This window comes from Ochotona princeps, chromosome 1 (genome assembly GCF_030435755.1).
Source record: "Ochotona princeps isolate mOchPri1 chromosome 1, mOchPri1.hap1, whole genome shotgun sequence".
Lineage (NCBI taxonomy): Eukaryota > Metazoa > Chordata > Mammalia > Lagomorpha > Ochotonidae > Ochotona > Ochotona princeps.
The window spans coordinates 118,643,654-118,715,021 of NC_080832.1; the positions used below are offsets into that span (position 1 = coordinate 118,643,654).

General features: G+C 43.8%; 3 protein-coding genes across 5 annotated transcripts; 1 reads left to right on the forward strand and 2 right to left on the reverse strand.

Moving 5' to 3' along the window:
- Nucleotides 1–5,406: 5,406 nt before the first annotated feature.
- On the forward strand, nt 5,407–7,189 carry LOC101527022 (zinc finger and SCAN domain-containing protein 23). The gene is given in 8 exon segments (XM_058670210.1): nt 5,407–5,509; nt 5,512–5,746; nt 5,748–5,808; nt 5,849–5,854; nt 6,058–6,202; nt 6,534–6,783; nt 6,785–6,933; nt 6,936–7,189. Coding segments are annotated over 8 exon segments (1,203 nt in total).
- An 18,089-nt stretch (nt 7,190–25,278) lies between these two features.
- Nucleotides 25,279–34,531, reverse strand: LOC105942504 (zinc finger protein with KRAB and SCAN domains 3-like). Its single transcript, XM_012930697.2, has 6 exons — nt 34,477–34,531; nt 30,952–31,447; nt 29,185–29,314; nt 27,686–27,756; nt 27,266–27,389; nt 25,279–26,360 (listed from the first exon to the last, which is right to left on the reverse strand). Exons 2-6 carry the CDS (start codon nt 31,396–31,398, stop codon nt 25,501–25,503), a joined length of 1,632 nt encoding a protein of 543 aa, XP_012786151.2. The 5' UTR covers nt 31,399–31,447; nt 34,477–34,531; the 3' UTR covers nt 25,279–25,500.
- An 18,573-nt stretch (nt 34,532–53,104) lies between these two features.
- Nucleotides 53,105–67,249, reverse strand: PGBD1 (piggyBac transposable element derived 1). Of its 3 annotated transcripts, none has more exons than XM_012930696.3 (7): nt 67,031–67,249; nt 64,899–65,308; nt 63,342–63,486; nt 61,511–61,599; nt 58,786–58,867; nt 57,719–57,815; nt 53,105–55,723 (listed from the first exon to the last, which is right to left on the reverse strand). In XM_012930696.3, exons 2-7 carry the CDS (start codon nt 65,292–65,294, stop codon nt 54,166–54,168), a joined length of 2,367 nt encoding a protein of 788 aa, XP_012786150.2. In that variant the 5' UTR covers nt 65,295–65,308; nt 67,031–67,249; the 3' UTR covers nt 53,105–54,165. The 3 variants fall into 3 exon arrangements, with proteins under 3 accessions (XP_012786150.2, XP_058522933.1, XP_058522939.1); XM_058666950.1 differs by lacking the exon at nt 67,031–67,249 and adding an exon at nt 66,813–66,900; XM_058666956.1 differs by lacking the exons at nt 58,786–58,867; nt 61,511–61,599.
- Between the last annotated feature and the right edge of the window lie 4,119 nt (nt 67,250–71,368).

The window sequence follows — 71,368 nt, forward strand, 5'->3', positions numbered from 1 at the left end:
ATGTCACCAGCATGGGAAAAGCTCTTTAAAATTTTTTAAAAAATATTTATTAATTTTTATTGGAAAGTCAGTTATACAGAGAGGAGGAGAGAGAGAGAGGAAGATCTTCCATCCTAAGATTCACTCCGCAAGTGACCACAATGGCTGGAGCTGTGCCAATCCGAATCCAGATTCTCCTCTCTTAAATCTGTCTTTCCAATTAAAAAAAGAAAGAAAGAAAAAGAAAATAGTCTTAAAATATGATAATAATAATTTAATACTTAAAACACTATTTAAAGTTAAAATACATCCACACGATGAAACTATTATGCAGGTGTTAAAAAAAGAGGAGTATTTCTATGAAAAATTTAGAAAATTTTTCTAGTTAACAATAAGGCAGCATATAGAAGCATATAAGTAATATGATAACTTAGAGGGGTAAAGGAGGTACATACCTATTTTTGTTGGAAAAAATAATGGAAGAAAGTGAAAGGAGCAAGAAATGTGAAAGGAAAGATGAAAGAGGGGGCAAAGGCAAGACAGGAGGAACAAACACAAAACACTGATGAAGATGAGGGTGGTTGTGTACCGAGTAAAGGATTCAGAGAGAGAAGCCAAACTCTGGATATACATTTCTATACAATGTTGATTTTCAACTAAGGCAACTTTTTCATAGTTAAAAAGGAATTGTAGATGGAAGAAAACCTTGAAATTAAATACAAATAGTCCTATTTATCAAGCTTATAATGTAGGCATATAGGAAAAATTAAATCAAATCAGGTATTTGCATAGAATTCTGTCTATATTCCCTAACTACGATATAATTTAAGAACAATAAAATAAACAGCTCCAAATTCTACATAGTGGACTGCTATTGCTGGTGATAGTGATATGCTAATTTAATTTCTAACTTGTAAATTTGCTTTGTAATTTTGCACTTATTTTTCTGACACTACAATTTGAGTGAATGTTTTGATGCTGTTGGGAAACAGGCAGGGAAAAAAGGAAAAACAGATTGCAATGGTAAAATGGAAAGATTCTGTGGATTCACATTTGGGAAGTATCCTGCAGAATCCTCATTTATATTTTCTAGCTCTAGCCCACTGATGGGACCCAGAAGCAATGATATGTCCTAGTAGCAATGAGTTTACTAGTTGTCCCAGATCTTGAATTTCCGTGTTCACGTCTCCATTAAGTAGAACCCCGGTTCCCTGGAGCACTGACCACTTCCAGGCCTGGTGGAGGAAATCTTGGCTATTAAATGAGCCTACCACATATCGTGTGGGAAAGGAAAGGGCACAGAAATTGCTGGGAACTTATCCAAGGGCATAGAAGCCAGTTCGGAAGGGCTACTCACATTTTAGATTATTTGAGCACCAAAACAATGACAACAGTTGTTTATAAAGTTGAATTTTAAAAGGATGCACTAATTCATTGCAGTAAAATGAGGGAGCTGGGTAAACACAACTACTACATGAAGACGAATTGTGCCTCAGTATCCTCATTTGTTGAATGAATTAATTGGCATAAAGTACTGATAGCTGCGGAAGAGGATGTGCCGCCAGCACCGTGGCTGCAGAGGGGATTCCAGGAGGAGACCACAGATGTGTGGAGACCTCCGGGCTTGCTAGAAGGAACTTAGCCAGAACCGCTGTTCTACAGAGTGCGGGCCTCTGTGACGCACTTCCGGCCTTTGTAGTTCATCATTCTCTGGGCCGCAGTTGGCAAGGATTCAGAGGTGGTGTGATCTGGGCTTGGTGGCATCTCTACCCACGGATGCCTTGGTGAGCTTCGGATTTGGGCTGCGGCTCAGGGTTTTAAGAAGGCCGAGTCTTGAAGCTGCGACCCCGCAGTGGGGTGGGAGGTCGCGGGAGCTTTTGCGCTGAATTAGGCGGGGCAGGTGCGGGGCTGCCCGGAGCTGGGAGGACTCCCTGCTCGCTCCCCTTCCCACCCTCTGGCTCCGTCCCTGAGTTCCTCAGCTCCCGCCCTCGGGGTAGCGCTCCTGTAAGCCTGGAATCCTTTCAGGTGTCCAGAAATGTCTGTGTTCCCTCGTTTTCCTCTTGTATCCACTTATTTGAGCTGAGACAGCAAGTGAGGATGGTTTTAAAATATACCACAACTCTTATTAGTCCCTTGTACACAGTGTCTGTTGCTTTACAAAACAAATACTTAAGTAGCGCTGGTGTGCCAGACACACACTGTCCTAAGCGCTGTCCGCGTTGGTTTGGTTTACTGTTATCTCCATGATACGCTGTGGTATGAATGCTCCCTATCTCGCCCCCTCCCGTGCTTGTTTTAATATTCGAGAAGAGAGTGAGGTTAAGTATCCTACCCAAGATTGTACAGCTGAAGAAGAGGGTTCTCTAAATTCAAAATCCAGGCACTTTAGCTCCAGGGTCTGTTTTCTCAAAACTTGCCATGCTGGCTTCCATTCTGTAATGAGTTAGCTTTACAGCCATAACCCAGAAGTTTACTTCTCTCATTTGACTTTTAGATTTCAGAAGTCCAGGGCTTCCGATTAGTATGTGAAAGTAGAGAGGGGTATAGATCAAAAGATGTGTTTGTCAGAGTGTTTCTGCAGCCGGATGAAGCAGCTGTTTGATCCGAGTGTGCCTGGGGTTGTCCCATTTGCCTACCCACCTTGTTTTTTGAGCAATAGGAAACATAATGCCTGCCCTGAAGGAAGGTAGCAGTTATTCCATCAAGCCACTGTTGTATCAAAATTGTAGTCTCATTAAAATCTTAGTATTTATGTTTATTATGTGCAGGCTTTGTACAAAACCACTTTATACACATTTAACAATCGCAACAACCTTGCAAAGTATTTGTCCTCATTTTTACATGAAATGGAGGCTTGAATCAATCAAGTAACTTCCCCAAGATCACTTTGATAAGTCAGAAATCACAACCAGATTTGTCTGTTTTCTCTGCTACCATTTACTTTCCTCTACTTATTGTAGACATACAGGGAAAATATGAGCTTTTATTTCTTCTGTGTGTGTGTGTGTGTGTGTGTGAGAGAGAGAGAGCGCGCACAAGCATATGTATGTGTATGATTGAGTGCATAGCAAATGTCTAAATGGAAATATTCCAGTCTTTAACTCTGTATTTCTAGGGCTTGGAACCTGGGAAAGAAATTCTATGTTCCTCTGCACTTCGTGGCTTTTGAAAAAAAGGGAGAAAAGTAGCAGTGTAGTCTATGAAGATAAGAGGTGGGGCCCACCACCCAGTAGCTGACGTAAAAGCTGGAAGGGAACAGAGGGTTCGCTGAAGTGCAGACCATTTCAGAAGGATGTGAAATTTGAATCCAGCTGCAGGTAGTGGGCATTGTTCAAATAAGCGCTGAAGACAAGATCAAGGACATGGAAACAAGACGAGCCGCGCCTGTTTACAGAATAGAAGCCTGAAGGGAGCTGGCAGTTTGTGTGTGTGATCTAGAGGAAAAGGGGGGTAGAACTGGACAGTGGAAGCTGGACATTTGCCTGTGCAAGCCAGGATGGAAGTTTGGGAATGTATTCCTGAAGAAGTGGGGAGCCCAAGTGATAGCAGCAGAAGTGGGGCACAGGGAGATGTGTTAGGATACAGGCACATTCTTGTTGTTATTTCACTGAAAGTCAAGTGACTGCCCTATTCTTCACCTACAGGCCTACGAGGTACTTTCACTGTTACCTCTGAGGGTACTTCAGTATAGTTGTAGGAAACTGCAAGTGAGTTTATTTTTGGTACAAAAATTTTTGAAATCCATGCATAGTTTTCCTCTAATACATATTATCCTATATCCTTGGGAAAAGAATATCTCTCCTTGCACGCTAGATTTGGACATGTTGCACTGGCCAAAGCCAGCATTGAAGTTCAGATGTGTTTTTTAAGGTAGGAGCAATGATTACACTAACTATATACCTGGAATATAAAATGGGGTGGTCATCCCCAGTGAGAAATTGGTAACTCTGTTTGTGAACAAGAAGGCAGGCTTATTGTAAAAATCTTTGCAGGACTTTTGTCATTCCTCTTTGTAACCTCTCAAATAAATAAAACCCTTTTAAAAATGTTGTTATGGGCTGGTGTGATGGTTCAGCTTGCTAATCCTCCACCAGCAAGCAGCAGCATCCCATATGGGCACCAGTTCTTGTCCTGGCTTCTCCACTTCCCATCCAGATCCATGCTTGTGGCCTGGAAAGGCAGTGGAGGATTGCTCAAAGCCTTTGGACCCTGCACGTGTGAGAGACCCGAAAGAAGCTCTTGGCTCCTAACTTAGGATCAGCTCAGCTCCAGCCTTGCAGCCACTTGGGAAGTGAGTCGGCAGATGGAAGAATTTTTCTCTGTCTCTCCTTTTCCCTATAAATATGCCTTTCCAATAAATATTTAAAAATTTTTTTCTTAAACCACAGACAGAGGTGTTCATTCTGGCACAGAGGGATGAGCTGCAACTTAGGAGGTTCCTATACTGTCAGAGGGCTTGGAATCAAGTTCCACCTTCACTTCTATGTGTTTCCTGCTGCTGAGCACTCTAGGTGGTGGCTGATAATGGCCTGAGTATTTCTGCACACCAGAGACCTCTTTAGAGGCTGGGCTGGTGGCTCCGCCTAGCCTGGCTGCTGTGGGCGTTTGGAGGAATCAGCCAGCAAATGGAGGATCTCTCTCAACCATTGACTTTCAGTTAAATAAATAAATGAACTTAAAAAAAAAAAGCCTACAATTTGTGATCCATGTGTGGATCCCAAAGAGCATATGATTGTGTTATACACTGAAGTTTTTCTTTTAATGAGAAAAGATTTTTAAGATAATGGTGTGTCATATACAACAATGCCTTGAGTAATGAAATGAAATGGGTTGTTATATATAAAGCATGGTACATTAAAAATGGCAGGTGTTAATTATACGGTTACTAGAATATAAAGTCTATGAGACTAGGGCCTTTGTTTTGTTAGCAGCTATATCCCCAATGTCTGGAATAAATCTGTAACCTCAAGGCCAGTGTTGTTTTAGGATTCTTGTTTAATAGATTGAGATGATTAAGGCTAAAAACTGGGGCAGACTACTTGGCAAAAATGGTCCAAGATTCAAGTAAAAACCTGTTCTGAGTCTAGTATCTTTTCATTTAAACTGATTTGTGCTATTCTCATTCAGGCCACTCAAGTTGGTTCCTTCCTTGAATAAACTGAGTGGTTTTTGTTTATTTATTTCATTTATTTTCCCTCCTATATTACGTGCCTCCATCATTTAATTAATCATGTGTACAGTATTCTTCATGAGACAAAATGGGATGATTTAGGTAAAAATACTTCCAGTGCATGCTCTTTCTTAGGTTTTGTGCATTTTTACATAATTTTGTTTCTCTACAAATTGTGTTTTAGATCTTGGGATTTCCACAAGAACAGATCCAGAGGGAATTATCAAACACAGATTCTTTGAATAGTTAAACCTGAAATGGCTGCAACCTTGGCCCTTCCGATTGCAAAGAGGCTAAGAGGACGACTTCTGGCCACAAAGGTAAAGGAGAAGCAGAAGGACCACACCTGTGGACAAGAATCTTCCTGTCAGGAAATGATCCTCATACCGGGGAGATCTTTCGCAGGCGCTTCAGGCAATTCTGCCACCAGGAGACACCAGGACCCCACGAAGCCCTTCGAAGACTGCAGGAGCTCTGCCATCAGTGGCTGAGGCCAGGGAGCCACAGCAAGGAGCAGATCCTGTTGCTGCTGGTGCTGGAGCAGTTCCTGAGCATGCTGCCTGAGGAGCTGCAGGCCTGGGTGAGGGAGCACCACCCAGAGTGGGGAGGAGGCGGTGGCTGTGCTGGAGGATTTGGAGAGAGCTGGAGGAGCCAAGGGAGCCGGTATGATGTTGGGAGAAAGGGAGTTTGTTCTTGTAGGAACAAGTATGTGATTTCAGTGCAGCAAAAGGAGGAAGGGAACGGAGGAGGAGGAAGAGTTCTTTTTACACATGACTAGATCTGTTATAGGGCCGTGAATCTCTCTGCCTTTGTTTCTTCTCTAGCTTCTTGGGCCTTCTTTTTCTCTCCAGTGACCCCGAGAAGGCCCTGACTGAATCTGATTCCCAATTGTCCTTAATTTCTGCCAGGTTCCAAAACAAGCCCACATACAGGAAGACCTTACAAAGAAGACAGCTATAGGTGTGATTCAGGAGGCAGCAGGTGGCCAGTCCCCAACCTTGGAAGAGCAGCTTCAGGGTCACTTGCAAGGTATGTGCCCAGTTCAGGATACTGGCAAGGACTGGCATTTTCCCCGGAAGCCTTCTTCAAAAGTTCAACACACTTATCTAATGTCTGCTGTGTACCAGGCACTACCAGATGTTGGAGAGACAGTGGTGATTGAACAAAGCAATAGGCTGCCTGCTCTAATAATTATAGTCTGATGGGAAAAGCAGAAAACAAGCAGTTATAACACAGCGCATCTTTTCTGTGGGGTCTGGGGTTAACTGAGGGTGCAAAAGTAAACAAAAGTGTTGACTTGTTCCATTCCTCTGCTTGTCCTTGCTACTTTTTAAAATGTTATCTTTGGAAATATTACATTCGTGTGGTCCACTTACTGTTTCAGATGGTGAAGCTGGAACTCAGAATGCAGAATTTGCCCCAAATGAGATCTGGGAAGAAGTGAAATCCCTTGTTGTTGAAATAACCACAAAACAAAATGGTGATATGATTTGGGTTCCTGAACGTAGAGATGCCTGTGACCCTGAAGGAAGACGTGAAAGGCAGCAGTTAAGCTCTTCTATGGAGAGACCATATTATTGTGTTGAGTGTGGCAAAAGCTTCACCCAGAATTCCATCCTTATCGAGCACCAGAGAACACACGGGTGAGAGGCCCTATGAGTGCGAGGAGTGTGGGCAGGCCTTCAGCCAGTGCTCGGGCCTGTTCCAGCACCAGAGACTGCACACCTGGGAGAAGCGCTACCAGTGCAGCATCTGTGGCAAAGCCTTCAGCCAGAACGCAGGGCTCTTCACCACCTCAGGATCCACAGCGGGGAGAAACCCTTCCAGTGCGAACAGTGCAGGAAGCGCTTTAGCCGGCGGCCTGTGCTGGTGAAGCATCAGCGAATTCACACTGGTGAGAGACCCTATGAGTGCGAAGCATGTGGCAAGAACTTCATTTACCACTGCAACCTTATCCAGCATCGCAGAGTCCACCCGTGGCTGAGCTCAGCTAGCTGCTTGGATAAGGTAGGGCAAAATTTCTCAGCATCAGACCACTAGCCTAGGGAGCAAGGATATGTTGCTTAGTTGGTTTCTGAGAGAGCAAAAATCTTGGGAGCATAAAAAGTTCCAGGCAAAGCCGGGGAGAATGCGCTCATTCTTGCACTGAAAGAAGTGCACAGGTGTCATAGATACAGATGTCCAGTTCTCTGGGATTTGTAACATCCATGGCCTTGTGGTGCTGAATACTGCTGATTCTACCAGATCTTCTCCAGACCCAGTTTAGCAGGCACTTGAATAAGACATTTTCTAGATACACTTCAGAAAACTTACTTTGCCTTAAGTAAAAGACTCCTTAAATATGTTAAAAGGTTATAGGCAGCTCATATACAAAATAATGTCAAAGACATTTTGCTATTGAGAAATGGTTACAGTAGTAGTGATAGCATTTTTAAGCTAGCTGACTTCTTTCTGTTCATGTGGTATGATAATCAACTTTTTTTTCTAAAAGATTTTATTTTTATTGGAAAAGCAGATATACAGAGAGGAGGAGAGACAGAGAGGAAGATCTTCTGTCTGTTGATTCACTCCCCAAGTGGCCACTACAACCGGAGCTGCACCGGTCTGAAGCCAGGAGTCTCTTCCATGTTTCCCATGCAGGATATTAGAAAGGATATTATAAATTATATAATATTATATTTAATAACTATTCATTATATTTAATTTATAAATTATATACTATCGTATTATATAAAATAAAGAGTATTAGAATGAGAACATAAAAGTACATACTGAAACTCTGAGTTTTAGGCAAATGAATGGTGACCAAAGAGAAAATAAAAAAATACATTATACCATAGATTGAGACATTATAAGATAGTAAGATGGAGAGATAGTGTACTACCAAAAAAGATGCTTCATTTTCGTAATAGTTTCCAGAAATCTGCATGTCTGAACTGGTCCAAGTGTCTTAAGTAGTGGAATTGTCTCAATTCCTTTCACTCTTACTATTTTTCATAAAAATGAGAATAGGGTAAACAGCAGAACTTACAAATAGTGGTAATTGTTAGGTCTCTTTGAACCCACCCCCATTTCTGTCTGCCAGCTGCTTCTGCTTTATCATTGTGCAGTGATACAAGCTATTTATGCACTTCTCAATGTAGAGTCACTTGTTTATTTGAAGTGAAGTTTCCAGGCCCCCACCTTTAAGGCAGGGCCTGGGAATCTGCATTTTAACTAGCCTATCAGGAAGTCTCAGAGATAAGGTTAGTCTAACTTGTCCAGCATGAAACGTGAGAGAATAAAAAGTGCTATTAGTAATTGCAGCTGGTGATTAATAATGAGCCAAACTTTATAGCCCCCCCACTGATGACTTTTACGATAGGCAGTATCTTTTCAATATGGAAACACAAAATCAGACAGAGAATGAGAAAGAATACAGTGTTCACAAAGCCAAGGCAGAACATACCTGAAAGAGGATGTTGAAGAGTTGTTTATAGTTATGTGGACCAGGGAAGCTACAGCTTTGTGGTTTCAAATAACTCCAAAAATAGATTTGCTGGATTACATAAGAAAGGGCAGGATGTGTCTATAAAAACAAAACAAAGTGACTCCAACACCCCCGCCCCCAAATAAAACGTAACAGCTTATTTAGTCATCACCTAAGATGAAACTGTTGGGTGAATGATTCATCAGACAAGATGGACAACATCCTAGTAGCACTAGAACCTTCAGTGGTTTGCAGCTCAATGGAAGCGCAGTGGTGTCCAGCTTATAGAGTGGGAGATGAGCACTGGATCGGAAGTTTGCAGGAATGTGACAGAGGGTGACATTTCCAGCAGGGCGCTAGGATGAATGCAGGTCAAATATTGTGCCAAAAATTATCACATTTAATCTGTAGAACTGTTGGAGTTGGAGCTTTCTTTATAAACTACACAGTAGCAGAGACAGATTGTGGTAGCTGGCTTTGTCTCCTTTTCCAGCATTTGCCTGTAGGTCCTTCCCATGGGGTGAAGATGGTACTCATTTTTGCTGCCACCACCTTCTCTGAGTTTTTTTCTAATTCATTGTAGAAAAATACATAGGAACATACACTCAAATTGTCAAGCTCTCAGATTTATTTTCTTTATTTAATATTTTATTATTTTTGAGCGAACACTTTTCATTTACATGATAGTAAAAGGCTTAGTTTGCCACTAAATAAAGTGTTCAACAAATAAAAAGACCAGTGCGGCAGGAAAATAGATAAGGACTATTCAGAGATTTCAAACATGGACAGCAAAAGTGTCCCTCTTTTGCCCCTTTTCTTGCCTGGGTGCCTTGGGGTAGCACTGCCAAGGGTGGAGGGACAGCTGAGCAAATTGCTTATGGCAGGCTATAGCAGACCCAGGGCTCTTTGGGCTGGAGGGAAGGAGACATTCTGGTGCCCTGTGTCTAGATCCCACCATTACCCATTCCGTGGGCCTGACTGGGCTCAAAGATGGTGGTTGGGTTCTAACTGAGGAATCTGCCTGAAGGCTCCAGAAAAAGACCCTGAAGTCTGGGACCTAGAGGCTGGAATAAAAGGCCAGGTAGGATCTGTCAGATGACAGTAATAAGAAATAAGGAAGAGAAGTCAGCCCAGGGAGAGCCCTGATCTCCCGTCCCCCTGAGCTAATGGTCCTGAGGAGGCTATTCAGTTGGCGAAGGCGTGACAGGCATTGAAGGCGGATCACTGAGAAAGCGAGTCCTCCAAATTTCCTAGAGAAAAAGTGGAGGGTGGGGCAGGGGGTTGGGACAGTGTGGGAGGGGAAGCCAGTTGGTGCAACAATCCCATGACGTACTTCTAGTATCTCCCACGGCTTGGGAACCAAATACTACATTCCTGAGTACCCCTCGGCAGAATTTAGCTTCCTTTCCCTTACAGGGTCGACTGGCTGTGCAAGAGATCACAATACCGTAGTTCCCCGGGGCTCTTGCCTCCTTTTCCCAGGGCTGGTTCAGGTTCCCCTCCTCGGTGTAAATCACTGGAGTCTGACCTTCAGATGTTTTGATTTCAAGGAACGGAACACAGCGCTGTGCTAGATCCATGCGGACCCCAGCTTCTCAGAGAACGTCACAACTTTAGCATGGAGACCTCCAGGGATTCATTAGCTGCTTGATAAAAGTATCCTGTAGTGATGGCCATGATATTTGTACTGTAGAAATTTAGTACTTTTAAAAAGTATTGTATACTAATTTGATACACTTTTGCAAAGAAATAGTACTATGTGGAATTTTGATGAATAATAAATTCATAAATTAGCATATTCATCAAGCAAACATTTCTTGAGTGCCAAAGATGTACCAGGCTCTAAGTCAGAAATAGAGCACCCAGTCTTGGACTCTGAACTCCCAAAACCATGAGCTTGTCCTAGGTATTTTGTTGTAATAACAAAAGGCTGTAGATTTCAAGCAACTCAGCTAAGCTTAATGTAAAAGTGGCTGAAACGCCCCCGAGAGGTCTTCATTATTCTGAAACAAAGAGGTGGTCTGTGATGGAAATCCAGTGATCCATCCATTTGTATTACCATTTACAAAGTGGAATAAAGATTTAGACTTCAATTTATCAAGGCTGTAATCTATACTTAGAGACAAGAATGAGGCCAAAGTCTTGAGGCTTCTTTATGCCTACCCTATAGAGCCCCACCTCTATATTCTTTGATTATGACAAATGATTCCTGTCATTTAAAGCCTACTTAGTTCTAATGATTTTCATGTGTAATTTCATCTCATCCTCTGAGTAGACTCCTTTCTTCTTTCAGTGAACTAACTCCTTTTAAAATATTTGCTTTCTCCATATATGCTGTTTCTAAGGTATAAATGTGCTCTCCTGAAGTCATGTCAGAAACCTAATGACAGATGCAGTGGCATTAGGATGTGGGGCCTCTGGGAGAGACTCACGAATGGGACCAGTACAGTACCCTTATAAGATCAGGGGTCCCCTCCCACCATGAGAGGGTGTAACAAGAAGAAACACTCTTGGGTGATGGACCCTCATGAGACTCTACATCTTCTGCACTGTGAACTTGGACTTTCCACCCTCCAGAACTGTGAGAATCAATACTTGTTTTGTATAAATCACCCAGTTTATGGCATTTTTGTTACAGCAGCCCACAGAGATAAAACCCAAGCATTTTTTTTTTTTAGTCTTTCCTGATTTTTCTTTTCTTTTTTCAACTGGGCCATTTATGAGTGAGTTGTAGACACCATGAAACTTTGCTCCTAAATATATACATCCTGAACAAAATGACAATATCAGTAATTATGCAATATAAACTAATTCTATCATATTTAATTTCCCCTTCCATTCTACTACCACTACCACCACAAATAAAAAGCATTAATCTCTTCTACCAGTTTTTATATTTTTCTGCTTCTTTAATTACAGTTAGTTATAAATGCTGGAAATCTCTGCCACTGGGTTCTTCTTTTCTTGCCATGTCTTTGGCACCTCTTTCCCCTCCTGAAAGCTAAATCCTCCAGAAAATCAACAAGAAATAAAGCCAATATAGTGGTAAGGACCGCCTTTGCTATTTTTAGAGAATGAAATTAATTGTGTGCGTTTTTTAAATTGCGCTTATGTTAAATGCCAGCATCTACTACACTTTTCCCACCTACTTAATTTTGTTTTTTATGCCAAGCAGCAAAGCTCATGAAATGGATCAAGTCTCAGACAAGAAGAGAGGCCTGGCTCCCTAGGCAGTCAACCTAGAACAGATAGATAAGTATTCCAAATGAGAGCGGCTTTCTGTAAATCTTGAGTAGTTTTTTGAATGGTTTCATTTTTAGAGTGTCTCTGTCACATCCTCTCATGTGTACTGTGATGCTTCTTTTCTAAAAAATGATTATCATTACTGGTAATTATAAATCAACTTAAGAGCCATTAGCCTTGGGCCCAGCGGCATGGCCTAGCGGCTAAACGCACCTAGGATCCCATATGGACGCCGGTTCTAATCCCGGCAACTCCACTTCCCATCCAGCTCCCTGCTTGTGGCCTGGGAAAGCAGTTGAGGACGGCCCAATGCATTGGGACCCTCCACCCGTGTGGGAGACCCGGAAGAGGTTCCAGGTTCCCAGCATCGGATCGGCGCGCACCGGCTGTTGTGGCTCACTTGGGGGTGAATCATCGGACGGAAGATCTTCCTCTCTGTCTCTCCTCCTCTCTGTATATCTGACTTTGTAATAAAATAAATATTTTTAAAAAATTTTTTTTCATTTATTTTATTGGAAAGATTTACAGAGACAAGGAGACAGAAAGACCTTCATTCACTGGTTAACTCCCCAGGCGGTGGCAATACTCAGAACTGAGCAAATCCGAAGCCAGGAGCCAGGAGCTCCCAAATCTACATTTTTATACCTATCCATTTGTCTCACTTTGCCATTGAAAAGGCTTAAGATGGTGTCTCCTTGCTTTCAAATATGTGTCTTTTTCTCATTTCAGTTGGCTTCTGACTGTGCTTTGGGTTCATTCTGTGACATCCACCAGTCTTCATATCCTCTTGACAACTCATGCCAAACCACCTCACTCTACGGCAGCTCTGTTATCTATATGCTAAAACAGTTGCCTCTTACGTGTGAATCATTCTCACTCCCTTGAACATTGGTTGTGCCTTCAATATTTAGAATATTGGTTGCTTCAGATAGTGGTTCTAGAATCAAATGTAAACATGTGTGTCCAAAGTTAAGAAGCACATAAAGAAAGGGAATGACACAAGAATCTATCTTACAAACCCGACAGAGAAATTTCCTAGAAACTGAAGGAAAGAATAGGAAATCAGTGAATGCACCCCATGACCAAGAAAGTAAAAAATCTGACTTCGTGGAATAGCAGGTTAAGCTGCTGTTTACAGTGCATCAGTTTGAATCCCAGCTGCTCATGGGCCTGGGAAAAGGAGCAAAAGATCACCCAAGTGCTTGGGCCATTAATCACACATGTGGGAGACCCAGAAGATCCTGGCTTTGGCCTGGCCCAGTCCACACTGATGATGCTGGCCACTTGGGGGTGTGAACTAGCTGATGGAAGATCTCTCTCTCTCCCTCTCCTCTCTATAGCTTTGACTTTCAAAGAAATAAATCTTCAGACAAAGCCTTGGAACATGGTATAATTGGAAAGCCTTCACTCCAACCAAATAGAAACCTCACTATCATTGAAGAAGGCATACTCTAGGAAACATTTTAGTTCAAACAGGGTCCTATTTAAGAAATGACAATCCGTACTAGAGTAAAATATAATAAATGTGATGAGACAGAGTGATCTTTGGAAGATCAGTCTTGGGGAACATGTTTGGCTTAAGTTGCTGCTTGATACACTGCTATTCCATATTGGAGTGACTAGTTCCTTTCTCATCCAGCTTCCTGCTAAGGCATACCCTGGGAGATAGCATTTGGCAGCTCAGGTCCTTGGTTCCCTGCCATCCATATGGAAGACCATGTTAGAGTTCAAGTACCTGGATATGGTTGGTCCAGTCCTTGATTATTCCAAGTATTTGGGAAGTGAAACAGATGGAAGGTGTCTGCCTGCCTGTCTTTCAAATAAAATCAAGATTTTTTGGTTACATTTAAAAATGTTCAAATTAACATAATACTTGCAGATTTTTATGAAATACAATGCTAAAATTCAAAACATGTGCACAGTGCAAATCAATCATTGAGGCGATTTTCTTTTCTATTTCCCTTTCCTTGTGTTTGGAAGCTATGGGCTCCTGTTTTCCAAGGGTTTTTTTGACATGTTTTATTCACATTACTGTGAATTATAGTCACCCCACTGCATTTAGAAACATAAGAACTCTTTATTGGTATCTGGCTTTGTACCCGTTAGGCAATTTTCTACTATAACTTTCTGCCCTTCCCCTTTTCTCAGACTCTAGTGAACACTAGTCTTAGTTCAGATTGACTGTTTTCACTCCCACAGATGAGCAAGAACATGCAATACTTATCTTTCTATGTCTGAATTATTATACTTACCAGACTAATCATCTCTGACATCATCCACTCTTCTGGAAATGTCAGGATTTTCTTGTGGCTGAATAATAGCCTTTTAGGTACACATACCACATTTTCTGTTTTTTCTTTATCAAAAGACACTTAGGTTTATCCTAAATCTTGCCTTATGTGAATAAAATTACAGTAAAAGTTTAAGTATCTCTTATGCTGATTTCACTTCCTTTGAATATGTGAGTAGCATACCAAGGTCTCCTGGTTTTCTGAGAAACCTTCATCTAATTCTCCAAAATGGCTATACTAAATTACATTTCCACCAACAGGTCGAAGGGTTCTCTTGTCTCCATTCATTGTCAGCCGTTATTATTTTTGTCCTTTTCAGAGTAACCTTTCTAATTTGAGATGTTGTCTTCTTTGTGTTTTTTTGCCTACATATCCCTAAGGGCTGTGAGCATTTCTTCATCTATCTGTTGGACATTTCTGAATTTCTTTAGTGAAATGACTATTCAGATCCTCCATTCATTCCTTTGGTGAACTGCTTTTGTTGTATTTTTTTTTTTTTAAAGATTTTATTGTTATTGGAAAGCCGGATATACAGAGAGGAGAGACAGAGAGGAAGATCTTCCATCCGATGTTTCACTCCCCAAGTGAGCCGCAACGGGCCGGTACTCGCCGATCCGATGCCGGGACCAGGAACCTCTTCCGGGTTTCCCACGTGGGTGCAGGGTCCCAAAGCTTTGGGCTGTCCTCGACTGCTTTCCCAGGCCACAAGCAGGGAGGTGGATGGGAAGTGGAGCTGCCTGGATTTGAACCGGCGCCCATATAGGATCCCGGGGCTTTCAAGGCGAGGACTTTTTAACCGCTAGGCCACGCCGCCGGGCCCTGCTGTTGTTGTATTTTTGAGTTGCTTACATATTCTAAATATTACTAATATGTCAGACAAACGACTTACAAATACTTTCTCCTACTTTTCACTGATGTCTTCACTTTGTTGATAATTTCCTTTGCTATGCAGAGGCTTCTTAGATTGACATAATCCCATTTGTCTACTTTTTTGCTTTTTTAGCTTGTATTTCTTTGGATTTATCCAATCACTGCCTATTCTGATGGCTTGAAATGTTTCCCCTAGATCTTCACCCAGTAGTTTCATAGCTCCAAGTCTTCCGTTCAGATCTTTGATTCCTTTCGAGATGATTTTTGCTTGTGGAGAGCCTTTCCCAGTGCCACATATTAAATTAAGAATTAAAGATCAGTCTTTAGTCAACAGAGAAAATTAACACAGGCATGAAACATTGGGAAGTCCCTAGTTTTTAAGGATACCAGTGATCTCAAAACCACAATGGAGAGAAATGGCGTGGTGATAGTCACTGTTAGGCTGCATTCATCAGTCTCTTGGTTCAGCATCAGATAGTGCAGGAGTCAGTTTGTTTCCTACACTTCCCATCCCTCCTTAATAAAGCCTAATGGGAGGAGTTTAGATCATGACAATCCTGCCGTCATGAATAAATGAATATTAGTTATGAAAGGGCTTGGAGCTCCGAGTTGGAGCTCATGTTCTCCTGTGCTTCTGTCTTCTACCACGGGGCAATGCAGTTTGAAGTCCTTCCGTTCTGGACTTCTCAGCCTTCAGCAGTGTGATTGCTATCAGAACCGGGAGACCTACCTTTACTTTAGACCAAGAGCGCTGGAGAAAATGGATGAGCGCGCTAGTAATGGGCGATTCCTGCAGTTCCCCAGTTAACCTTTGGGTGTCTCCTACGGCAACATCATCGAAGCACTTTCAACGTCAGGGTGAGCCTAGGGATTTCTTTCTCTTCAGTAGGGTCTGCCAGCCTTCACCACCCATTAGGTCAGGTGAAGGGGGGGCGACCATGGCCTCGCCAACAGGAGAAAGAGAAACAGTCAGGGTGGGCCCGCGACCGGAGACGCCACCCGTTTTCTCACGGGCGCACACGCGGATAACTGACCCAGGAGAGCCCTTCCTGCCCCCATCCTAGAGCTGCTGCCCAAGTGCGCCACGCGCGAACTCCATGACGGCTTCCGGCCTTTGTGGGCCGCTGTTGGCGGGTGTTGGAGCCTGAAGGAGTGGGGTTCAAGGCTTTGGCCGTTTGCTGGGAGAAGGCAGAGCTCTGCTGGCCTTCTCGGGCTGCGGGTGATCGAACCTGTATTCCAGATGCTGGGGGACAGTGGGTGGGGATTGCGGGGTTCCCACGGCCTGGATCCTTGGTCCGGACCCCCTGGCTATGCTTGGAAACCTCTCCCTGCCCGAAGGTCATCCCCCCCCCCTTCCGCACCTTTGACTGAGTCAAAGGTGTGCACCCTAAACTTGCCGGTTTTGTTTAGGGATTTGGGCCTCAGACTTTTATCCTGGAGAACACTCGCGACATTTCAGGATTCTCCTGGGTCACAGACATAGGCCAGCATCCCAACGACCCAAGTGACCCACTGGCTATATTCGGACTTAGAATCACAGAATCACAGAAAATGAAAGTTGAAGGAATCCTAACGAGGAAATTCTTAAGCCTTTTTAAAGATTACATCTGGTGAAATAAATGCATGTTGATTTTTCAGCTTTTATGATTTCCAAGTTCCTAACAAACATTTGGACATTAAAAAAAAAAAAAAAAAAAAAAAAAAAAGAGCAGGGCCCGGCAGCGTGGCCTAGCGGCTAAAGTCCTCGCCTTGAAAACCCCGGGATCCCATATGGGCGCCGGTTCTAATCCCGGCAAGCTCCACTTCCCATCCAGCTCCCTGCTTGTGGCCTGGGAAAGCAGTTGAGGACAGCCCAATACATTGGGACCCTGCACCCGCGTGGGAGACCCAGAAGAGGTTCCTGGTTCCCGGCATCGGATCGGCGCGCACCGGCCCGTTGCAGCTCACTTGGGGAGTGAATCATCGGACGGAAGATCTTCCTCTCTGTCTCTCCTCCTCTGTATATCTGGCTGTAATAAAATGAATAAATCTTTTAAAAAAAATGAATAAATCTTTAAAAAAAAAAGATGCAACCAAACAACTGTCCCAAACTTGAATTGCTGTTAGGGGCTTATTCTCAATGTCAGTTTTATTAAACTTAGTTCTCCTTTATTTTAGAACTAAATGAAAATAAGTTTCCTATTTACATGTGTGAAACAACTTGATCCCTTTTCGTCTTTTTTCACTCCTCCTCTCACCTTATCTTTCTGTTTTATTTATTCTATTTATTAAAAGGGCTATTTGTATTATTTACTTTCAATTTTCCCCTTTCACTTTTCTTTCCTGTTTTATTTTTCTTTCTAAATTATGTATTTTCCTCTCCCTTGGGCTTTTAAAAAACACTTCTTTTCCCTCTCTGGTTTGTTTTCTTTCTTTCCCTTCTCCTGGAACAGTAGCCTAGTGGCTGAAGTTCTTACCTTCCATGTGCCAGGATCACGCTGGTTCCCATCAAACTCCCTGCCTGTGGCCCAGAAAAGCAGTCCAGGATAGGCCAAAGTCACCCTGCACCTGCATGGGAGCTCCAGAAGAAGCTCCTGGCTCCTGGCTTCAGATCAGCTCAGCTTCAGCTACTGCTGTGGCCACTTGGGAAGTGAACCAGCAGATGGAGGGTCTTTCTGTATCTCCTTCTCTCTGTGTATCTGCCTTTCCAGTAAAAATAAATAAATCTTTAAAAAAAAAAAAAAAGGAAGAACAAGGAGTAGGAGAAAGAGAAGAAGTGGCAGTAAAAATAGCACATCTTCAACTGTTAATAGGGAAAATTATTTCCGGTAAATATTTCTTGGAAGGGCAGCTCTACATGAGGCACTGTTTCCTTTGACCTTAGGGAACAGGTAGGATTAGGGCCAGCTCCTACCTACAAAGGTCATTTCAAATTTAAGTAAGCCCGGTGCGGCTGCTGTGAACAGTGCCCCCTTATGGTCTCTGGTAGCATAGCAAGTCTGTCAGCTGCATTTCATTTTTCGGTAAGTCATAGTTGGAGGCCCTTTTGTGCTTCACGCTGTTTCTAGTCATGAACATTGAGAAGGTCTCTCAGGAAATCGATAGCTCAGCAGCAGATTCTCAGCCTGGTCTTTCTCGCTCTCTCTCTCTCTCTTTTAAAGATTTATTTTAATTATTTAAGAAGTGACAGAATAACAGAGAAAGGGACGTTTTATCCTCTGGTTTACTTCCCAATGGCTATAATGTCCAGAGCTAGTCCAGGCCGAAGCTAGGAGCCTGGAAGTCTATCCAAGTCTCCCACATGGGTGACAGAGGCCTAAGCGCTTGAGACATCTTCTATTACTTCCTCAGAAAGCTGAGCCAGAAGTGGGATAGCCAGAACCTGAATCATCTCTACAATATGGGATGCCAAGGTTGCAGGCAGTAGCTTAACCCGCTGTACCAATACTGGCCCCTCTCTCTTCTTTTTATATTCATATTTTTTTCTCTAAATTCTGGCTGTGTTTTATCTGAGATCACTCAATTTAGTTCTTCTAATAGTTATCTTACTCTGTACTCAACTCCCTTCTATTTCTTTTACCAACCAGACAATGCCACTGTCTTTCACTTGGACTCTGTATTCCCTCCTTCAGTAAATAAACCTTTGTACCTTATGTCTACAACTCACTGTTAGAGGTGGAAAAAAGGGTATACACTTAAAAAGAGACAGATTAATAAGTAAATAATATGGAAAATGTGGAAATAATATGGGAAATTGTTACTGCTTCCTCTAGATTTTTTTTACATACTTAATTTTTTAAATGAAAGTCTGTGTTGTTTAAAACCAAATTTGCATTCTGTGCAACTTCTCCAGCCATCTAGTCTCTTCCTCTACTCTGAATTAGACTGTCACTATTATTAGTTTCTTGTATTTCTTCCTATAGATTGTTGTCTATATACACATCTTTCATATTGAAACAATTGTATTTTCTTCTATTTATCATGGATATGGTAGAATCTCACTTTTTAAAAGTGTCTTAACTGGGGCTCAGAAGAAGCTCCTGGCTCTTAGCTTTAGATTGACTCGGCTCCAGCCGTTGCAGCCGTTTGAGGAGTTGGCCAGCAGATGAAGCATCTTTCTCTGTCTCAGCTTTTCTCTGTAAATCTGACATGCCTTTTCAATAAAGATAAATACATCTTTAGAGAAGTTTCTTAACTGCTTCTTGATGTTAAAATGTATGAGTATACCAGTTTTTAGCTAGTTCCCTGCTCATATTATTTTACTCCAGTAAATTATGTTGCAGTGAATAACTGTACATGTGAATGTATTTTAGCATGATTACTATATGTGGAACTACTAGGTAAAACATTATATATTGTAATTGGATAGATATAAAATTCCCTTCTAGATAGGCATGGATCTGGATCGATTCATACACCTGCAAAGAAGGTGTGATATTTATTTCACGGGCACAGTGTTACATAAAACCAATTAGATAAATCTGACCGGTGAAATATTGTATCTCAATGTTGTTTAAATGTGCTTTTCCCTGGTTGTGAGTTGGAACACCTTTTCTTTTGTTGAAGTATTATTTTGTTTGCTTTACTGGAAACCATCAGTTTTCCCTTTGCCCAGTTTCCTATTATGTTACTGATCTCTGCCTTCACAATTGTTGGCATACTTTATAAATAAGGCCCTTCCTATATTTCTTTTTTTTTTTTAATTTATTTTATTGTATTGTTGTTGACAATCTTTACATAGTTAATTACGGTTTTAAAAAAAGGCTCAAGGGGTATAGGGAAGTGGGTAATACTATTATGTCCATATTGTTTCCATCATGTATCTGAGGTAAAGGGGGATATTGAAGGAGAAGCCCCACCCGGTCTCCCGCCCACCCCAAGTCCCGAATGTGGGGCATGCTCTGAGATATTTGTTCAAGTGGTTTTAATAGTTCTCCAGTTATGAATCGCTGCCAGTTTCACTCGATGAGGTTGTCCACTGATTGATATGGTCCATCATAAAGTCTCTGTTTGCCCCATATTTCGCTGCCAACATATAGCTGAGGTGAATGATTGACCTGTTCTGTCTTCTGTCTTTTCTTGGTTAGAGTTCTGAGTCCAGCAGTTCGATTGGGGAGATCTCCAAAGAAACTTTGAAGTATTCCCAGACCAGATTCTTGTATGTTCTAGCAAGCACAGGGCCCGGCACAGTCTATCACCCCTATCAGCTGGTGGTTTCAATTGCTAGGTTGGTTCTGTTTTCAGTCCCGACTTCCACTGGAACCAATGGGTGTTGCAGTCCAGTCTGGTTCTGCCCAGCACATACTCGGCCCTTACATCAACCAGTGGGAGCTGCAGCCTAGTCGGGGCGACCCACAATAACCCCCACCAGGCCCGCCCCCTACCCTGATTTGCCAGTATGTGTAGCAGTAGACCAGTCTGTCCCCCATCCCGTTTGGCTCTTGTACTTGTCAATGGGTATTAAAGCTTAGTTCCATCTAACCAGCACCAGGCCCAACAATTTGTTATAAACTTTATTAGTTGCTATAGAAATATTCCCATATATGAGTTTCTATAGAAATTATTCTTTTGGGCCTGGCAGCATGGCCTAGCGGCTAAAAGTCCTCGCCTTGAACGCACCGGGATCCTCTATGGGTGCCGGTTCTAATCCCGGCAGCTCCACTTCCCATCCAGCTCCCTGCTTGTGGCCTGGGAAAGCAGTCGAGGATGGCCCAAAGCCTTGGGACACTGTACCCGCATGGGAGACCTGGAAGAAGCTCCTGGCTCCTGGCTTCAAATTGGCTCAGCTCTGGCCGTTATGACCATTTGAGGAGTGAACTAGCAGATGCGAAAGATCTTTCTCTGTTTTTCTTTCTGTTCATAAATCTGATCTGCCTATCCCATAAAAATAAATAAAATCTTAAAAAAAACATGCACACTGGAAATATACATACTACTTGTATTATGGAAACTAGAAAACATTTCTTATTTGAATTCAGACGACTGAAATTTTTATTCCTATGAGGAAGAAAACCAGATGGTCAAGGATGTTTAATGGAAAGCAGCCTTAAAAGTTAGCTTATTAAGGGCTGCGGGAGAGGACGTCTAGCTCGGATCCCGAACCCAGTCCGCCATGTGCCCATGGCTCATGGCGGGCTGGGCCCGGACATGCCTGGGTGCGGCCTGCTTCCTTCTGGGGTGAGTACGCCGAGGGGGGAGGCCTCCGTGACTGGGCATGTCCGGGACCCACCCAACACCCTCATTGGGTGGTGGGTGAACGGGATTGGGGAGGGGCGCAACCTCGGGCCTGCAGGATTTAACTTCCGGCTGCCAGAGGCGAGCCGAGGGCTGCGGGAGAGGACGTCTAGCTCGGATCCCGAACCCAGTCCGCCATGTGCCCATGGCTCATGGCGGGCTGGGCCCGGACATGCCTGGGTGCGGCCTGCTTCCTTCTGGGGTGAGTACGCCGAGGGGGGAGGCCTCCGTGACTGGGCATGTCCGGGACCCACCCAACACCCTCATTGGGTGGTGGGTGAACGGGATTGGGGAGGGGCGCAACCTCGGGCCTGCAGGATTTAACTTCCGGCTGCCAGAGGCGAGCCGAGGGCTGCGGGAGAGGACGTCTAGCTCGGATCCCGAACCCAGTCCGCCATGTGCCCATGGCTCATGGCGGGCTGGGCCAGGGCGGCCAGTGCGCCATTTGGCGCCAGGCTGTGCCTACTGACCGCCCGGCCGGGGAGCTCTGGGGTATTGGACATCTGAATCGCTGCTGAGATAGCTCTAGAGTGACCCCACTATTTCTGGGATCTGAGTCAATCCTAAAGATTCCCAATGCCAGTAACTCTTCCTTTGAAGAACTTCCAATCCCTTAACAATGCTGAGCTTTGAACACCTATCAAGTAAAAGATAAGCTCCGGCTTGTGTAGCAGGCTGGCACCTAATGGTCCTCGGAGCAACCACGTGCAGGTGTGTGATTTACAGCTAGGAACGGTCCCAATCTGGGAAGCCACAGCTGGGATGAGGTTCCCACCAAGGGGTGTATGTGCTGGAATGGGGGCTGCGTTCTATCTAGGAAACAGTTGCAGTCACCCGAGGCACTAGTGTGGGCTGGGATTGGATGCACCAGGCCGGTTCAGATCCCAGCACCATCTGGTGTTATGGAGAAACAGGGTAGATGTGGGACTGACTAGGCTGGGTCTCAATCCCCTTCTGAGCCATGTGTGAGCTGTATGTGGGTATGGACGAGCCATGGCTGGGCTGAAACATCCAACAACAAGAGTCAGAATGGGGTGAAAGCCAGCCAGGAAAAGCCACTGTTCCTGCTAGGACAGGAGGTGAACTGAGTAGGGTTGGCTCAAGAACCCCCTGGCAAGCGCAAAATCTGGCATTGGGAGGGGTTCTGATGGAGGAGCCTGGGCAACTCCTCTGGCAGGACACAGTCCCTGCAGGTAAGCGCGAGAAGCATGATTGGAAACAGCCCAGAATAGGCCATGGAAAGTTTCCCACTGGCATGCATTCGGCATGGGTCAGGAGCAGGCCAGGCTGAATCAGTTCATGTCATCCTCTGGCAAATCCGATCACCAGAACGGAGTGTGGAATGGGCCGGGTTTGGTTGCGACAAAACCAGTACACATTCTGGAACGCCAGGGCGTGGTTGCCTGTACTGGATATGAATGCAACACCCATCCAGCACACGTGAGATCCAGGAAGGGAGGGGCAGAGCTGGCGGGGGGGTTAAGGGGCTGGTCCCCTCGCTGGACAACCACTCCCACTGGAGAGCGTGGGCTGGGATAGAGACAGACACGACTAAGCAAGGCTACAACACCTGTGCGCTGCATGTGGACAAGATCAGGGCCACAGCATCAGCTGGCAGAAGCTGGCACTGGGGACTAATTCTGTCGAGTCAAATCACAGGACCACCTAAAGAGTGCATAAACCGGGACAGAGAGACCTGGGAGGGAAAAAGTGGGTTCCCCCTTCTTGGGTCACTATTCCCGTGGGAGGGCATGAAAACTAGGACGGGGGCTGGGATGGCTAGACAGAGGCACTCAACAACATCTGTGAGGGCTGGATGGTTGAGTCGATTAGATAGAACTAAGCTTTAATACCCATTGACAAGTACCAGAGCCAAATGGGATGGGGGACAGACTGGTCTTCTGCTACACAAATTGGCAAACCAGGGTAGGGGGCAGGCTTGGTGGGGGTTATTGTGGGTCGCCCCGACTAGGCTGCAGCTCCCACTGGTTGATGTAAGGGCCGAACCAGACTGGACTGCAACACCCATTGGTTCCAGTGGAAGTCGGGACTGAAAACAGAACCAACACAGCAATTGCAACCACCAGCTGATCAGGGTGATGGACTGTGCCGGGCCCTGTGCTTGCTAGAACATACAAGAATCTGGTCTGGGAATACCTCAAAGTATCTTTGGAGATCTCCCCACTTGAACTGCTGGACTCAGAATTCTAACCAAGAAAAGACAGAAGACAGAATAGGACAATCATTCATCTCAGCTACATGTTGGCAGCGAAATATGGGACAAATGGAGACTTCATGATGGACCATATCAATCAGTGGACCACCTCATCGAGCGAAACTGGCAGTGACTCATAACTGGAGAACTATTAACTCCACTTGAGCACATATCTCAGAGCATGCCCCACATATGGGACTTGGGGTGGGCGGGAAACCGGGTGGGGCTTCTCCCTCAATATCCCCTTTTACCTCAGATACATGATGGAAACAATATGGACATAATAGCATTGCCCACCTCCCTATCCTCCTGAACCTTTTTTTTTTTTTTTCTTTTTTTCCTTCTCTTTCTTGATTTTCCTTCAACTATAGTTAACTATGTAAAGATTGTCAACAACAATACAATAAAATGGATTATACATAAAAAAAAAAAAAAAAAAAAAAAAAGAAAAGTTAGCTTATTAGGCCTGGCGGCATGGCCTAGCGGCTGAAGTTCTCGCCTTGAACGCGTTTCTCTGTCTCCTCCTCTATGTATGTCTGACTTTGTAATAAAAAATTTTAAACAATAAAATAATTTAAAAAAATAAATCTTTAAAAAAGTTAGCTTTTGGTTGAAGTTCTCATCAAGAATAACTACCCAGGAGATTAGGCAATGAGACCGAAGCCATCAGACACTAATAGTAGAGTCTAAAACCATGGTATTTGAGTTAAATATTTGACCTGACTCCACGAACCTGGAAGAAGTGTGAATTTAGCAGGGAGAAACTTCGATGCAGTCTGCAGAACGTTGGAAGGAGCAGGATAATGTCTACAGCTCCGGCAGGTGTCACTTGCTTAATACAAAAGGAACTAAAAGGTCCAGTACCCAGATGCTAAGCATTAAAGGGTGGATCATTTTATTCTGACTGAATAAGTGATTTTAACTTAATAACTGCCTAATTATAAAAATTTTCTCCCTAAAGAATACCAAATTAACTTCAGGGAGAAATGAACTGAACAATGGAATTCAATGGATGGCGCATATTCACAATGATATAAAGTCCAAGAAATACAGGGCTGGTCAAGAAACAAGGATCCCTCCTTTCACAGTAACCCCATCTTCACCCCTACTCTGCCAAGCCCATGTACTTGGCAAAACAAAACAAAACACTAAATTGTACTAAAACTATACCATTTCAGAAATCAGACACAACACAAGGTTTCTTTTTTTATTATTATTATTTTTAAGATTTATTTTTATTACAAAGTCAGATATACAGAGAGGAGGAGAGACAGAGAGGAAGATCTTCCGTCCGATGATTCACTCCCCAAGTGAGTCGCAACGGGCCAGTGCGCGCTGATCCGAAGCCGGGAACCAGGAACCTCTTCCGGGTCTCCCACGCGGGTGCAGGGTCCCAAGGCATTGGGCCGTCCTCGACTGCTTTCCCAGGCCACAAGCAGGGAGCTGGATGGGAAGTGGAGCTGCTGGGATTAGAACTGGCGCCCATATGGGATCCCGGGGCGCTCAAGGTGAGGACTTTTAGCCGCCAGGCCACGCCGCCGGGCCCAACACAAGGTTTTTTTAGTGAAAGTTCCAAAGAAATCTATATGGATGTAAAACTTTCGCAGCTAAATAGGAAATCTCACTGTTACATTTAATACCTATTCGTTAGCACTGGTTTACAAGGCACAGAGGGTGATAAAAGACTTCATGAATCTAACCACCTGTGCAGGATTGATTATGGTTAAAAAGAAGAGTCACAGAGCAGGCTCCATCATATCACCCAACAGACATCAGAAGGTGCTAGCTGAGAGGAGTAACTGATCTCAAGTCCATGTAATTCCAAGCAGGGGAGGTCCCACCTCTCCCAGACAATTCTCCCGCAGCCTCATAAAGCTTTTTCCCAATCATGTTCTAGACATTACAAGGTAATTGATGTATTTTTAATACCTAATGATGTGTAATACTAAATACAGCCAAAACCCACAATTTGTATAGATAGGAGTAGCACCAGAATGGCTTCAGTTCAGTGAGGAATGAGCACCAACTCCATCCCATATAGCATGGATTACTAGGATAGAATTTTCTTGCCCTCGTGGCTTTGCTGATGTTGAATCAGGTCTGACATTCGCGTGAAGCCCTTTCCGCATGTGTCACACGGATAGGGTTTCTCCCCAGTATGGATTTTTTGATGTTCAAGAAGACCTGTATTCTGAGTAAAACTTCTTTCACAGTCATTACATTTATAAGACACGGGAGTTTGGACATTTTCCCACTGACTTTCCGTCCTAGCCTGGCATCCCCAGGCCTCTCCATGTTCAGATTCCTGAATCTTTTTATCCCCATGGACCCTCTGATGTCTCAGGAGATGTGAACTCCGCCTAAAAGCTTTGCCACACACAGTGCACCTGTATGGCTTCTCCCCTGTATGGATTCTGTGATGTTCAAGGAGACTGCAGCTCTGGCTGAAGGTTCTTCCACAGTTATCACACTCGTAGGGCTTCTCCCCAGTGTGTGTTCTCTGGTGTTTGATAAGGTCTGAACTGTGACTAAAAGCCTTGCCACATTCTTCACACTCATAGGGCTTCTCCCCGGTGTGAACTCTCTGGTGAATGACAAGAGCAGAGCTCCCAATAAAGGCTTTCCCACATTGTTCACATTCGTAGGGTTTCTCTCCAGTGTGGATTCTTCTGTGTTTACTCAGGCCTGAACTCTGCGCAAAACTCTTCCCACACTCATGGCAGATGTGCCGGCCACTCCCTGAGGCATTCTGGCGCTTCCTTTTTAACCTGCCCTCTGGCTCCCCAGCTTGCGCATGTGTGGGAATCCGGGCAATGTCACCATTCAAGTGGCCTGGTGTCTGTCCTGGCTCTTGCTCTGGTTGTGGCTCAGCTGGAGGCAAGATCCTGATCTTAGTCTGTGTGTCACCACCTGAAACAACAAATGCCAGCACTGTTGATTACACGCTGTCATGGAGGAAAGTGCTGTGATGAGTAACATGGGGGCAAGATCACCAGGTCATTACATATGTCGAAGGGGAGGATTTAATTGCCAGAATGAGGATGAGAATAAAAGGCAGAAAAGAGTGCTTGGGAGGAGGAGCACTTGAAATGGGAAGGGGCCCACTGAACAAACGGTATTGGGAATGAAAGAAGGGTATTGGAGACCAAGACCGTGCTGGGACATATGTAATAGCTTTAATAGTGAGGTAGGGACACACACTTAGAATTATGTCAATTATACCAACAGGGCTGATCAGAAAGCAACAATAAACAGCAGAAAGAAATTCTGAAGCATTCTGTAAGAAACAGGAAAAATGTGCTTAGAATTTGGTCTGCAGTGATAATGGGCTGTTATCTCTGATGGTGCCCCAGGCAGAGGCACGTGCCCCCCAAAAAGAGCTGGCTTTAGTCTGGAGAGATCACTTTACCACTGATTATCTATGTGACCTCAGACAAGTCAGTAATACATGCCTCGGTGCTCTGATATCTACGGTCAGGTCTGTAGTCATTGTCTAAGATCACCTGAAATCACCTGTGGATACCCCCTTAGCTCTCCTCCCCTGTCAGGTCTAGGAACAGAAGGGGAGAAAATCAGCATTTACTGCACATGTGCTGAGGCAGACCTGCACGTATCCCACCCCACTTAACAGAACTAGAACATCAGCAGAGAGCAAGCAAGATAAGAAGGATAAGAAGCTAGTTAGTGACTAAGTCTCAAAATTGTGGTTTTGAATCCAAATACAGTGGGGTTCAACAGCTTTTAAGGACACAATAGGCTGTAATACACAGAACATGTCAAAAATCTTCAGAGACATTAATGTCTATTCGGCTTACCTAGGGAATTGAGGCTGTTAAAGCTCTCCAGCTTTTCATCCATGTAAAAGTGCATCTGAGGTGGATCTGGCTGCGTCCACCCAGGACGGAGCATCTGGGCCCCACTTTCCATTTTCCGCAACTCCTAAAGCAGTGTAAGAAGGGACTGACCAAAGAGATGGAGAAGGGAGTATCTGGGTAGCACAGACCGTCTCCCTTCCCCCCAAAAAAGTAACAATAAAATAGAAACACTCCCAAGTGGACACCACAATGAAGTTAGACAATGACAAACAACATTGGGATAAATGAGAAAATGTAAATCCAATCTAGGGTTTGAGTGGAGGATCTAGGATGAGGGTGAAGGTGGATTGGGGAGAGAGGGACCTTCACAGGAAGTACAACAGTAAAGGGTATTTGTGGAGGGAAGGAGCTCCCGCTCACCTGAGACTGTGGAGCAGCCACCATGTCTCCTCTGCAGCTCCCTCCCTGGGCAAGTCCGGAACCCTGGAGAACTGGGAGGGAAAGAAGCTCCAGATGAGATCTAGAAGAGACAGAAGCTCTGGAGGCTGGCATGCAGCCCCCCTGCCTGTGGAATCCAAGTTCAAACTAGATGAATAAAGTCCTGCCAGTCAAGTTCATAGAGAATGTGCTCTTTTCCAAAATATGATCCCTATAAGATCCAATACTGTGTGCTCTACAGACATACAAAAACCATAGAGAAAGGCAAGATCCTTGTCAAAAAGTGCTGAAAGGAGCCTGTCTTTGGAAGTCAGCGTAGTAGGTTAAGCAGGTTAAGCCTTGCTTTGCCAGCATCCCATATCAGAATGCAAGTTCAAGTCCTTGCTTCAGACTCACCTTCTGCTCATGTGCCTGGGAAGGCAGCAGATGATGGCCCAAGTACTCGGACCCCTGTTACCCATGTGGGAGACTCAGGTGCAGCTCCAGGATCCTGGCTTTGCCCTGGCCCAGACCACACTGTTGCAGCCATGTGGGGAATGAGCCAGTGGACAGAAGATGCCATTGTTTCTCCCGCTGTCCCTGTCACTCTGCCTTTCAAGGAAATCTTTTTTTTTTTAATTTTTAATAAAATAAAGCTTCTCTTTAAAGAGCCTTTGAATTTTGCTAAGGAGGTAGAGGATAGGATTTGGGATTAATATAGTGTTACTAATAGGTTTTTGCTTTGGTTTTAAAATATTAAAAATGGGCTAGATTGGGATTAGAAAGGCAAAAATAGAAATCTAGTTTACAGGACTTGCTCAGATTCAAGGGAGAAAAAAAAAATTTAACGTAAGATTTCCTAAGGGAAAGCAAACAAACAGAAGCAACAGGAACTAGTAGGTTGGAAACCTCTTTTGAGAAGCAAACATGGCCTTTTGGATGGCGTATCCCAAGAGAACCCACATACATGTTCAGGACATTGCAGAACACACAATCATTTTCTGTGGAGGGAATCATTATTTTAATAGTAGATTTGAACTTCACAAGGTTTATACATTCTAATTTGTAACAATCACACTGTCTGTGGAATATTCTGGCTGGCTTCACAAATTTGGTTTACTTTCTTCCTAAAACTCACTGCTGTCTCAAAGTGTATTATTAATCTGCGTATTTGCCATCTACATCTGATTATGACTGTCTCACCAACAGTCTGAACTCCAGTGCCAACAACATTGGCTACTGCACTGGAGAACTGCAGTGCAGAACTATATGGAGAAGCAATTCTCTTATAGCCCAGATTTTAGTCAAATCTTACTATGCCTAGGCTAAGTGGGGAAAGTTTTCCACCAATGTGTTTAAAACTGTACTTTCAGGCTGAATCTCAAAGGAGACTCAACCAGAGACAGGAAAATAAACTATCTCTGGATCTTCCAGCACATTCTTAAATAAAATTGAATAAAGTCTACAGATTTCATACAGTCTAGATAGACAATGATACTCACCCCTGTCTTGTAGAGATGGAGATCCCAGAGATTTGTGCCTCAACAAAGCCTTCGCTGGTTGGAATTGGCTACTTTGTGATCCCTGAGTTGGTGTCAACAATTCCCTCTTGCAACTAAGCAGTTCTTGCCCCTGGCCAGCATGTGCAACATAGAAATCATTCATTTTTATTTTTCACTTATCCATCAAACACTTTTGCAGCACTTTCTATAAACCTGGCACTCTTTCCAAAAGCATTACAAACATGAACTCATACAACACCAACATAGAGGTATTAGTATCATTAAAAAACAAACCCAGGAAAACAGAAGCATAGTAAGAGGCAGCTTGCTCACAGTCGTTCAGCTAATAAGTAGCAGTGCTAGGATGAGACCTGGGCCAGACTCCAAGGCCCATGTTCTCCACCATTACTCCATGCTTCCTCCTGATATACAGTAGTGCTTTTGTAAAAACCCCTTCAGAAATTGCTGATAAATTCTCACATGCTGGACCTGGCAACAATGGTTCATTGGCTAATCTTCCCTTTGCAAGCAATGGGGATCCAATTTGGGCACTAGTTCTCATCCCTGCTGCTCCACTTCCCATTCCAGCTCCCTATTTATGGCCTGGGAAAACATCAGAAGATGGAATTCTGCACCTACATGGGAGACCTGGAGGAAACTCCTGGCTCCTGCATTGGAATCAGCTCAGCCCTGGCCACCATGGCCATTTGGAGAGTGAAGATGGAAACAGATCTTTCTCTGTGTCTCTCCTTTTCACTGTAAATCTTCCTTTCCAAAAAGAATAAATAAATCTTTTAAAACATTTCCTGAATGCTAATATCTTATCTGAAAAGTAGCGATAGTACCTTCTACCTTACAGAGCTGCTGAAGCTAGAATATAAGATCATAGTTTGTAAAAGCTCCTGACACAGAGTCCAACACATTTCCTTCACTGAGCCCTTCACAGAGCCCTTCCCGTTCCTTCCAGGACATTCACAGTTAATTACCCTTTTCACATTACTTCTGCATGTGTAGTTGAGAAAACCTCATATCTTACATAAACAATGAAGCTAAGAGACTTGAGGTAACTGCTCACTGGTACAGGGACTGGGTATAGTGGTGCCAAAGTTAAGAATCTTACTACAGATCACTGTTGGAAGGCCTGGGCCAAATGACCTCTGTGGGAAAACATGACAGACACAGCACAGTGCTGGGGAGACAGCCTCACTGAACAGCAGAGGCCATGTGGGGTAGAAATGCATCCATTTTCTCCCAGGGGGCTTATAGCAATGACCTATGGACTCTTTCCCAAGCCATCCATGAATCTGTTAGGGAAAAAAGCTTCTTATTTTCCTTTAATCATGAACAAAAGCAACACACCAACATGCCATAGGCAGTTTCCAGGACTGTCACCACGAAGGAATACAGGTGTTTTTACTCACATGACAACCAGGAGCCTATGGGCAACGTCACTCACACCCACTACCACTTTGAAATGACCTGTTACTGGCCCTGGCCTACATCCTAACATTTACCGTAGTAAGTAAAAACCATAAATACATCTTATCTTATGACAACTTTCATACTTTTGCCAACTGAATTCCTACAGGATTGCGTTCTTCTGCAATCCTTTCTATCTTCCTTTGTATTAAAAACCATTCCTCAGAGAAAGGCTCCAGGGGCTTCACCTACTGCCAAAGAGGTACACAACACAAGGAGACTGAGAGAGAAGTGCCCACCATCTGCTTTCGAGGATTCTGGAAGAAACAGAACCCAACTCTCAGACACCAAACCTGTACTTTCTACCTGCAGCGTCGGCTCATCCAGCTGCCGCTGCAAATACTCCAACAGCACCACCACCTCCTCCCCACTCTCGGGGCGCTGCGTGTGCACCCAGCTCTGCAGGTCCCTGGGCAGGATGGTCAGGAACTGCTCCAGCACCAGCAGCTCCAGGATCTGCTCCTTGCTGTGCAGGTCGGGCCGCAGCCACCGTCGGCAGAGCTCCCGGAGCCGGCCAAGTGCCTCGCGGGGACCCGTGGCCTCTGGGTAGCGGAAAGCACGGAAGCGCTGGCGGGAGCCTTCGGAGCCGGCGGCAGCAGTGGAGCTATCAGGTAAACTAGACCTCTCTGCAAAGACAGAAGCTTCTTCCTCCTCCACTTTGATGACCAGAAGCTCCATCTGGTCCTCTGCAGGTTGAGCATCCAAGGATGAGCTTTCCCTTGATTCTCGAGCCATCTTGGGCCAAAGTAGTACTCAGGCCTCACTGTAGCTGGGAGCTGAATATCTGCAGGAAAGGTGGAAATCACTATTATCAACCAGTAGACTTGTAAACATTTCCCTGTTTTCATGTCCAGACTCCCAGAGACAAAGCCAGGGTACAGCTGCTGAGATGTCTCCTCCATAGTCCAGGGCGCCTGCCTCTTCATTCTCCACACAGTGCCAAACCTGATTCCCACAATCAGCTTCCCAAGAATGGGTCCCAGACCCGTAACAAATTGGGAGAGAAATATACACACACTCTGCCAGTGACTGGTGGGCACCTGGACCACTTTCTGGACTTTAAGAAGTTCCTCTTGGTGATTAGCTTAGGGATGTTCTATGAGCCACAAGATCTGGGGTTGGTAAGATGACCTCAAAAGTCTTTGTCTCTGATACTTTGCATATGATGAGATAGCAAGCCTGACTCACCAAGTGATCACAAGGAAACTAAATTGACAATCTGAATGAGTTTTTAGGTAGATTCTACTCCAGAGCCTTCAGAAAACAGCTCAGTCTCATCAACACCTTGATTTTCGCCTCGGATGTTTCTAAAGGGAGAATTTGACTAAGTCTGCCTACCTTTCTGACCTATAAAACTGGAAATAATACCTACATTTTGTTCTAAGTCATACTTTGCTGGTCAATTACTACTTGGTCACAGGAACCAATACTTAGTCCTTTGTAGTCAAGGCCCTGCAATTAAGGAATGGAGAAAGAAAAGATGGGAGACCCTGGACTCAGGCATCAACAACTTGTAAAACTTTCTAGCTGGTTCCAATATGTATCTGAGTTTGAGATCTAGTAAATTAAAGGGACTAAAAGGAAGTAACTGGCCAAATACAGAACATGAGACATAGCACAGATGACCAAAGTTATTCAATGAATAGACATTTTTCTTAAAGGAGCAGTAGAGAAGGAAAACTGCACAAATTAAAAGACCAAATAGATATACCATGAAGTGTGAATGTAAAATCTCTTTAGCTCTTAGTAGGAAAAAAAGAAAAAACAAGTATAAAATGACATCACTGAAACAATTAGCAACATTTCAGCCACGATATTAAGGAATTGCTGTCAGTTTTAGTGCCAAAATTGTGACAACAAACTATGGTTAGGTTAAGCTAACCTACTTGTGAAACACTACCACTGAAGTCCTTGGACATGTGGGTAAACTGATATCCTGTCTCAGTTTCCAATTTGCTGTCAAATAAGAGAGGAAAATGGTGGCGGAGGGAGGGGAGGCAGAGGACAGATGGGAGGGAATGAAGGAAAGGGAAGTAAAGATATGGGAGGAGAAAAAGAATGAAAGAAAATGATAAAAAAAAAATAGTGGCTGTTTAGATGAGTGATGCAAATTGAGGTCCACTGATACACCTCTAAAATTACATGTTTAAAATTTCCCCAAAAATTAAATTGAGAGAAGTTGCACCTGCTTTCTTCAATAATACATGTCAAAAATATTTAGGTCATGGCCTAGCACAGAGTATATTTGGACCCTAGGGGAACAAAAGTTGCAGCAGGAAAACTAACAGTATCTACTGCTATCTACTCCATAAACCCCAATTAGTTTTCACCACCTGTCCTATCTCGGGGGTCTGACCCCAACTGAGCACAGTGAGAAGGCTGGCTATAAACAGGAAATGCTGATAAAGTAAATATACTAGACACAGTAAGAGCTGAGTATATGTATCAGAAAAGAGTTACAAATGTGGAAAAGACAAAGCTAGAGACTCTTGTGTCACAGGTTGAAATGAAAGGTGTTCATGTGAATTCAGCTGCCAACACTTCATTACGGGGAGCTCTTGTATCTCACCTCCATTCAGGGGGCTCCAGACATGACTCTGGCATCCAGTAGAAACAGCAGTTTCCACAAATACCATGGGCTTTACTTCTTTACTGTTAAAAACCTTTTTTGTTCTTCCCAAGTCTCCCCTCAACGAAAAACTATCCCTAAGGCTTAAAGCCTTTGAGCATAGAATACAGCAGTTTGAGTGTTTGTGGGGACAGGGCCTTCATAATATCTTATTTTTTGCTCCTCAAAAACAGGCATTGGGGCCAATTTGTGGCAAAGGCAGGTAAAGCTGCAGTCTGTAGCACCTGCATCCCGCATGGGCGCCAGTTCATGTCCCAGCTGCTCCATTTCTGACCCAGCTCTCTGTTGATGGCCATGAAAATCAATGGAAGGCAGCCCAACTGTCTGCACACCTACCACCTTTGTGGGAAACTAGGATGAAGCTCCTGGCTCAGCCCTGGCCATTTGGCCATCTGGGAAATGAACTCTTAGATGCAAGAGCTCTCTCTGTATCTCCCTCTCTCCCTATTGCTCTTCCAAACTTTTTTTTAGTAAGTGGCTTTCCCACTTAAAATAAATATTAAAAATTTATTACAAAGAAGAACTGATAAATGTCACTAACATCCAAAGAAACTGTAACAAAAGTCACTCACCAAGTCTACTCAATAAAGGTAATGAGTTATAATGGATAATAGTAACAGATCTGTAAAGTCTGTATCCGGTACTATTTTAAATGTCTAACATCTGTTAATTCACTTCATCCTTACACCAACCCCCTGAGTTGGTATCATGATCTTCTTCGTCTAACAAAGCAATACAATGAAGAACAGCGAGCTAAAAGAAGTGGTCAAAAGTAAGTGGCCGAAGCAGGAAATCCGACACCAAAATTCTAGGTCTTGGCCAGTAGAACACCTTGGAACTGGCCTTGTTTCCAGGTGGAGCAAAAACGTACCGCGCCCCCTTTTCAAGCATCCCGTCCCCAAACGCCCCGCAGGGACCGACCCAGGCGCGGCGAGACAGCCCAGGCCACAGCCGGCCCCGCGCGGGGCTCCAGGGTCGGCCGCCGCCTCTTGCAGGGCTCTCCATCCTGGGAAGAGGCTGCAGCGGACTGGTGAGGAAAGGGCTTCGCGCCCGAGCCAGGGCCCGCCCGCACACTCCCGCGACGACACAGAAGAAAGGCAGGAGCGGCCAGAGGAGACCCACGACCTACACCCACACCGCCACGGGAAGGCCCGACGGGCGGCCCTCACGCGCCCCATACTCACAAAGTGTCCGAAACTAGCCAACCACCGCGGGGCGGGGCCCGGAGGCCACTTCCGGGCCTCTCTAGCCGCCGCCTTGACAGACACTCGGTCGTTTGCCAGCTTCGCATCTCGATTCGCATCTCCTCGCCTCGCCCCGCCGGCCAGTGCTTTTGAGTTTCCCAGCCAAGACCAAAGCGAGGAAAGCAGAGTGCAGAACTGGGCTTATAGTGTGCCGAGTGAGGAGAATGTACATTCTATCAGCTTGTGTGGTCACTAAGCAATCCCGGGAAAACGCACAGGAAAGTGAGTGCCAGTGGTTACCTGTGGGACGTGAGTGGTTAGCAACTGGATGAAAAAAAAAGCGAGAACAAAGTGTGACCGAACCGTTTTTAATTCTAGAGTTAACAGCTTTACCTTATTGAAACACTCATAAACATGCGTATCTGACTGCTTTGAGGTTTATGTAGAAAATCTGCAATAACCAAACGCTTAAGTTTTGATGATTAATAAGGAAGTTTAGCAAGGTTGTTGGATTTAAAAAAAAAAAAAAAAAACCTCCAATCCATACTTGTATGTCCCATTACACAAGGAATAATTTAAGCAAACAGCAGTTACAGCTGCAAAGAAATGAAAATAATACTTTGATGAAAATATAAAACTTCAAGACAGAAAATTGTCATACAGTCTGTGTGGATGAAAACTGTCATAAAGGTGTCATTATAGCCTCAGTTAATATGCAATCCAGTGCAAAATCCAAATCCCAGCAGTGAGCTCTGTTGTGGAACTAACTTGCTTACTTAATTCAACTTCGTGAGGAATAATCAAAGAAGATTCAAGGAATTTTTTGAGGAAGTGGAGGAGTTACAGAGAGTTTGTCCTTTGACTGTGTAGTAATTCACAAATAGACCAATGAAGCATATGGGAAGACAGAAACAGCAAGCGTGGGTGCTTGGCGTGTGACAGAGTGGCAGTCGAAACCTGTGGATAAAGAATGAGCTACTGGACATACAGGCTGGCTGGGCCGGAGAGTAACTATTACTGTTGTTAATAATTATTTTTGAAGTTTAATAATTCGTTAAAACTTATTGTCATGATTATAAGCCACACTCTCATTCAAGTCCTGGGCATCAACCTCTTCTGCTCTCTGAGGAAATGAGACTGTGTTTTATATACTTTGTGTGTAGTTTTATATAATTGTCTTAAAACAGGACAAGAGAAACAGAAGCAATATATAGTTACTCTGTCGTTTGTAATTACTCATATTGACACTGTTTTATTCTGTGTGCTTTTAGATTACTATCTGTGTCTGCTCCTTTTAACCTGAAGAACTCGTGTGTGGTGTTGTGTGGTGTTGAGTTGTGTTGTGTTGCTTGGAAGGCAAGGCTGTTAGAAACATTTTTGGTTTCCGTTCACCTGAAAAAGATATTTCACAATTCTGAGAGCTACATACCAAAATTACCACAGGTACTCTCCCTGGAAAGCTTGAGTTTCTGATCAAAGAATAGTAATAAGACAAATAGATTCCAATTTTCAGGAAAGTACAAGGAGACTTCAGTTCAATAGAGCCTTAAATAACAGTGATTGGAACCAGACAAATTTCTGAACAAAGGAAATGAAATCTCTTCTCCTGATAAGCCTTGCACTTTTGTTTTTAGTCATCACAAAGGAAGTAACACTAGAATATTCTCGGAATAGACTATAAAATTGTACAAAATATGCGACTTAGACATTTTAAAACATGAACGCTAGGCACTCTAGAACACATGGAGAACAACAATATGTAACAAGAAGCTCTCAGTCACATACCCCCCTCTGCCCAGAAATTTCTCAGCCATAAAATAAAGAGGCTGAGCCCTGGCAAAGTACCGCAATCTTACTAATCAATGAAAACATGAGGTTCCCGGACACCCCCATTACAGCATTGTGTTGTTCTATAAAGCTTTATCAGGAAACTTAATCATTTGTATGCTTTTATATTACTTATTAGAATTATTCTGTTTCAACTTCAAGGACTAGTTTTACATTTATGGCAAGGCATGTCTTGTGGAAATAAATTACCTCAGTGTCTATTTAGCTAGGAAAGTTATCTATGATTCCTTTATTTTTGGAAGATAATTTTGCCAGATATATTTTCTTGAACTTAGAGCATTTTAAATCATTGCTGTTTGATTTTGCCAATATTCATATCTCCCTCTCTTTTTATGGTCCTTTTCTGGAGAGTTATTTCAGGTCTTTACTTGAAACGCATTTACCTGGTTCTTCTCGTGTCTCATAACTCTGCTGAGATCCATATACTTGAGAAAATAGCCACCATTCTCAGTCTTGCTAAAGGGGAAGACCCTCATCGCTTGGCCAAACTTTATATTCTGGGGACCTCTGTGATATGTCGGGGAGGGAAGGATGTAACTTTCCAGTGTCTATGAGTAGAGTTTCTCAAATAAGCAAGCTATCTGGTCTGCTTTGTTAGGAGCTCATGAGCTCTTCCTCCTTTTGATGTCCTCAGAACCACTGCAACTTTTCAGGTTTCACAGCAGAAAGTCACCCAAGTCCCTCTGATTCTCATCGGCTCCCAGGAATCCATAGTATACTGGATACTCTTCTGTACGCTGATTCAAGGAAGACAGATCCTGCCCTTTAACCACATGTTCCACTACCTTTCTGCTCTCCCAAAGGAGAATCTTTGAAGTGTGCCCATTATCCCAATGGTGCTAAGCTATGCCAGACACAGCAAATCACCCTCCACTAATATTCTGTGTTTAGTGGCCTACAGGCATCCAAATTATTCCACTTGCATAAGTGGTCCAAATGAAGTGAGACCAATCCCTTGGGCCATCCTCTAGATAGCTGCAAAACAGGACGTATATTATACCCTTCTCTCACCCTTAAGCATAGAATCATGAAGTCAGGCATTTTCTTCTGTCTTTGAGCTCATTTAGGGAAGGGACTGACTTGGATGATATATAGTTCCAATGCTGTGTCACTCCCCACAAACTTTGTATGTTGAAAACTAATCTCTAGGGCCCAGCGGCGGTGGCCTAGCGGCTAAAGTCCTTGCCTTGAACGCCCCGGGATCCCATATGGGCACCGGTTATGATCCCGGCAGCTCCACTTCCCATCCAGCTCCCTGCTTGTGGCCTGGGAAAGCAGTTGAGGACGGCCCAATGCATTGGGACCCTGCACCCGCGTGGGAGACCCGGAGGGGGTTCCAGGTTCCTGGCTTCGCATCGGCGTGCACTGGCCCGTTGCGGCTCACTTGGGGAGTGAATCATCGGTCAGAAGATCTTCCTCTCTGTCTCTCCTCCTCTCTGTATATCTGACTTTGTAATAAAATGAATAAATCTTTAAAAAAAAAAAAAAAGAAAGAAAACTAATCTCTAGAGTGGTGGTTTTAAGAAGTGGAATCATGGGGCTGATGCCATGGCATGGTAGTTAATCTTCCACCTTCAGTACCAGCACCCGTCATAGGTGCTGGTTTTGGTCCCTTTGTTCTATTTTCAATCCAGCTTCCTGTTAATTCACCTGGGAAAGCAGTGGATAATGACCCAAGTTCTTGGGACCCTGCACCCACATGGCAGTACATGGGGTACATGGAAGAAGCTCCTGACTCTGAACTTTGTATCCAGCTCTGGTCATCACTGCCATTTGGAGAGTGAACAACGTATGAAAGAAACCTCTCTCTTTCTTTCTCTCTCTCCCTCTCTCTCCTTCCTCTCTCTAAGTCTGCCTTTCAAGTAAAACATAAATAAATCTTTTTATTAAAGATGGGCAATCTTTGAGGGATCGGTTGTTCAGCAAGCCTCATGAATAAAAGTAGTACCCTTACAAAAGAGGCTGGAGGGAACCTGTGTGCCCTTTCCACCATGTGAAGTAGATTCTTCAACAGAGATCGCGTTCTCTGGAAACCTTATCCTGGACTTCCCAGCCTCCCAGCAATGAGCAATAAATTTCTGTATATAAGTTATCCAGACTAAAGTATTTTGTTATAGCAAGCTAAATGAATGAAAACATTGGGGAATATAAAACTCTTCCTTCTATTCATTTCACTGCATCTGTTTTGGCTTTATGCAACTTCTCTACTTGGTTATGGAATTATCATAAAGATAGTTTGGCCCATGTATCATTGTAAATCATGTTTCTGTGGGAGAACAAGGTCTAAAATGCTTTAATTTTAACACATTTTATGCCACTCTTAATCCAGAATTCTAAAGCAGATTTATATGAAGGAATGAAGAGCATCAGAGTGGTGGATCTGTATTATAAATAGAAAAAGATTTAACCAGCTCTGTAGGTAACTGCCTAGGTGGCATTGTACCTGGGCAAGTGTTACACTGCTGGGAGAAAATCAGCTAATAGCTGGCAAGCATTCTGGGCCTGGTTAATGGCAAATTAGGATTAACTATACCAGTTTGCTAGCATAGTAGCCTTTCCTTTAAGGATATGTTGAGGGAAAACACCAGCACACTGGCAGACAGTCTGGGGACCTGTGCCCGAGAATACATGGGCCCCAGGCAGGCGGGCAGGACCTGGGCTGCATAACACACCACCAGAGAACTGTGCTTGGGGACCTGCATATTAATGGGTGATAGGGCTATGCTCAGGGAAGGAGGTCTAGAAATGTGTGGGAAGGAGGACTGTTGAGGAAGAGTGTGACATGTGAGCAATGACTTCTTGGGGATTTCCACCAGTTTGACTATGGCACTTGCAGGTAAACGAGGGAGCTAAGACCAGGTGGCTTAGCGGAGAGAAACTGGAAGACCTTTCATAGTCAAACCAATACACCCCCAGTGTGAGAGTCTGGAGCTGGGATTGTTGGTATCAACCACCATCTACTAGCACACAAGAAAGCTATGGCTGGGGGACCTGCCTGGCAGGGCTTGACCACAGTACCTGCCAGTGAACATTGGGACAGGGAGTGGACCATATCACGCTGGGCCATGACACTAACCAGTATGCAAAAGAACTGGGTCTGGGAGCAGATTCTGTGGGGAATTTGTGGGCTCACTCCTGGGCAACTGCCATACCAACTGGTATACTCAAGGGCTGGGGTGGTGACAGGTTGAACTAGGCATGACAGTGTAACTCCCCAACACTCATGTGTACTGGGGTTGAGAACAGGTTGGGTTGGTCCAGGCTGCAGCACCCACAGGCATACCAAAGAATTGGGTATGGGGTGGGCTGGGCCACAACATCCACCAGCACACACAAGGACCAACACTGAGGAGCAGACTGTGTCAGGTACAGGCCTAGCACCCATTGGCACATGATTCAGGCCTGGGCCTGGTGGGAGAACTTGAGGAACTCCCCTGGTGGACTCTTGCTTCCACTGGTGAGCATATGATTCAGGCCTGGGTGTTGGTCAGGCCGGGAAGCTGAGCCAACACATTGGGCCCCTAAAAATTTTTTTCATCCCCTATTCTAGAGGAAAGGCTATAGGTTTTTAACAATTCCAGAATCATTGAAATTACAAAATTACCATACAAAGAAGCAGCAGCAGAATATAAAGGCAACAAATTAGGGAAATATTAGAGGTATGACAATTAATAAAAATTTTTATGATTTTTGTTTGTGTTGTTCGTAAGACTGAAAAGTTTGTAGTACCAAGTAATTTCTGTTTTAATGCCTATGTTTGTATTTGTAATTTTGAATTAGCTATATCAAAAAGGCTCTTTAGATTACACTGGATTTCCCTCCGTTTGTGTTTTGCTTTGAAACTTTCTGGAGGTGGAGATCTTCTGTGGTTCACCCAGTTCTCACAGCACTCTTAACACAAAGACTGAATTCAATTGAAATTTATGTAATGACTGAATGAATGGCTAAAAGATCAGGTCCCGCCAGGCGCAATAGCCTAGCGGCTAAAGTCCCCGTCTTGTACATGCCGGGATCCCATATGAGCACCAGTTCTAATCCCCGCAGCTCCACTTCCCATCCAGCTCCTTGCCTGTGGCCTGGGAAAGCAGTCGAGGACAGCTCATAGCCTTGGACCCTGCACCGGTGTAGGAGACCCAGAAGAGGCTTCTGGCTCCTGGCTTTGGATAGGCTCAGCTTTGGATAGGCTCAGCTCCAGCTGTTGGGGTCACTTGGGAAGTGAATCATTAGATGGAAGATCTTCCTCTCTGTCTTTCCTGCTCTTTGCATCTGACTTTCCAATAAAAAAAAAAAAAAATCTTTAAAACAAATCAGGTCCACTTCTGAAAACATATTACCAAGCCCTATCTCCACTTCTGTGTCTGCCACCTGACTTACTATTTTCACCTGGAATACATACATTCCCTACTTGGTAATTATTCCAGAAACTCTTCTTTCTTTTCTTTCACTTCGTTTCCCATTTAAGTAGTGTTATGTAGCTACTTATTTACATGCCTATCTCCTTAGATCTTTGAGAGTCCAGAAAACACAAGTTGATAGAGTACACAGAACAACAATTTGGTATCCTCATTTCACCATTATCATCTTTCCTTTGTGAAATGAAAAAGACCAGAGGAAGGGCTCATACCCTGGAAGGAACAGGTGGTAAGTGCTAGAGGTACTATATGATATTCTGCCCTAAGGCTTTGCGAAATCCATGACAGTCTGACTGCCAGATGCGGGGAAGTGCCTGACACGGAAGTCTTAAATTTCTCCTTGTAATCCACGGGGCAGTGCAATAGGGCAGTCTTCAAGCCTCAATAACCTCCAGAATTCCTGGAGAGTCTTAAAAACTCTAGAAAGAGCTGCTGGGCTTAGGCGACTGGGCTTCGAACTGTGACGCATTTCCGGTCATTGTGTTTATCGGTTGTCCAGGTGCTGCCGCCGCCAAGCAACCAGATCTAGAGTTTCCCCGTACCCCGAAGGCTAGTCCAGGCCCTCCAAGAGACCCGGCAGTCTTCGGGTAGATTTAAGGTCAGTGTCTTCGATAGGTGATAGGCGTGGAGGAGATGTCTGTTCAGGCGTGGCCTCGGCAGCCACCCTGGCCTGAAACCCCAAGGAGCAGAAGGAGGCTCCCTCTTGCCCTTCTTGGGGATAGTGGAGAGATTTCTAGAAGAGGATTGAGCTTTGTGGCCGAACAAGACCCATTTCCCCACAATTATCTTTTACCAACCGGGCTGCAGTTACGAATGTAATCATAAACCCTCTTTAATATGGGATAAATCTCTCCCTATCTCATTGCCTTACTGAAGAATTCTCCAGGAGGGTACTTCATTTCTGCGTTTGCCTGCTTCGTCATGGTATTTAAGATGCTCTTTAAAAAAAAAATCTTACTTTTTTTTATTATTATCTTTTATGATACAGTTCCATAGATCGTGAGATTTCCCTTATCCCCTCTCTAATCCCCGTCCCCTGAATGACTTCCCCTATGTAATTACTATAGTATAGTTCTTCATACACTATCATATGTCCATCATTGTGGGCATGGACAATGGCAGACAGTCATCCTATTGTCAAGATACAGTAAATAGTTTCATTGGGAGTCCATCTTTGTCTGGAAGTAGAGATGCATACTGCATTGTATCTTCACATCTGGATATGATAATCTGCATTACACAGTTACTATACATCCCCTTAAAAGAAAAGCCACAATACAAAATCAACAACAGGAAGAAAAACAGAAATTTACAATGCCATGAAGTTAAATAACATGCTGCTAGATATGATAATCTCCATTACACAGGTACTTTACCTCCCCTTAAATGAAGATGCTCTTCTATTTCCTTGTCATTGTAATTAGCATCCTTAGGGATTTATTTTTACAGTACAGGTGCTTTATGATTTACCAGATTACTGCTATCACTCAAGCATTTATGAGAAAATGTTCTTTCATGCTCTTGCCCCATGCCTCTAATTCAGCGAATGAAAATGTGGACATATCAAACCCTGCGCTTGTTTTGTTCTGTCTTTGCTGTCTGCACCATAGTAGGCACTTAGTGAATATTTGTTAAAGAAATCCATCTGTGGGTTTCAGGTAATGCACAGAAGTTGAATATTGAATTTAGAATGAACTTTTCGCTTTCATTTCATCATATTGTAATTGCATCTCATGAGCTGTAAGTCTCTATGTATTTTTAGCTGTTAAAAGTACAGATCCATAAATCTCTGTCCAATGATTCAGCTGCTTTTTACAAAGACTGAGCTATTTCTCCTTTTACATGTGTGCATTTTGCAAAATTAGTTTGGAGAATACAATATCTCAACCAAGTGAAAGTCTTCCCATATTCAATCAGTAACCTCTCTCCCTACCTTTCTGTTGCATCCACTAAAACAGAATGTTGCATACACCATTAAAATTCACAACAAAGCTCTAATTACAATGAGAGGTAAGGCAACCAACAAACCAACCAGGAATGACACCCCTTAACAGAGTGCAGCCCCGAACAGCACATTTACAGAGCTTTTATAGGGGCAGTTTACAATGGCTTGTGTAGTATAGCAGACGAGGAGGTGTGGCGTGTTCCCTGCCTAGCTCAGCCTACATCTGATCCAGTAGTCCAGATTACCAGACTCAGGCCTTGACAACATCTGTGAGATAACCAGACTCAGACCTGAACTTCTGGGAACTGGGAGCCACTGGTGCTGAAGGTCGCGTAGGAGGCTCGGCCTGAGAGGCTACACAATCTCATACAGTTTCATAGCCAAGCAAAGCAGAAGTTACAAAGCAGAAAGTATTGCAGTTAGCAATGAGCCATGTTTACTCCATTTTTATTTCAGGTCTACATTTCTTTTTTTTGTTTGTTTGTTTTTGTTTTGTACATTTCCATATATTTATATATCTATATTTCCAAATTATGTACACTTTTTAATGACATTAGGTCCACTTAACCTATTATTGCTATTTTAATAACCTACATTGTTTTTTTTATCTAGCATATGTTTATTTATTTTTATTTATTTATTTTTTATTATTATTATTAATTATTTTGCATTATGTTACAGTTTCATAGGCTCTGGGAATCCCCCCCACACCCCTCCCCCCTGGTGGCTTCCTCCACCTTGATGCAGTATTACAGTTCAAATTCAATCAAGATTCTTTCCTTGTAAACATATACCAAGTATAAAGTCCAGCTATTTATTGTCCAGATGGGTTGAACAGTCTCTTGGGGAGACCATTTCTGGTCCGTTGTTAGAGCTGGCAGAATATCATCCCATTCAACCAAGAGTCCCGACATAACATCAACAGCAATTTGCAACATTATGGAATTGACATGGTTGTGAGTAACCAGTGTGTTACAAAAAAAAAAAAAATCAGGTCTACATTTCTTTAGACTCTTGCTTTTTCTGTTTCTACTCTAGCCTTCCACCCCCATTCCTTCAACTCATTCAGTTTCAAGTATGTAAACATACATAACTAATAACACATGATAAACAATAAATCCAGCCTTCACAGTTCCCTTTAAGCCATTATTGGTTTGCCATTGCACTTTAAAATCTAGTTTCCTTGGGGACGAGTGCAGTGGCTTATCAGGCTAGTCTTTCAACTTGCAGTGCCAGCATCCCATTTGGGCACTGGTTCTAGTCCCAGCTACTCTGCTTCTGATCCAGCTCCCTGCTTAAGGGCTGGGAAAGCAGTAAAGGACGGCTCAAGTCCTTGGACTCCTGCACTCACGTGGGAGACCTGGAAGAGGCCCCTGGCTCCCACGTTTGGATTCGGATCAGTTTTGTTCCGGCCATTGTGGCCATTTGAGGAGTGAACTAGCAAACGGAAGATCTTTGTCTCCCCTTCTCTCACCAATAAAAGGATAGTTAAGAAGCAGCCTAATAAACAGCATGGACTCACATATACCTTACTAGGTAGGACACAAAGATAAGTTACTCCCCACTAAGGCATTGAAGATTTCTCTGCACACCCCTCCTAAAACTGTCTGCACCTCAACTGTTGACATATGCCTTCTTAGAGTTATAAGTCAGTTTAGACTACCCTAAAATCTGCCAATTTCAGTAAAAATTATGCTTCAACACTATAAACTGCTAAATACTAAAATGAAAATAGACACAAGATAGCTGAATAGTACCCTATAGTCATTTTAAGGTGTATAGAAGCCGGTTGTATATAAACTAAAATTGAAATGTCAATGAAGTAGCCACAGCATGTGTTTAAGAATCTGCATTTTTTAACATATTGGTTACTCAATACCATGTCAATTAACTCCATAATGATGTAAATTGTTGTTGATGTTATGTTGGGGCTTTTAACTGATCAGGATGATGTTCTGCCAGCTCAGCCTTCAGACCAAGGATGGTCTCTCTAAGAAACTGTTGAATTTATTTGGACAATATGATGCTGGACTCTATGCTTGGTGTATGCCTAAAATGAAAGAATCTTGACTGGATTTGAACTGTAATCTTGCAACAATGTGGAGGAATCAGTGGCTGAGGCCAGAGACCCAAAGCAAGGAGCAGATCCTGGAGCTGCTGGTGCTGGAGCAGTTCCTAAGCATCCTGCCTGAGGAGCTGCAGGCCTGGGTGTGGGAGTACCACCCAGAGAGTGGGGAAGAGGTGGTAGCTGTGCTTGAAGACCTGGAGCAGAAATTTAATGAGCCAGAAAACCAGATAAGAGGAGAAAAAATGGCTTTCTTCAATACTAAATGAACGGTGGTGGTGGCAGGAGTGAGTAGCAATAGCCGTATGCACTGATTCTCTATATTAGTTTCTCCTAAGCTTCAATGCCTTAAAAAACAAAATCCGAAACCACATAATGTCAGTTTTCATGAATCAGGAATCTGGGAGCTCCTTAGTTCTCTGAATCCATGACTGGGGCTGCTGGATCCCTTTTCAAGGTTGTTAGTAGGGAGCCTCATGTGCACACGACTATTGGCCAAGATCTTTCCCTGGGGCTGCATGAATGTCCTCACAACATGTCAGTTTGCCTTCTCCAAAGAAGAGAGGGAAAGAGGAAACTGCACAATGATTATCATGTCAGAAGTTATTTAACATCACTTCTACCATGTTTCCATTCAGTAGAAATGAGCCATTCAGTGAAGTCCCACTGAAGGAGAAGGGGATTTGATTCCACCTTTCCAAAGAAGGATTATCAAATAAAATGTAACCATGCTCTCTCTGGGGCCACTCTCATGTTCCCTTTCTGGAATTAAACAGTTTTTTCCATTGTACCATCCTTTTAAAAAATAATTTGTTTCATGTGATCTCTCAGAGTAGTAGCTGGGGCTCCTAAAGTCCTTCTTTCATGAACCCAAACATACCTACCTGCCTTCAGGCCTCAGAATCTAAGCATGGACATGCTGGAGAGCTCCCAGAGGATGCAGCACATGCGAAAGCCAAGCAGGAATCAACTGTCATCCAGCATCAGCTCATGGTGACACAGCTGGTGGCTGGATACAGGGAAAAGGGTAAGACTGTGGAGTCTGGGGTCAAATTGCCTGACTTGGAATTTTAGCAGTGCTGCTTGGTAGCTCCCTGATAACGAGCAGTTCTGGTATCCTCATTGGGTCTCGGTGCATCTGTGAAAGAATAATCACAGTCCCCCAGTGACTGATTTCTTTTAGGGTTTAATAAATTAGTACGTGTTAGCTACTTTGAGTGCAAGAAGCCTTCCCGAGGGCCTGGTAGTATACATTCTCTCTGGGAGCTTGGTTCTGTGGGGTGATGCCTTCCAGCCATTCCAGCAATGCTGATGACCTAATCCCATTTAACCACGCCTCCCACTGCACTGAAAGCTTTGCATTTCTAGACTGTGCCTGTGGATATTTCTAGTCCCATCCTGATGGCACTCCCTGCCATAGGGGAAGGCACATTGCCTGACCCATTTACTATTCCAGGTAATGAAATCACCATTCCTGAAAATCCAGAGATGACACTGAAGGAAGAAGCCTCAAAAGGAGTGAAGCACTAGGCTCCAGAGAGATGTTCTTGTGAATTCCAAGGACAGAGAAACTTGTACATGTGAGAGCAAAACAGAAAAGCAGCCAGGATACCTTGCTGGAGAAAGACACCACAGATGCAATGAATGTGGGAAAAGCTATAAGCAGAGTTCAGTCCTCATCCAGCATCAATAGATCCACAATGGGGAAAAACCATGCGGATGTCAGAAGTGCAGGAAGGCCTGTAGCCAGAGATCAGACGTGAACAAACATCAGCAGAGTCACTCTGTGGAGAAACCCCATCAGTGTAAGGAGTGTGGGAAAGCCTTCAATGCCAGCAACGGCCTCATCCAACACACAAGAATCCACACTGGGGCAGACAGTGGGGAACCCTACAAATGTGGGAAGGTACCTACCCAGTTCAGCACCAGAGGATCCACACTGGAGAGATGCGCTATCAGTGCACCAAGTGCAGCTAAGTGTTCAGTCAGAACGCAGGCCTCTGAGCACCTCCAAATTCGCATCAGCGAGAACCCGTACCTGTGCGGTCAATGCAGGAAAAGCTTTAGTTGGCCGACGCTTCTGATCAAACATCAGAGAAGCCATACTGAAGAGAGACCATATGAGTGTGATGAGTGTGGCAGAGTCTTCAGTCACCACTGCAACCTTCTTAGGCACTTTAGAATCCATGCTGATGCTGAACTAACTCCAGGGACTCCCAGGATCCTGAATGGGGCCTTCTTGGAAAGTAAGATTTTCAAATGTCTCATTCTGTTTTTGTCAGATTTATTTTGCTTTGAAATGAATAGTTTGCTGTAAGCCTGGTGGTAGTGAATGCTGGGTGAATGACTATATTGGGGGCAGAAGTTGCTTCTTATTCCTTAATACTGGATTTATTTCCTTATAATTTTCCTTAAAGGGTTGAAATTTTATTTGGAATCAAACTGGTATAGAGGGGGCTCTTCCTGATTAGTAGTGAAGTATTGGACAACTTTAAAAGACTAGTCACTGTATAAATAAAAGGAAAAAAAAGATTTATTGGGGGAGGGGACACAGAGACAAAGATCTTCTATCCACTGGTTCACTCCCCAAGTTGCCACAAGGTGTGGAGCTAAGCGAATCCAAAGTCAGAAACCAGGGACTTCTTCTGGGTCTCCCACACAGGTGCAGAGTCCCAAGGCTTTGGGCCGTCCTCAGCTGCTTTCCCAGGCCACAAGCAGGGAGCTGGATGGGAAATGGAGCAGCTGGGACATGAACCCGGCATGTGCAAGGTGAGGACTTTAGCCACCAGGCGACTGTGCTGGGCCTCACTGTATAGATTTTTAAAACTGGGTAAATTCAAGGGATGTTCAGAGGTGAATATTGTTATCTGTAAGAATTACATTTTACACAGACGGAAGTTTGGAAAGTAAGAATCAGTCACGTTCCCATGGGACATTAGTGTTGCTGCAGTCTCCCAGGTATGTGCTTGATGAAGTCTGTGTTGAGTCCATCAGAAGAGGCAGCATACTCACTCCCTAAGCAGCATTATCCATGGTGGGAAGTGTGCAGCCGTGACAGTTTTACTATGTCTCATTTCTTACGTAACTTCAGATTCTCAGGATGAGTCAGTCTTAACCTATAAGGCTTCCATTTTTTTTTTAAGATTTATTTATTTTTATTACAAAGTCAGATATACAGAGAGGAGGAGAGACAGAGAGGAAGATCTTCCGTCCGATGATTCACTCCCCAAGTGAGCACAGCGGCCAGTGCTGTGCCGATCCGATGCCGGGAACCAGGAACCTCTTCCGGGTCTCCCACGCAGGTACAGGGTCCCAATCTTTGGACCGTTCTCGACTGCTTTCCCAGGCCACAAGCAGGGAGCTGGATAGGAAGCAGAGCTGCCAGGATTAGAACCGGTGCCCATATGGGATCCCGGCACATTCAAGGCGAGGACTTTTAAGGCTTCCATTTTTATTGGAAATAATGCTCCAAGTTGATACTTTGGAATTTCTTCTCCTTCTAATCCTTAGACTGTTCTGTCAACATTATGCCTCACCATTGCTTTTTGGAGATAGCTTGGTACCTTTGAGTGTCAGCACAAACAGCAGAATCAAAGCCCAAGGAACCTCTGACCCTGGAGAGTTTATGGGTTAATTAGGGAGACTGGCATGTTCAGGCCATTCGCCGTTAGTTTAAACATGTGATGCGTGTGAAATAGTGGAAGTTCAAATCATGCCTCTCCCTCTGTAAGCTGTGGGACTTCAGGCAGCATATCTAAAGGACCCCATGCTCCAGTCTCCCTTATCTGCAAACCGCCAGATGAAAACAGCAGAACACAAACCTAAAACACAGCTCTTCAATAATTACACATTATGATTTACACGAGAAATACCATCTAGCAAATGCAAGTGAATTTTAAGTATCATGTTAAAAACTAAGGGTAGTGTCAGTACTAACATTCTCGTAATTTTCTCCACATTCAGAATTTGAATCAGAATTTCAAAAGAAATAAACATTCAGCTTTTAAAAGTATACAAAGATAGCTTCCAGCTGGCTGTAGAAAGGTTTCTTGTTTTTTGTTTTCTTTTTAAATAAATCCTCCTTCCTGCTAAAAAAAAATTATACTTCTCTAAACCTTTGAAGTTTTTTTAAAAATTATTTTTATTTGAAAGAGTTAGAGAGGAGAGAGAGAGCAAGAGGCCCCTAACCTTCATATATCCTCATCTACTTCTTTTTCCTTCTTTTATTATTTTGAAGCAAGTCCTATATAAACTGTTTATTTGTATTTCAGTATTTATCTACAACAAATAAGAATCCTTCTGGTAGCATAGCCATAATGCCTTTGTCACCCCAAATTCAATAGTTACTGCTTGTGCCATTACATAGCCATTGGATGTTCTTACGGGTTTTTTTTTGTATATTTGAGTGGATCTGGTCCCTCATGGCATCCACAAAAAGTGCTCAGCTGGTATGTCTGGACTCTCTCAACCTGTCTTTTCTCCTTTCTTTCTTTTCCTCCCATTGCACTGCATTTGTTGAAAAAGGAAGTCTTTATCCTACAGATTTGTATAGTCTCCATTTTGATCACTTTATTTTTATAGCATTGTTCAACATTTATCTCTGCAGTATTTCCTGTGAATTCATAATTCTCAGGAGTAACTACTAATCTGGAAATCTGATCAGACTCAGGTTCTGTGGAGATTTATTAATTGTGGAGATCTATCCCCTGAACCAGACCACCAAATGTCCAAGGGACCCCAAATCTCAAACATTCTCGGCAGACTGAGAATGTAGCAGAAAGCAGACTTTCTGCTGAGATTTTGGGTCACTTTGTCCCCAGAGTGCCTGGGGAGGTGTGAGGCATCTTCATTATCATCTCCCTCTTCTTTTGGAGATTGTGGCATGAACGTATCTGAGTACAAAGTTCTGTTAGATTCCATTTCTACTTAGATTTGTTTCTTTCCTGGTATTGGTTCCAGTAATTCATGTTTACTTATACGGCTGCTTGGAGCCTGGTGATTTTTCCCCAGATCACAAGGGATCTATCACTGGAGTAGCTTGTGTGCTATTGTTCAATTAAATTGTAACTTTTACCAGCCTGTTTGCTTTGCAAAAATTTTGTATAAATTCCCCAGAAAAACTCAATAAATAGTGCACTGGTTCATCTCATCTCTGCATTCTGTGTGTCCCAAAGTTCTTCTCGACGTGGACGTCACAACTCGAGTCCAGGTCCCCACTAGAGGGACCCCCAACAAGTACCCCAACAAGGCTCAACCTTTTGGCAAGACTACTGTCATGACAGCCTTTTTTTCTATAAGAAAGAAATTCTAGTTTCTTTTTTGAAAAAAGAATTTTTACTAATACATAGTAATTATACATATATTTAAGGCATATCGTGATGTTCTAATACATGTATACATTGTATAATGTTAAATATGGATAAACATATCTTTTTTCAAATCTTTCACTACCTTATAGCTAAAACATTCAAAACACTTCTGTTTTTCTCAAGAAAAAGATATACGATGTTATCATTATAGTCATCTATTATGCAATTACACACCAGAACTTCTTGTTCCTAACTATAACTTAGTACCCATTAAATAATCTTTCCCCATCCCTGCCTCCCTGGAATGGCTGGTTTCTTTTTGTAATGTTTATAGCTCCTGAGGTATGTCTCTAGCCATTAACTACTAATGGGTGGAAAAAACATTATATTTTAATTAACTCATCCTTTCTTTAATTACTAGAAAAATACAGTTCATGAGAAGAGTAAGTTTCTACTTAAAGGAACTTCTACAATGCTTCAAAAGTTCATGTAGATGGAATTAAAACATAAATTTTTTGGTGCAAAAGCTTGAAACCCATGCATAATGAGGACTTGTCAAAAAAGATTAAAAACTGTCTTTTGGGCCTAGTGGCTAAAGTCCTCGCCTTAAATGCGCTGGGATCCCATATGGGCGCTGGTTCTAATCCTGGCAGCTCCACTTCCCATCCAGCTCCCTGCTTGTAGCCTGGGAAAGCAGATGAGGATGGCCAAGACTTTGGGACCCTGCACCTGCGTGGGAAACCTGGAGGAAGTTTCTGGTTCCTGGCTTCATATCGGCGCAGCACCGGCCGTTGCGGCTCACTTAGGGAGTGAGTCATCGGATGGAAGATGTTCCTCTCTGTCTCTCCTCCTCTCTGTATATCTGACTTTGTAATAAAAATAAATAAATCTTTAAAAAAAGCCACATGTCTTTAAAAAAAACTGTCTTTTGAAAAAATTACATGGACTTCAAAAACAATTGCACCAAAGAAATCTTTTAATTCTCATTTCCCACAAATGTTTTGTCATTATTTAGCTCACAGTTCTAGAAGTTCAAGAACATGGTGCAGGTATCTGTTTGGCTCCAGGGAGTATTTTAGCTACATCAAAACATGGTGGGAGTATATGCAAGAGGGAGAGTGTGTATTTTGAGACAGGAGCCAAAAAACCAGAGAGGTGTCATGCATTCTCTCTTTATAATAACTGGATCTCAGGAAATTCATCCACTCCTACCAGGTTGAGAATGGAGCCCTGTGAGCCAACCAGGAGACCGCATTTCTTTTTCTTTTTTTTTAAAGATTGATTTTTTATTTTCATTACAAAGTCAGATATACTGAGGAGGACAGATAGAGAGGAAGTGGAGCTGCCGGGATTAGAACCAGCGGCCATATGGGATCAAGGCAAGGACCTTGGCCACTAGGCCACGCTGCCAAACCCAAGACCTCATTTCTTTAAGATTTCACTACCTCAACACTGTCATCTTCTAAACATCACCATAGGATTGGTTGGAAGCAACCTACTCAAAGGGCCTGGGTTATACGAAGCCTTGTGTAAGATCACTGGGGAACATCTTAGAGACTGCTTGCCACAACTGGGCTCCTATGGTAATTCTCTTGTGCTGGTGCAATGGTTCAACAGACTAATCTTCCACCTGCAAACACCATATCCCATATGAACACTGGTTCATTTGTGTCCCAGCTACTCAACTTCCCATCTAGCTCCCTGCATATGGCCTGGGTGGGCAACAGATGATGGCCCAAGACCTTAAGACCATGTACCTGCGTGGGAGACCCAGAAGCTCTTGGCTCCTGGCTTCAGACTGACTCCACTCCAACTACTGTAGCCATTTAGGTAGTGAACCTGCAATGGAAGATCTTTGTCTCTCTGTAAATTTGCCTTTACAATAAAAGAAATAGTAAAAAAGAAATTAACTCCATATGAACAAGAATTTCCATGTCTGTACTGAAGGACAGAATTGCAGTAAAGACATTTATAAAATGAGGGAAAGATTCCATTTAGGCTTGGATCTTATTTTGAAGTTCTTAAGCAAGAAGGCAAACTAGAGTATTAATTTTGTATCCAGTTCTTGATAATCATAGAATTCCTCATTAAGGCCCTCAATGGGAGTCCCTAAGATTAGATCCCTGAATATGAGAATTCAAGAAAAACTTGATTATCGTGCTTGTCCTGTCTTGTAAAATCTACAGTGGTTCAGCAGTGACTCAACTGTAAGAATCCCTAGGAACTAACCAGAAGAGTGTTAGGGTAACTTATTTTTATTATTTTACATTTGCAAAGCAGAGGTGAGCTCCATCATCTGGTTCAGTTCTCACCGGGCATCAATAGCTGACGCCCTGAGTCAGAAATGCAATCCAGTTCTCCCACATAGATAGCAGGAACCGAACTGAGTCATCACTGCTGCCTCGTAGCGCAATAAGGCTGAAAGGAAACTGGAACTGAGAATTAACGCAGGTGTCTTCACTGCTAGACTAAATCCAGCTTGTAACGGGCTCCTTTTAATGTATAAAGGTGCCTAATAAAATCTCATCACTACTTGTTTTCCTCTCAATCCCAAATTATCCTGCATTTTCCCCCATTAAGGGGTAAAGTACTACTCTAAAGTACTTAAATGAGCACTTATTTGCATAGCTAAAATTTCCCATCAACTTGCAAGTTATACTAGCTATCCCAAATGAATTTCAGGTCATTTGGTTGCAAGAAAATTCCTGGAAGTTTATGTCTAGTAAAGGACACATCCCAGACATGAAATAATTGCTATACAAGGCAGCAGTATATAAGCGCATCAAAGTGGTGTGGATAGAAGTACCATAGTTGTTCAGTACAATATTGGGGCAGAGGTCACATTTTTGGTAAACATCCACAGGGAACCCTGTCCATTCCTACGGCTGTAGCCCTACACAATTACAAAGGTGTTGCAATGTGACTTTTGTATGTAGACTTTTTGTTGTTGTACACAGACTCTTACAGGTACCAAACAATCACTTCAAAGTAGTAACCAGCCCATTTTAGTGACAATAAATCAGACCAATTATAGAAAATAATAAATATTTTCCTTGAGCACATTGTGCAGAATATATGAATCTATCCATGTACTGCACCATCTGTGCATGTCAAAACTTCAAGCCTGAAACAAATAACAAAGATTAAAAAGAAATTCAAGCCTGATTAGATGCCTTTCTGCCAGGAAAAGGACCATAAATGGTAGGATTTGAAAGTAAATCAGATTGTGGTTATGACCACAGGAGTAAGTCTTCTCTTTACCCTCCAAACTAATTCCTGATTTAAATACTAAGGAGCTGTGATTGATACGGTTTACTTTTTCCATTTCTCATTGGATTATTTATCACTAATGACCCTTAATACAGAGTCATTCACTCATTTCCTTAGGGAGCTCAACAGTGCTATGTTGTCAACATGTTATGCCTTCGTCTCATGATGACTCTTGTAATCTCTTTTGCTTTGTTTTGTTCAGTCTTCTTCACTTTTTTTTTTTTTTTTTTTTTTTACCTTTGCTGCTAACTCACACAGACCTAGTAGGACCTACCTTTTGTATGTAACTACCCAAAGGCACTGCTTTGCCTCTGGATTTTTCTCCACAGTTCTCTAAAGATTCATGTCAGGCTCTTCTTACCCTTCTCAATATCTGACACAGTTTTATCTCCAATGTTGGGATCTTTAGTCTCTCATCACCCAAGTTTTATTTAAATCATTATTTCCTTATAGATTATGTTTCTATTTTGAACTCTGGATTTAGTGCCATTCTATGGTTACTGACACTGCCTGCATTTTTTAAATGGCATTTTCTAGAGAAAAATGTTTTTAAGGAAGAAGGATTTCATTCCTTTACTGCACAAAACAATTTAACATATAAATGATTTTCCACACCTTACACAAAATTAGACAGAGAAAGGTACCACTGGAGTTCAACATTTTCATAGGAATTTTTTATAATAGTATTTGAAACTCTATATAAACATCTGATTTAAAAATACTACTTGATTACTTTGAATATATACACCAGATTTTCTTTGGAGGAACACGATCTAACGTGTAGTTAAAATTTTTCTGTGTCTAGTTAAGGCCCATTATGTTTTCTTCATTTTATGTGCCTTAATCTGAAACAGTAGTGTCATGTCCCAAGTAGAAATGGGCGACACACCTTCGAAAATCTAGTAGGTCAAGAGGAGCATCTGGATTACAGGCTCTGTGTAACTGCCATGCGTTGTTCACAGCCACATCAATCATGTAGCTCACCAAAATTGAGTACCACTTCTTGCTTCTTATTCTTACCCTATATTTGGAAATAATTTGATCCATTTGAGCTACACCTTTTCTGCATTCATCAAACAATTTCACAATGGATGGCTGACACACCTGAGAGATCTCTTTATCATCAGCAAAACAGCTTATCTCACCAATGGGCTCTATGCCGACAGCATTGGAGCACAGACTGATAACATCATCGCCATGCCAACGACACAAAATTATCTCCTCGTTTTCTTCCACTCGAAAATCAAAATACCCCTTCTTCGTTTTTCTCATGTGTTCTGTTTTCATCAGTGGACATTTTTCAGTTCTGTTCTCATAAATTGCTCCCGTTGCCTTCACCCCTTTTTTCTTCAAAGCTGACATTAGTCTGACACTTGTGAAGAAGCTATCAAAACACAGGTGATAGGGATGCTGTCCTTTCTCCAAAAGAACATCAGCAAAATTCATTACTAGGTTTCCACCTAGCCCAAGGTCACGATCTTTATCTGCCTCCACAGTTGATTCTTCTTGATAGGGCTCAAACCACACCAGATAGCCCTGAGTGGTTGTACCACACCAAATTCTATAGCCAATTCTAATAGGCTTTCCATTCAGGAACTGATCACTATCAGAGCATTCACACATTGATTTATCAAAGCTGTAGTATTCTTCTAGGGGAGCATACAAGAGGAAATTTTTATTCATTTGCTTTATGAGAGGCCTTAATTCTGAAAATTTATCTTTTTGATCTAGATGGCTGTTATCTGCAAAATGCAAGTACGAGAAAATCAATTCAAATCTGTCCCTCTGAATGGCGTTTCTAACCAGGTTCTGATCAGCATCAGACACTTCCCAATACATTTCCCTTCTGGGCCTCCTAACAAACCCGCTCCAAAGTAGCACACCAAAAACACACCTCATTTCCTGAACTGTGACTTCCAAGTTGACATTTTTTTGAGAAGCATAATTATTGGTCTCATTGACAATCAGATTGAATGTTTCATCATCAAAAAACAATTCAAAGAGCTCTACCGGATTCAACTTTTCACTCTTGAGATTTAACAGTCCAGAATCCAAACCTGACCAGCTTGGAAAGTTGGGTTTAATGTCTCTCTTAGTCCAGTTCTTCTCTGGCACACCAGACACCTTGAACTTCTTTTCAGCAGGCTGGGTCTCGGGCTCGTTGTCCTCCTCCACCTCTGAGTCATCAGAAAAGGCAAGTCCTTGCAGTAACTCACTCACTCGGGCTTTGTCCTTTTTCCTCCCTTTTCGGGTAATATCTCCTGCAGCATACTGCAGCGATGCGATGTGCATCCGGGCCCACGAGTCACGTGGGAGGCGGGCCTTCAGAGTGTTCAAGTGAGAGACTGTCCTTTCAGTGGGGGCAGCAGTACTACAAGGCAGGTGAGGTTCACAATCTCTGGAAAGCAAAAAGAATACATGCCACACAAGCCCTCAGTTTCCTCCTCTCATCCATGACAAATCAAAAGCAGAGATCTTTTAACCCAAAGCAGAGGAGGTAGAGGGCTAGGAGGTTAGTGTCTTCTCACCCCTCAAAATTCTGTAGAGAGGATTTCAGGTAGAATGAAATCGGCCTTTCCCACTTTTCACCTACTACTCATGTCATAGCTAACTGTGAATCTGGTAGGAAAAAAAACTGGACCTCCTGGGTGCAGCTGCAGCCCCTGTCCTCGTGCGGAGCAGGAGCCAAACACTGCATGTTCCTTTTTGCTCTACGCAGGAAGAGATCTGCTTCACTCCTTTCTGCCAGCACAAGCCTGTTTAGTTCTATCTCTGAGGCATGTTACCCAGTCTTATTTCTGTCAATAATAAAGTTGAGGCTTCCAGAACCATCTGTTGCACCCGTGGGTCCCTGTCAATTGTGTCTGAATTTGGACAAGGAAGGAGGATGCTATTTATCAGGTCTCCTCACACGTCTTACGGAATTTGTAAACATGGAGGAATTAGCCTCTCCTACCTCTACGTTCATCTTGTAGACATATTTCTCTGGGGAAAAACAAAAAAAGGAACTCAAATTCATTGAATTGATTTATATGAGGTGTTCAAGAAACTAAGCTAATTTTTTTTAATTCTACACACATGCATTTCATTCATGTTTTATCAGTACATTTGTCTAGTTTCAGGAGACATGGCAGGAGGAACAGTCGTAAGAAGCATTTATTTAATATAACTTATACTACATACATTTATTCACTAAAGCATTTAGCATTCTGGGTGTCTTCTGTTTTCTACATGTATATCACATTCAACTCATTCATCTTAGAGTCCCTTGACAGTCTCGACTTTGGCAGCAGTCTTTAACTCCTGTCATGACACTGGGCCTTTCCATGGCTGAACTCTACACTCCAAGAGCTACAGTGCATTCAGACAATCTGGTGAGGGAAATGGGAAAAAGAGTGAGGTAAGGAAGTAGGGTGGGAGACTAGAAGAGATGTACAGATCTGGAGATGGCTGCATCTTTCACATCATGCCTAGGCTGCTGCACAAATCTGGAGTATCCTGACATCCTGACTTCAGGCTCTCTGAAGATTATTCCTAAAGGCATTGAGACATGGTTTCAGCTACCTAATATTAAACACATAAGACAGACATCACAGCACATTGCTATTCTTCAGTTATAACTCTGTACTAGGTCCCCGAATATTGCATTTCATCTTTTGGTGACAGGGCCTGGCTCAGTCCTCACTAGCATACTGAAAATTTTACCTCTGTTAAGCTTTAACACGTTTCTATTTTAGCTGAAATTCTGTTCCCTACTTCCTTAAATAATGAATAAATGACCATAAGAAGACTCTCCACTTAATTATCCCACCTGTTTGCTTTCTCCTCTTAAGTCTCTAAGCAGAGAGCAGCCTCACTGGCCTGGGATTTGCTCCCCAGGTTTCTGCTTTAAGAGTATCTCATTCCCAAAACTTACATTTAAGAAGCACTACTACTACCATTAATTTTTCCTTCTTTTTCTCTTTTTGAACTATTTCTTGCTAAGCTTTAACAGAGGTTTCAAGTTCCCCACCTGTCTCCAGAAGTCCTCTTCCAGTTCTGGTACTTCTTTTCTAACTCTCATGGCAGCCTCTGCTATAAATATCCTCTCGTGTGTAAATCATCAGATGTTTGGCTTATCTACAGCTCCAGAAAAACATAAGGATGCCCAAGGAAGAACTATCAAGTGGGACACATTGGGTCAGGACAAGATTCTCAGAAGTAAGCACGTGCTAACAGAAGGTTTTGTTTAATTACCTATATTGGCATCTGTCTTCTATGGTCAGAGAAATGAAGGTGGAAGTCGTCCTGCATTATTCCAGAGAGACACACTTTTGGCTAATTAGTTTCCCTAGTTTCATTCTAATTTATTCTTAGATATAAAATTTGATCCACTCAGAACCAGAACACTCACCTATTGGGTATTGCTGAAGTCTTTCCACTTTGTTCCATTTCTTTGGAAGTGTCTTGCTTCACATTAGTCAATCTTTCTTTAGTTACAACTTCTTCATCTATAATAATACATCAGTTATTGATATGTTACATGTTAACATGATTATAGGAAAAAAAAAAGCCCTTGGGGCTGGTGTGGTGGCAGAGCAAATACATCTTCCACCTGAAGTGTCAGCATCACACATGGGTGCCAATTCAAGTCTCAGCTGCCCCACTTCTAATCCAGTTCCATGCTTATGATCTGGAAAAGCACTGAAGGATGGCTCAAATCCTTGGGCCTCTGAACCATGTGGAAGATCCAGAGGAAGCTCTTGGCTTCCGGCTTCAGATTGACCCAGCTCTGGCTATTTGGGGAGTGAACCAGGATCTGGAAGCTCTCTCTCTGTAAATCTGCCTTTCAAATAAAAATAAATACGTTTTTAAAAAGAAAAAGAAAAACCTCTGCAGTAAACTGAAGTGAAAAATCAAGATATCTCAAGGGTAGTTTCAGGAGGCCTATAAAACGTGGTAGAGTACAAGAGGATGGTAAGAAAAATCAACAAGGCGCACAAGCTCAGCTGGGGAGAGGGCCCTAGAGGGCAGAGCACATGTAAAGAAAATTCGACATAGCCAATACTGTTCTTGGGAAAGAAAACTTCTATGGTTAAGAAGAGGGACCAGACCAAAGCACTAACAGGGTTCCTACATATAAAGGGATATCTGAAAATGACAAATCCTATGGAATCCTTGATAGGGAAATAAAAGGAAGCAAAGAAGGAATCATGGAGGGACTTGGGAAAGGCTGGTCAGGGAAGCCAGGCAATGGAGCACAGGTGATAATGTGATCAGGAAGAATGTAAAACAATAAAGGCAGAGAGAAGTCTGGGGGCGGAGGGGCAGAGGGGGATGGATGGGGGAGGGTCCATGAGAAACAAAGGCTCCCTGGGGCCAAGTCCAGGTCAGTGATGTGAAAAGGAAAGCAAGGACAGAAGGCCAGCCTGTCCTTAGTTATCAGACCGAGGCCTGTCATCTCTAGGGTTGAGCTCTCACCGAGATTCCTCTTTGCCAAACCCAGATGTGACCACCCCTCTGGGGCAAGAGCTGCAGCCATTTCTCCCCTGGTCTTCATCACCTAAAAGGCAAAGAACAGTCTCTCAGCTTTCACTGTGCTGTTGACCACACTATCAACCAATAGTACCTTCAGGGCAGTCTATATGGATTCTGTGGGAACCTTTATGGTTACAACGAATGCCTACACCGCTTCATGCCAGTCCCATTCAGAGGGAGAAGCCAGAAATTCTAGACATTCTGCAATGGGGAGGTCAGCCCATGTTACAGCAAACTGTCCTACATCCTGCAGGACATTTGGGTATAATGCTAAACCAACCTATAAACTGTACGCACTTAAGGTAAAAGTGTCAGAATACTCTACAGAATAAAACTGTGGAAAACGAACTTAATCATGCTATAGTGAAGGAAACTTACATGGAATAAAGATATCACAAAAGTTGACTCATCAAATTTTCTATTCACTTTTATGGCATATTTCTATTATGTATTTAATTGAAGAGCATTTCAATACAATATTGCAGTTACTATATATCCAACTGAACTGATTACAAATATATACTTGAGGATTATGAGACTTGGAACTTAATATAAATGTAGAGATCTCATTGAGTTTTATTAATATCATTTTTAAATATTTCAAAAGTAATAACAGATGCAAGGTTAGAAAGTTAAACACTGAAATCACTTTATTCTGAAGTTATCTGTGGCTGTCTGTCTTTACCTAACACTTTCCCCAAAGCCTGGCAACTTGGCTTTTTGTTACTCTCTTGATTTTCTGTTCCATTTTCCAACATTTCTTCTCTCCTCCATTGCCCAAAGGATACAGTGGCTAGATTTTACAGATTAAGTAACTGTTTTGATAAAGGGATGGGGGTGGAGATAGACTATATCTTTTATATTATCACTCCCCCACTCTGACTGAAAGTGAAGAATTAATTTTGATACCAAAAAGCCCATTTCTTAAATCTTTCCCCCTTATCAATCCATTTGTCTCAAAGTTTGTATTCGTCTCCTTGGCTCTCACAGCAAAGCAGCACAAATGTGATAACATAAAACAACAAAATTACATTCTCATAGTTCCAGAGACTCTAATTTCCAAATTACGCTCTCAGTGGCACCACACTGCCTGACTCCTTGAAGGGAGTTCTTTGCTTCACCCCCAGCTTCTGGGGGTTGCTGGCAATCCCTGGCATTCCTTGGGATTGCCTGGTAGACCACCAAACCTCTGCTTTGGTCCTCACATGGAATTTCCCCTGTGAGTCTCTCTTTAGATGACCTTCTTATGAGAACACAGCCACTGAATTTAGCATCCAGCATGACCTCAGCTCAACTTGATTATATCTACAAACAGCCGATTTCCACATCAGGCCACATTTACAGGTTTATACGATTAAGACTTTAAAATATCCTTTGGGGGACATAATTCAATCCATACTTTAGCCCTACTTCAGATAACATTATTTCCTTCTTTTAGTCAGATTTTTTTAATTTTTATTTTTATTTTTTTATTACAGCCAGATATACACAGAGGAGGAAAGACAGAGAGGAAGATCTTCCGTCTGATGAGCCGCAACGGGCCGATGCGCGCTGATCCGAAGTCGGGAACCTGGAACCTCCTCCGGGTCTCCCACGCGGGTGCAGGGTCCCAAATCCTTGGGCCATCCTCAACTGCTTTCCCAGGCCACAAGCAGGGAGCTGGATGGGAAGTGGAGCTGCCGGGACTAGAACCGGCGCCCATATGGGATCCCAGGGCATTCAAGGCGAGGACTTTAGCCGCTAGGCCACGCCGCCGGGCTCAGTCAGATTTTTTTTTTTTTAACATTTATTTATTTTTATTCAAAGTCAGGTATACAGAGAGGAGGAGAATCAGAGAGGAAGATCTTCCATCCATTGATTCATTCCCCCCAAGTGGCCATAATGGCCAGAACTTAGCATATCCAAAGTCAAGAGCAAGGTCTCCTTCTCAGGTACAGGGTCCCAAGGCTTTGGACCATCCTCGACTTCTCTCCCAGGCCACAGGCAGAAAGCTGGATGGGAAGCAGGGCCACTGGGATTAGAACCAGTGCCCATTTGGGAACCCGGCACGTTCAAAGCAAGGACTTCAGCCGCTAGGCCACCATGCTGAGCCCTGGGTCAGGTTTTTGATTATTTGTCTCAATAATACGTTCTATTCCACTGTTTGCCTATGCTTTTCTGGGACCTCTGATCCTCTTACTCCTTCATTCAGATTTATGTTAGTGTAAACGTCTAACCATTTTGTTATTTGCTCAGGTTGTCAAAAAATCTGCATTTTGAAATATACAATTTTGGGGTGAGTTAGTTAGCTATACACTGAACACTGAGAATATAGAGAAGCGAGAGAAAATGTCCTAGGTCTTAGGCTAAAGCAACCAAAAACCCTTAATGACAAAATCTCCCTCACTCAGAAGCAAGGGAAACACCCTCTGAAACCAGAAGCCTCCCCTCTCCCATGCCCCGAGCTTTCCTCCAAACGTGGTATGAAATGAGGCAAAGCATGTCATCAAGACAAGTTCCAGATGAGACGCACGCGATCTGAATAACACTCATGACAAAGCAGAAGCAGAGGAGTCAGGCCACCGGCAAGGTTTTCAGGGCAAAGAGTATGAGCCAACAGATGAGCAAACAGCTTAGGAAGCAGGAGGGCCGCTACTGAAGTGTCCTCCAGACTGTGCATCCTGCTTACCTGGAACTTGGTTGGGTGAAAGTTGGGCACTGCTGCCTTGTGTCTGGAACTTTCTTCCTGGAGAATGACTGGTCCCTGGGAAGCAAAATCTGTAGAGCAAGAAAACCAGATGACGTGTAGGAGCACCCTTTATTGTACACTCCCCACGCCTTGCACTTGCTCAATCTGCAAAATGAGCTGTGGATCTTTCAACCTGAGGTAGACCACAGCAACTATTTTCATGTGTCAGGGATCCTAAAATTCTAAAACTTTAGATTTCCCCCCCACAAAACAGAGTGGATAAACTTAGAAGCTGATACATTTTCACATAAAGAAAACATTTAAATCACAGATGAAAATAAAAACGTGAAAAAGGAAAGATCAAGCAGATACCACAGAATCAAAGCAAGGTGGAGTACAGGCAAGCAAGAGATGCAAGAAGTCTAGCAGTAGGAGGAGCATCACCTTGTAGAAGCCAATCTGCTGAGGGCCACTCCCATAGACATGCGCAACTAGAGCCGTCAGCTCCCACCCAGCTCTCCTAACAGTCAGTGCACGCACTGGCCAACCCTGGAGCCACTCTGGGTATTTTACTTTGATTTTTTTTTTATGTCGATAGAACAGAGTTACGTAGTAGGTAAAGTTTTGGTCAAAGGTTAGGAGACAAAAATACCTGCCTCTGTTGGCACCAATTAAGTTATTTAAGCTCTCTGATGTTTGGCTTTCCTAACTATTAATCAAGGGTGTTGAATAAATTAGCATTCTGATGTTTTTAAATTCCTGCATTTTTAAGAGTCTGCTTAGATATAGGGAGGGACAAAAAACAATGAAGTTTGTCAAAGGGTTCAAAATTGTCACAGAATGAGTTAAGTTCTGAAGACCTAACATATAAAATAAATGATTATAGTAAATAACAACATACTGCATATTTAAAATTGGCTGAGAGGTCTCATGCAGTATTCTTTTTTTTTTTAAAGATTTATTTATTTTTATTGGAAAGGCGGATATACAGAGAGGAGGAGAGACAGGATTTCTTCCATCTGATGGTTCACTCCCCAAGTGAGCTGCAACGGCTAAAGCCAAGCCAATCCAAAGCCAGAAGCCAGGAGCTCTTCCAGGTCTCCCAAGCGGGTGCAGGGTCCCAAGGACTTGAGCCATCCTCGACTGCTTTCCCAGGCCACAAGCAGGGAGCTAGATGGGAAACAGGGCTGCAAGGACTAGAACCGGAGACTATATGGGATCCCAGCTCGTGCCAAGGCAAGGACTTTAACGACTACACTATCGCACCGGGCCCTCATGTAGTATTCTTATAAACACTCATGAGATAACTGTGAGATGACAGATAATGACAAAGAACTGTGGTAATCATTTTATGATGTCTATAAAAACAAAAACAGAAATTCAAAGACATACTGAGTCAAGTTTCCACTAAAAAGACATGCAATTGGGTCAGTGACATAGCATGGTAGATTAAGCCTCCATCTGCAGGGCTGGCATCCCATATGGGTACCAGCTGGAGTCCTAGCTGCTGTACTTCCGATCAAATTCCTTGCTAATGGGTTTGAAAAGCAGTGGAAGATGCCCCAAGCAGTTAGGCTCCTGTACTGGGAAACCTGGATGAAGATCCTTGCTCCTGGCTTCTGTCTGGCCCACCTCCAGTCTAGCTGTGGCCATATAAGGGATGAACAAGTGAATGAAAGCCCTCTCTTTCCATCTCTCTCATTTTCTTTGTCTCTTCTCTCTATAAATCTACGTTGCAAATAAAAATAAATCTTAAAAAAAAAAAAAACAGACAGGCATCTCTTGGTGCCTGGTGCCCGCGTCCTCACCAAGCTCATCCTCTGGCACTCACCACTCACTTCTTGGGGAAGCTGTGGAGGGTCACACTTCAGAGGGGTTCCATCAGGCAGGAGTTGGAAATGCTGAGACTCCAGAAAGGTTCCTTGACAGTCTGCCACCACGAGGTGCATGTTCTGTCCTTGAACGTAGAAAGAGGCCTGGAGATGAAAAATTCACTTTGAAAAGGCATTCCAGGGGGAACTGGACTGGACAGATGTTAGGGACGACCACAAACTTTAAAGAAGCGACAGGTGGGACATTTAATCAGTGGATATGACCTCAGAGAGAGGCACAAAAACAGATGGATTGGATCCACTGTGATGGCTCAGCTAGTTAAATATTGTCCTTGCAAATGTCAGGATCCCATATGGGTGCTGGTTTGAGTCCCAGCTGCTCTGCTTCCCATCCAGCTCCCTGCTTGTGACCTGAGAAAGCAGTCAGGGATGGCCCAAAGCCTTGGGACCCTGCACCCACGTGGGAGACCCTGAAGAGGATCCTGGCTCCGCAGCTTCAGATCAGCTCAGCTCCAGCCGTTGTTGCCATTTTGGGAGTGAAAAGCAGATGCGAGATCTTTCTCTCTCTTCTCTCTGCAAATTTGCCTTTCCAATAAAAATAAATAAATAAAATGACATCTGGATGATAAACTAGAGTGTGTACGAATAGATACACAGTCTCCAAATGTCTCTCAAAAATTACTTAGTATGGGCCCAGCGCAGTAGCTTAGCGGCCAAAGTCCTCATATGGATCCCATATGGACTCCAGTTCTAATCCCAGAAGCCCTGCTTCCCATCCAGTTCCCTGCTTGTGGCCTGGGAAAGAAGTTGAGGACGACCCATAGCCTTGGGACCCTGCACCTGTGAAGGAGACCAGAAGGAGGATCTGGGCTCCTGGCTTTGGATCAGCACAGCACCGGCCATTGCGGCCACTTGGAGAGCTAATCAACGGATGGAAGGTTTTCCTCTCTGTCTCTCCTCCTCTCTATGTATCTGACTTTGCAATAAAAACAAATCTTTAAAAAATTACTTAGTATGAGAAGGAAAATGGTAATTTGCTAGTGGAGAAATTTGACTAATACCACTGTAAACACACCACTAGTGGCATAAGCCATTGTTGTATGCCTCCAGAGTGATGGGCTAAGGAGGACACATCAGCTCTATTACGTTCCAGACAAAATGCACAAGCTGGATCTTATCATGAGGAAATATATAAGACAAGCTGAAATTGAAGGGCAAATTCTCCAGTAAAGTGGGAATATATCTTTCAGAAGCATCAATGGCATGACAAAGGAAGGCAGCAGGTTCAAACAACTAAATGCGATGTGTACTGCTGCCTTATATCTGGATCAGCAGAATTAATGCCATAAAGAACACTATTGGGACAACGCACTCAATTCAGAAATAGTATGCACAGGGCAAGGTAATGATACACAGCATGAAAAAAAAAATGTTAACAACTGGTGAGTCTGGGTGAAAACAATTCTTTGTATTTTGCTCCCAACACTTCTATACATTGCAAACTATCTCTAAATAAAAAGCTAATTTCCACACACTCTCACACATTCTTGTCCCACCTGCTGTCCCATGTCGCCACATCCTGTCGCAAGATTCTCCAGCATGGTCACGGCCTCCTCCCCACTCTGCAGAGGACACATCTGCATCCAGGCCTGCAGCTCCTCAGGCAGGATGCTCAGGAACTGCTCCAGCACCAGCAGCTCCAGGATCTGCTCTTTTGTGTGTATCTCTGGTCTCAGCCATTGATGGCAAAGTTCTCGGAGTTGTGCCATAGCCTCCCGGGGACCAGGCGCTTCCTGGTAGCAGAACTGCCGGAAGCGAAGGCGGCAAAGCTCCTGGGAGTGACAGCTGCTCTCCTGTGATCTGTACACCTGCTCCCAGGTGGGATCTTCCACCTTCACTTTCATGATGCCATCTTCATTTTCAGCAGCAGATCCTGGCAAAGCTTCATACATGTTGAGTTTAGAGGCTAGAAAAATGTTCACTTATCTAAGGTCTATGCTTTCAGAAATATTTTCCCAAATAGAGATCTGAGGCATAACAAATCAGTAATATGTAAACTAGAGAAGCTTCAAAACCCTGGGCTGCGACTGCTTGTGTCTTCTACTGGAAAACTGAACAAAAGTATTTATTGAATACTAACAGGGTTGAACCCAGATACAGAAAAGGGATAGTTAGGAAACAGGGGTTAATACTAAGAATGCTTGAACCCCTTCAGCAGAGGAAAAGGGGTAACTTCACTCAGGGAAGAACCACCTGATAGCTAGAAGCTCCTAAGCAGCTTGGGGGGGGGGGGAGTTGGTGGTGGGGCTGGGAAGCTCCTAAGCAGCTTCAGGGTTGTGGGGCTGGTCACCAGAAAGACTGCAGCAGGATTAGTGTGCCAGGACTTCCAGCACCAGCCTCAGGGGAGGGAAGGCAGGCTGAAGGTTAAGTTGACGACCAAAAGCCAGTGATTTAATCTCCATACTGGAGGCTCCTTCCAAACCCAAAAGGACAGGGCTTAGGGTTCTTCCAGGTAGTTCAGCATGTGGACAGTAGGGAGCCCACACAGGGCATAGTTGCTCCCTGTCCTTTCCCCATACCTTGCCCTAGGAAACTCTTCACCTATATGTTTGGTAAAACCCTTTGTAATAAACCAGTAAACCCTGTATGTTTTCTTGAGTTCCATGAGCCACCATAAGGAAATAAACCAAACCCAAGTAAGGGGTAATGGAAGACACAATTTACCAGAAGCAAAGTGGGACAACCATGGGCTTAGACTGGTGTAAGAAAGTGGGGAGCAGCCTTCTGGGGCTGTGGGATCTCGCTCTCTCTACAAGCAGAACACACAGGATCTGAACTGAACTGGAGGACACAGAGCAGATGACTGCCGCAATGGCTTGATCACAAACATCTAACTAACATGAAAACAAACAGGAACAAAGTCTTTGGTGTTGACTGTTGGAGGGTGAGTGCAAAGAAAAAGGTGTGCTTTTGCTACACACCTCCAAAAAATACTTCAATTCTATTCTTGGATGAAATGCAATCCCCCTGGTTCGATTTTTGTCAGTCACCTTTTTGAGTGTCTTGGTCTGTCTCTGCCATACAGTTAACCACTGATCTAAACTCATAGCTTGCTCTTCAACAAATCACTGGTCTTCTCAGATAAATAAAGTCATTGCCATGCTAAGTAATCAAAAGTGTTTCCAGCTTCTTCCTACTGTACGGTATGGCTGTGCTTCCATAATCCCCAGGGTCAATGCCACCTCCTATGCACGTCTATACTCTTCCCTGATCACTCCGCCCACCATCCCCGACGCAGTCCTAATGTATGGACAGGGAAAACTTGTGTCCTCTAAGCCACGCAGGTGCACGTGCGGTGCGCCAAGGGGCACTGAGTCCTCCCCCTCCCTCCATCTTTTACCACCGGTGCCTTCACCTCCACCCACTTCTTAAGGACTGGAACTGACAGGCTGTGTCAGCACAGCACGTACCCGGTATTTATTAACTATTAGTGAACTTCTTGATGAAGGCACGCAGAGGTACCTGAGAAGCCAGATGTCGGGGCACTGGGGTGGGGGGAGGATCGTATCTAAGAATGCACCCCCGAACCTAGCATAGCTTCTGGCACACGGTAGACACTGCGAAGGTGTGAGCTCAACTGCTAACAGACCACGGATCAGGGAACGTGCACAATAAAGATGCAGCCGACCTGCCGGATCGCGGAGACCTGGGACCCCGCCGTCGGGAGGGGCCCGGCCAGTCTCCCCCAGGGCCCGGGCCGCGGTGTCTTGCGGGGCGCGGGGTTCTCTCCGGCGCTTCCTCCCGCGGAGAGACGTGCTGAGAAGTGCTTTCCACGCCTGGAGTTGGCAGTCAACAGCTCCTCCGCTGCCGGCGCCGGCTACAACCCCGCAGCTTCCGGCGGGCCCCTCTAGCAGCGCGGCCGCTCATCTCTCTGGTGCGTGCGGAGGACCACCGCAGCCAAGCCCCGCCCACTCCACTCCTCTCGCCTTCGCCCGAAACTAGACCCATCCCGACGGCCCCATCGCACTTGGCTTTGAGTTTCCAGTTTAAGGGAACAACGAAATAGTTTAAGCAAAGATAAATCTCTGTCTTGAGGGTCCTCACAGACTGGTAGGCAAGCTAGATCAATAAAGAACTCAATTCAGCTAGTTGTACAAATTATTCAAGTATATAAAGTTATGTATGTAAAGAGTGAATACAGACTGTAAAGTGGGAAGTGCCCCGCTCTCTAACCATTATGTTTTTCTGTGTATCTCCCTAGGACTACCCGCTATATAGCATTCAATAAACCTCTAGTTTGGTTTTAAAGAAAAAAGTCCTCACATGTATATGTATTTTAAAACACGGAGTCACAATTTAATTTTCACTTTAGCTCCTTTTCACTAAGGCGGCTTGGAGAGATTTTCTTCATAATTTATTCTTTAATAACAATCAGACAACCAGACAGTACTCCAATGCATGGATATGCTTTAATGTACTGAATATTCCTGTTGATACACAAAAAGGTGTTCTACAGGCAATCTGGCCCATGTCTAGGATAAACAGCTGCAGGTTATGGCTGTTCCAAGTGCATATACAACCTTGCTATACAGGGCCAGGCATTTAGCACAGTAGTTAAGATGCCCATATTCCATGTGGGAAAGCCAGGGTGGGAGTCCTGACTCCTGATTTCAACTTCCTGCTAACGGGCACTGTGGCTCTACAAGGAGGGCACCTGCTGCCCACGGCAGAGAGCTGGAGAGAGTGCTTAACTTCCGCTCAGTTGGCCCCTCCTCTGGCTGTTGCAGGCACAGGCAGAGAGCCAGCCTACAGATTTCTCTCTTGTTCAGACACACTTTGTCTTCCTGGCTTTCAAATAAAAATTAAAATCTAAAAATACAATTCCCTATTAAAATTTCAAGGGCATTGGCCTTTAAATGTAAAAGGGGGATCTAATGGAAAAATTAATAAAGGAAATGACCATGCCTTGTCGTTAAATCAAAATTCTACATGACTAATTAACATATAAAAAGATATTAAGACTACCTGTGGTTGTGTCAGAAGCTGCCAAAGTGTTTTCCACAGTGGCTGTCTCCTCTTGCATTCCCACCAGTAGTGAATGAGAGTTCCGGTTGGTCATCTCTCATGTTAGCATTTGATGTTAGTATTCTGGATTTTGGCTTTTCTACTAGGCATTTAATGGTGTCCTCTTTTGTTGCTGTTGTTAAATATTTATTCATTTGAAGAGCAAAGTAACAGAGAGAATGGAAGAGACAGAATGAAAAATATTTCTATCTGTTGGTTCCACAAATTCCCACAACGTTTAGGGATAGGCCAGGCCCAAGCAGGGAGACAGCAACTCCATCTGGGTCTCCCACATGGCAGACCCCAAGTCATCAGACTGTCATCAGCTGCCTTCCCAGAACAGAAGCAGAAAACTAGGTTAGAAGCACCATTTGGCCAGAACTGGAATCAACCGCTCCAGCCTGGGATGTGGGTGTTCCAAACTGCAGCTTGCCCAGTGGCACCAAAACACTAGGGTCATTTTTTTTTTCTTTTTGCATTAACTTTCATTTCTCAGTTACATGACTTGGATCATCTTTTCATACTCACAATTGCCATATTATTTAATCAGAGTTCTGTTAAGCTCTTTGGATCATTTTAAATTTGCATGATTTTTTTATTGCTGCATTTAAAGAATATTTTTTGTATGTTGGATAACAGTTCTTTAACAGACATAGCTTTGGCTGTAGTACATCCAGAAAATGAAATGTTGCATAGTGCTGAAATGAAATGGGCTATCAAGGCACAAAAGGACGTGATAGAAACTTAAGAGAGACAACTATTACTAAGTAAAGAAAGCCAATCTTGAAAGACTGGATATTCTTCCCCAGTAAGAGAATATATAAGTGTTACACTGCTAGGAGAAAAGCAGCCATTCTGGACCTGGTTAATGGCAAATTTCTGTAAACTATACCAGTGTACCAGCATAGTTGCTTATTCTATTTATTTATCCATTCATTTATTTTTTTTTCTTTTCTTTCTTCCTTTCTTTCTTTCTGTTTAAGACATGTGGCAAAGGCAGAAAATGCCAGGCTGGGACATACCACCCCAGCCCCAGGCTGGAGGGTGGGGAAGTAGCTGCGTATTACTCAGTGAGGGGATCTGGGGTTGGAGCAGCTGAAGGCATGGGGACAGGGGAGGAATCTGGGGTCTTCCATGGACCAGTCATTACACTCCCAGATAGGAAAGGGATCCAAGATGTAGTGGCTTAGAAGGGAGAAACCAGAGGGCATGTCTGTGTCAAACCAAGTCACTCACCCACATGGGAGACATGGGTTGGGCTACATAGCATCGTCGGCCGCCCCCTTGGTACATGCAAATGCTGGAACAACTCTTTGGAATGTGTTGGATCTGGGAACAGATTCTGTAAGGAAATTATGGGCTCACCTCTGAGGAAATGCAGCATTCCCTCCCCCCCCCTCCCAGTTTATGCAGACAATTGGGGGCAGTGACTGGCTGAACCAGGCCGGACCTTGGAACTCACGTAACACTCATAGAAGCAGGGGCTGGAAGGGGGCCGGACTGGGCCAGGCTATAGCATCTGCCAGCTTATGCAAAGGCCAGAACTGAAGGCAGACCATGCCAAGCAGGGCTGTGTCACCCACTGGCACACATGAAATCTTGGACTGGGAGCAGGCTGGATAGGGGAACTTGGGGAATGCCCGCTAGGCCATAGCTTCTGCTGGAGAGCACAATAGCCTCAACTCAGGACAGGCCAGGGCAGGCAAAGCTGCAGCACTCCTCAGCACTGTGTGGACCAGGTCTGTGATCAGACCAGGCCCTGACACCCACTGGAACACAAGAGAGCCAGGACAGGGTGTGGGCAAAACCCATCAGCAAGAGCTGAGACTGGGGTAGGCCATGCCAGGCTGATTTGAAGCACCCAGAATGCACAAGGTTCTGGACTGAGAACACGCCTGGTAGAGGAACTCTGGAGACTCCTTTGCTAGGCTACAGCTCCTACTGGTGCGTGTCAGAACCAGGGCTAGTGGCTGACTCAGCTGGTCAAGGCTGCAGCACCAATTGACATGTATGTGGCCTGGGTTTGGTGATGGGCCAGACTGGGCTAGGCTCTAGCACCCGCAGAGGATACTGAGAATCAGAACAAGTGTGGATAGGTCAGGTTAAACCACAGCATGAAAGCCAGATCTGAGAGTGGGTCAGGCTGGATGAAGCTGTAGCATCCACCAGTCAGAGTCAGAATCAGTACGGGGCAGTCAGATTAGGCTGCAGTACCTGCCGGTGAATGCCAGAACTAGGGGCTGGCCATGTTAGACTGAGCTGCAACACCCATTGGCACAGGTGTGAGCTGGGTCTGGGGGAAGATTGGGTTTGGCCAGTCCAGAGGACACACTAGCATGAGAGGCAGGATGGGGCACAGGCCAGGCTGGATTGGATTGAAACACCTGGTGGTTAGCATAAGGACTGGGGGTGGGAGTGAGCCACGCTGCACAAAGCTGCTGCATCTGCCATTGAGAGCTAGGACTGGGGAAAACCACCTCAAACTGGGTTGTAGCACCTAGTGGTTCGAGCAAGAACTGGAACTGGGAGCTGGACTGGTTGGGATACTTCAGGGACTCCCTTGCTGGGCTGCTGCTTCCACTGTGAGTGTGAAAGCTGCAACTGAGGATGGGTCGATCTGGAGGTGGGTAAGGCTGAGCCACACCCACTGGCATGCACAAAAGCTAAAATGGGTATGAGGCAACAGGGCTAGGCTGCAGCACCAGCTGGCAGGTGCTGGGACTAGGTGTGAGTTATGTCAGGCTGAACCACAGCACCCCCTGGCAGGCACAAGGTCTAGGGCTGGAAGCAGGCCTGGTAGGGGAACTGGGGGCACTCACCTGCTTGGCTGCAGCTCCCACTCGTGGGCATGAGCACCAAGGCCAGACTGGGAAGAGCAGCAGGGTGTGGGCTGGATTTGGGGATGGTTGGGTTGAACTAAGCATGTGTGTACATCAGAGTCAGGCAAGATGCAGGACAGATA

Coding starts and splice junctions, on each gene's coding strand:
- LOC105942504 (XM_012930697.2), bottom strand. CDS start 31,398: ATGGCTCGAGAATCAAGGGAAAGCTCATCCTTGGATGCTCAACCTGCA. Junction 27,390..27,685: donor TGGCTGCTCCACAGTCTCAG/GTGAGCGGGAGC, acceptor ACACTGCTTTAG/GAGTTGCGGAAAATGGAAAG. Junction 26,361..27,265: donor TAACAGCCTCAATTCCCTAG/GTAAGCCGAATA, acceptor TTGTTGTTTCAG/GTGGTGACACACAGACTAAG.
- PGBD1 (XM_012930696.3), bottom strand. CDS start 65,294: ATGTATGAAGCTTTGCCAGGATCTGCTGCTGAAAATGAAGATGGCATC. Junction 63,487..64,898: donor GTGGCGACATGGGACAGCAG/GTGGGACAAGAA, acceptor TTTCATCTCCAG/GCCTCTTTCTACGTTCAAGG. Junction 57,816..58,785: donor TTTGGCAAAGAGGAATCTCG/GTGAGAGCTCAA, acceptor GTATTATTATAG/ATGAAGAAGTTGTAACTAAA.